This window comes from Oryx dammah, unplaced genomic scaffold, assembly GCF_014754425.2.
Source record: "Oryx dammah isolate SB20612 unplaced genomic scaffold, SCBI_Odam_1.1 HiC_scaffold_22, whole genome shotgun sequence".
In the NCBI taxonomy this organism is placed as follows: Eukaryota; Metazoa; Chordata; class Mammalia; order Artiodactyla; family Bovidae; genus Oryx; species Oryx dammah.
Genome location: NW_024070206.1, coordinates 11,371,290 through 11,435,848, shown reverse-complemented (window position 1 = coordinate 11,435,848; position 64,559 = coordinate 11,371,290). Strand labels below are relative to the sequence as shown.

General features: G+C 37.5%; 1 protein-coding gene across 1 annotated transcript; it reads left to right on the top strand.

The window, feature by feature from the left end:
• The first annotated feature begins 19,557 nt into the window (after positions 1-19,557).
• On the top strand, positions 19,558-56,114 carry SMAD4 (SMAD family member 4). Its single transcript, XM_040264457.1, has 11 exons — positions 19,558-19,936; positions 20,823-20,997; positions 21,422-21,451; positions 26,233-26,445; positions 29,641-29,760; positions 29,855-29,971; positions 31,405-31,458; positions 37,893-38,076; positions 39,078-39,246; positions 47,953-48,091; positions 49,599-56,114. The coding sequence occupies exons 1-11, from the start codon at positions 19,688-19,690 to the stop codon at positions 49,808-49,810; spliced, it is 1,662 nt and encodes a 553-aa protein (XP_040120391.1). The 5' UTR covers positions 19,558-19,687; the 3' UTR covers positions 49,811-56,114.
• The last annotated feature ends 8,445 nt before the right edge of the window (positions 56,115-64,559 follow it).

Genomic DNA, 64,559 nt, shown 5'->3' with positions numbered 1-64,559 from the left:
GCCCGGAGAACCGGCGCGGCCGCCTGACGGGCCGGGCCGGGCCGCGGCGCCTCGCGTCTCTCGGGCTCCGGAGGCGGTCCTGCGGCCCCGAGCTGCCCGCGGGGTCCGCGGCGGAACCGAGTGGAGCCCGCGCTGGGCGTGCTGCCGCGGCCGTCGCCACTCTTTGTTGTTCTGAGGTAGTTCCCCCGTCCCTCACGGCGGAGCGTGTCGGCCCCGGCGGGAGCGGGCTGCCTTCGGTCTGAATGAAAGTTGTGAATGGTCTCTCTTCATTTCTTTTCTCGAGCAGTTTTTTTTTGTCTCTTTGTCCCTTATTTTCTCTTCCTGGTTGTGTCACTCCAGTTCGTGTTTCTGGCTTTGGTTTGTTGACTTTACTTTTTTGAGTACCGTGGGTGATGGCGGTGTGCAGGAAACATCATTAACACCTAACTGACCAGCCCGCCTCCACCCCCCCGCCCCGCACTCGTAATAAAAAATAAGAGCCAACTTATTTTATTGCTCCGACTGCAAGTACTGAGCGTGAAATCGGTGTAGGCTGTGCAGGGCGGTGGCTCCATCTCAAGCCCCAAACTGCTCTTGTGATTTCTCAAGCTGAATTTGAGATTTTCGAAGAAGTGGGTGTGTTTCGTTAACTTGAAAGATTTTTTTTGGGGGGGGTGCAATATAGAGAGGTTAAAAAAAAAACTACTGAAAGTTGATGATTATTAATATTTCCCCCTTGAAAACCGTAGTAAAATTTTTGAAAATAAGTATATTTGCCTGTTTCCAAATAGTTTATTTTGAATTTAGTTTCTTGATGCCTTTAGTTTTGGGGCTGTAGTTTAAGGTGCAACTGCTAGTTTATTTAGAAATAGTAAATATGATGGGGAGTCATTTTAATTAGTCTGAATTGACTTTCTAAAAGCACATTGTCTTCGCTGATTTTAACAACCTTTGACTTGCAAGACTTAGCATCCTTTCAGTCTCAGGGTGTTTAAAAAGTAGGTTCAGTACTTTTTTTCTGGTAGAAATTATTTAGTCCTAATAGAAAATGCAGAAATAAATACGTTTATGAACTTTACTAGATTTAGTCCATTGCATTTCAGTAATTTTTATTGCAGTTTTCATACGTTGTCTTTGCTATGTTGTACTTAGACCAAATTTATTTCAGCTTGGAGAGTGCTAGTGTGCAGCTTTTCTTTTTCTGCTAAAAGATTTATTTTCTCTTTTGGAAAGTTCAGATATGAGTAGTAGTTGGCATTTCAAGTTGTAAATGATTGATACGATTATCATCTTAAAGTATGATTTTTTAAATTAATGTTTCTTCCTTAATGTTACGATTTTACTTTCTTAAATGCGCTTGTTACAGTACAAATATAATACAGGTAGGCCAGGCATTTAAAATTTGAAGTCTGTTTAGGTCTGAGGGTGGTGATGAATTATGTAGGTTTAAGTTGTTGGAGTTAAAACTAAAACCCTTTCTAGAGAAAATTGATAAAAGATTTTGTGAGTCTGTTAATAGAAGTGGCTTTTTCTTTGCTTTCCAGGTTTTGGGGGGGGGGACTTGCTTTAAAGAGGTATTGCATCTTAATTTTTTAATTAAGTGCCTATGTAGAAACTTATTTTTTAGTTAAGTTCCTTAGTTGTATATCTTAAGCTTAGAAAAAACTGTAAGTCGGTTTCAGATTTAATGAAAACCTGTGCTGAGAAAGTCACTGTGAAGTTTTTTGAAATAAGTATTATATGCATCATTGACCGTTTTCGATGGCTTTGCTGTTCGAAGCAATTCTGCTTATGCTGGGAAGCAGCAAGTCTTATTTGCTTATAAAAACCTGTGCTTCACTTTCTTAAGCTACATTTTAGTTGAACTGTTTCACCATTTTTGTGTGAATTTATTTTTCTGCATTCCCCTTCAAATCCTCCCCTCCACCCCCGCCCCCGCCCAAGTGTTGAACTAATTTATGCTGTCCAGTCACACTCCAGCTCTCTGGCTTGGAAGTTTTTTTTTTTTTCCTTCTGATTGCGCTGGTGTTATAGTAACATCATTAGACACTATTCTAATTGAGCTGTGAATTGCTGAAGCCTCTACTAGGGCAGTTAACCCTATAGGATCTGCCTCATATGTAAAATGCATATTTAGTCTCATCTAAAATTTTGTCCATTTTGGTGAGAACATACATTATTTTTCTTATGTGTAAGCTTAGTTCTGTTGTGTTCCCCTCTAGCTTATGCTTCTTTTTTGTTTTCCCCAGTTTTTTTCATTCAGTGAACATGTTAGTCATTTCAGTGCTCTTTGTACATGTTTGGATTTCCTTTTTGTACCCTACAAGATTGTGTAGTTAGGCAGAAATTTTTGTTTTGCTTTAGTGATGATTAAAAGTGATTATTATGTGTAAAACTAATCTGATGGAAATGGTTTCAGTTGATTTCATTGTTTTCTACACCAAAGTTAAAGGAGTTAGATAAACCTAACCCAGAATTTAATACCATTTTGTTAAATTATTAAATTTTGGATTTTTTGCCCCACAGTTGATGAAGATTTAATTGTTTTAAAAAGAGAAATTAAAAAAAAATCAAAAAAGAAAAGAGAAATTCAAGCGGTTGACAAATAAGTCTAGATATTATTCATTTGAGCAACTTTCAGTACTGTTAGCATAGATAATATGCCAAAACATATGCTTAGTAATGAGTCATATTTAGAATTTTTGGATTTTTTTCCCCCCTCATCCTAAAATGTGTAATTTTGGTGATAGGAAATGTGGCTAAATTCCAGCTTCTCAGGAACAAAGTATTTTAGGTTGTGTCACCTTGACACTATGACGTGGTGTACTTGGCATCCAGGAAAATTTCTTTTAACCGTGAGAGGATAAAAACACTTACCTATGTAGAACTGAGATGGTAGATCATTAGAATCTTGTAACTTAAGTTTTGATTATTTACTACTGCAAATTATATCATAGGTCAGATAGCTACTACATACTGTAAAGAGTCTGTTTTTACATCTTAATTTAAAGTTAATTCTAAATACCTTTAAATTTAAAGTCTATACTTCATTATTTACATTTTAAGTGAGAATTGTTTGCATTTTGGAAAGCTTGTTACTGTGTGGGGGTCATCTTTTTGTTGTTGTTGTTGTTGTTGTTTTACTCTCAAGGTTTAAGGCAGTGATTCTCAGCCTTGGTTGTGTTTTGAAATCTCTTGGGGAGTTTTGCAAAATACTGATGGTTGGATCGCACTTCCAGAAATTGTGACTCAGTTGGCTTGGGGTACAGCCAGATCAGAGTTCCAAAATGGTTGAGCTATAGGGTCCTCTGACTTCTTTTTTAAATTTTTAAACTGTTTCACTGTGTCACCTTTACATTCTTCAATACAGTGATATACAGTCACATGGTTCCTTGAAGGTATTGCCATATTTCTTTTGCTTCCAAGTCTGTCCCTCTGTCTCCTGTTTGAACCTTTCTTCATTTTTCAGTTCATTTGAGTTGTCTGGTATCAAGTTTTAGGAAGCTGTATTTCCCCTGCTGAGAAGTTGGTTTATCATTTCTATCCTAAATAGGAAGTTGATATTTTAACATAGTCTAAAATGCTTACTTGGGCTCCTTTTAAAGACTAATGACTGGGGTTAGGTACTGAACTTTGCATCTAAACTCCCAGTGGGAATTTGGTCTTCATAGGGGGTTGATCTGTTTGGAAACCATTGCATTTTGTTGGCAACAATTAACTGGTCACTTCATTGGTTCCTGAGAAGTGAGTTGCATTGATTTAGATTTTACTGTCAGAGGTTAACTTACACACTATGAGACGGTTGTTCAACAAGCCCAACTAGTGTGTTCTTCTTTTAAAAATGAATTATTTAGTTTTAGCTGCACTGGGTCTTTGTTGCAGGGCCCAGGCCTTCTCTGGTTGTAGTGCAAGGGCTTCTCATGGCTGGGGCTTCTCTTGTGGCTGAGCTCAGGCTCTAGGCGTGGGCTTCGGTAGCAGTGGCGCCCATGTGGGATCTTCCTGGATCATGGGTCAAACCAGTGTTCCCTGCATGGCAAGGTGGATTCTTACTTAACCACTGCGCCATCAGGGGAGCCCCATTAGCAGTTCTTTAGAGATCATCCAGGAGAGCATGATCAGTTTTCCATTTACATTACCTGAAGTAGTTCACAAGTGCTGGTTTACCAGTAGTTGCATCTGGATGAGCTATTTAAAAAAAATAAAACAGAATATTCTTTGTCTCTTCTCTACGTTCCATCCCCCAAACACACCGATTCAGGGTGAGAATGGAGTGGAGGAGGCATGGGAATCTATATTGTTTAAAAAAAATAATAAAAAGAACCTCTTGATTTTAAAGCATTTGTATATGTTAGTATGCTTATCTTTATTGCTTCATTTGTTTTGATGCAGTATAAGCTTTATTTTGCAGTCCTTGATGCCCTGGAGTAATTTACTTAAAATTCATCAAACCCCAATCTGTGTGTTTAGAATGCAAATCTTCTTTATGATGTTTTTTTTTTTTTTTTTAAAGGACTACTGAATATTTGTCTTTGGTATGAGTAAGGTATAATTTTTTTTAATATTAATGTAGATGAATGTGTGTAATTCAGATCTTTTACATTTTTCAAAATGTATTTCTGAATGTAAGACTGGGTTAAGGTTATTTATCTGTGGTTTTCACTAGTGAATTCTGGAGCATTTGATATCAGTAGGTGGCCAGTCGTTGTAATAATTGAATCATCTGCTGAGAGTACAACTGAAAGTAGTGCTTAATGTGATGAGATAAAGAGGAATTACTGTTTAAAGTAACACTCCGTGCATCTATGTCATACAAGTCTACCAAAACTAGTTGAAGGGAGAATTTTATGTGTACAGATGTTGAAATCAAGAGCTGGCTAATAATAAAAATGGCACAATTTCTATGTAATTAATCTTTTTAATAGTTTCATATATCTGTGACATTGCAGTTTGTTCCACTGTCTTTCTGGTAATTTGTAAAGTGAAGCATGTAGACTAGTACAGACTATATCAGTGCTTTGTGAAATTGATAGCACCTCAGACTCTTGGTGCTTTTAAAGTTAGGGCTCCACTCGGTATAGATATAGTGGGGCTGGTGTGACCTGCGGGGGAATTCTGGTATAGCCCCTCTTTGAAAGAATAAGCTTGATGACTTGATAGTCTTCTTCAATTATGAGGTTTTATGAAATGTATTTTTCAGTTTCCAGTTATTAAAATCCACCCTACTTCATACAATCTTTTAAAACAGTGTTTTCCAAAGTGATTGACAGACTCCTGGGGATCCCCATGTCCCTTCTAGGGGTTCATGAAGCCAAAATCATTCTTATAATAAAACAGACATTATGTGCACTGTTGCTGTGTTGGCATTTGCACTGAGAATGAGGAAGCAGTGGTGGGTAAACTGCTGGCACCTTAGTTTGAATCAAGGCAGTGGTACCAAACACATGTTTAAGCATTTGAAAAAAAATGCGAACTTCACTTAAAAATTTCCTTGGTAAAGCAGTAAAATGTTTTAATTTTTAAACTCTCTATCCTGGAGTGCATGTCTTTCAGTATGATTAAATAAATGTGTGGAGACTTCCCTGGTGGTCCAGTGGTTAAAAATCTGCCTTGCAGTGCAGGGGACACGGTTTCGATTCCCTGGACAGGAAACTAAGATCCAACGTGCTGCATGCTGTGCACAGAGCAAGTAAAACCCTCCAGCTGTGGCTGCTGAGCCCACGCGCCATGAGTCTGTTCACTGCAGCAGATCCTGCATGCCATAACTAAGACCCAACACGGCCAAATAAGTGTTAAAGAAGCTAATAAATAAATTGGGCTTCCCTGGTGGGTCAGTGATAAAGAATCCGCCTTCCAGTGCAGGAGACCATAGAGTTCGATCCCTGGGTGGGAAAGATCCCCAGGAGAAGGAAATGGCAACCCACTCCAGTATTCTTGCTGGAGAAATCCCACAGACACAGGAGCCTGGTGGGGCTATAGTCCATGGGGTCGCAAACAGTCAGACATAACTTAGCCACTAAACAGCAACAATAAATAAATAAATATTTAAAAAATTGAGGTGTGCATAAAGTTTTTCTGCGCATCTATGTACAAAGTTCATCTCTAGGAAAACCACTTGCCGCTTTTTAAATGGAACACCACTTTTATTTTTACTTAAAAGAATAATAAACTGTCATTACTTAGACTTGGATATTTGGCAGGCGTTTTCCTTGAAAGTGAGTGAAATGAACCTGCCATTCAAGGATAATAACTGGTTGCTACCAGTGATAAGAATCTAGTCTTTAGAAAATTAGATTTCTGGAAAACGTGTACCTGTCACCGTGGGCTTGCCAGCTTCCCCGTACTTAAAAGATTTTAATGATGGATTGGTGATGATATTTAGGAATATGATTTTAAAAAAATATATTCTATAAGAAATGTGTCAACCCTGGGAAGGTCTGTATAACTCATTGAACCAGTATTTTTCTAGATGACCAATGCGTGATGTTACAAATCATGTGTGCATAGGAGAGCCATTCAAAGTGTAATATGGACCAGTGGATTTTTGTGTAACAGAGCCAAGAAGTTCCATTGATATAGTTTCAGATTCCACATTGCAGCTAACTTTTAGGAATTGCCATTTGTTGCATTTGCGTTGAATAAAAGATTAACAGCCATCATTATATAAAAGGGCCATTAAAATATTCCTGTCTTTTCCAATTACTTATCTGTGTCAGGCATATTTTCTTCATAAACATTAAACATCACAATGGATTGAATGCAGTAGCACTTATGAGAATCCAGCTGTCCTCTCTTAAGCTAGACATTAAAGAAATTTGCAAAAACAAAAATGATGTCATTCTGAATATTGACTTTTTTGTTTTAGAAAATACTTATTTTTCATAAAATTTATATTACTATGTAATGGGTTTATTAAGTTAATTGGGTAGAGTAAACATTTTTAATTTGTGATATGGTAAATATTAATAGATGTAACTCATGTAAACAAAGGTTGTTTGGAATTCTCAATAATTAAGCATGTAAGTGAGTGGACTGGAGACCAGTGTGGCAACTGCTATTTTAAAGTAACTCGTTATTTGTGTTACTGACAAAATTATTGTTTATTATTGTTGATATATGTGGTTTGTATTATATTACTCTTATCTCAGAATCTTATTAACTCAGCTTTAAAGAAAATTGAAGCATAGAGTTGACTTACAATATCGTGTTTCAAGTGTACAACGCAGTGATTCGGATACATATATGTTTTTTCAGGTCTTTTTCTCTTATAAATTATCATAAAATATTGAGTATAGTTTTCTGTGCTATACAGTAGGTCCTCAGTTAAGTCAATTTTTGTTCAGTTAATTTGGGAAATATGTTGCAGTCAAGTGAAAAGGGAATTCATTGATTTGGTCTGGAATCAGAGCTGGGCTCAGAGTGCTGGATCTGGGGTCACAAGGAGCCAGTATCATCAGGATTCTGTCTTCTGGCTGTGCTTCCCTTTCTGTTAGTCTAAGTCTCAGGCAGGGTCCCATGTGGTGCTAGTGGTAAGGAATCCACCAGCCAGTGCAGGAGACATAAGAAACGTGGGTTTGATCCCTGATTGAGAAGATCCCGTGGAGTAGGAAATGGAAACCCGCTCCAGTATTCTTGCCTGGAGAATCCCAAGGACAGAGGAGCCTGGTGGGTTACATTCCGTGTGGTTTCAAAGATTCAGACACGACTGCAGTGACTTAGCAGGCAGGCAGGCTCCAGACTGACTACTCCCAGTTTCAAGTTTAGGTCCAGCAAAGAAAGGCCTTTTTTTCTTTTTTCTGTCTGTGGTTTCAACACAAGTCCTAGGGCTGTCGTTAGCCTAACTTGGGTCCTCTCCCATTTTTGAAACAGCTGATATGCCATCGAGGTGACTCTGGTTAGGCAGAAGTGGCATTATCCCACCTGCCCAGGTAGATTCTCCTTGGGAAGTCAGAGTACTGTTAGAGAAAGAAAATATATGCCGGCAGACAAAAAACATGTCAACTAGAGGAGTTTGTTGACTCTTCTTTTAGCAACCTTTAATATATTCATTCAGAAAAATTAATTTTACGATAAGATTATTATTAAATTATTTAGGAAATCGGTACACCAGCATGACATTTAAATCTAAGCCCAGAGAGTGAACAGCAAACATTTTAAAATTTGTCCCTTGTAGTTCATCTTAAAAGTCATCACAAAAAATGTTCTTTTTGTTTAATCATTGAAAAATGTTAGTCACTCAGTTGTGTCCAACTCTTTGTGACCCATGGACTGTAGCCTGCCAGGTTCCTCTGTTCATGGGATTTTTCTGGGCAAGAATACTGGAGTGGGTTGCCATGCCCTTTTCCAGGGGATCTTCCCAATGCAAGGATTGAACCTGGGTCTCCTGCATTGCAGGCAGATTCTTTACCTTCTGAGCCAATTAATACTGTGCATATAATTCCTTGTACTCTTGGAGGTTTTCCTCCAGCTGCCCTCATTTTGATGAGGCTCAGTCTAGGCTGTAACTTGTGCTTCAGGTAACTTGTGTCTTCAGGTAATTGAATTAAGCTTGCCCCACCCCTGGTGCACGCCTGCTTAGAATTCTTTCTAATGATACTTCACCAGGCTAGGCTGTTTTTCTTTTCTTGTTAAACTTAAGCAGTTTCTCAAATATTCCCGTACTTGATCCTTGACTAAGATATGCATAACTTCTAGAAAATATGCCTCTGTGTTTGTTTTACAAATGTAATCATCCAAAAGTAAACAGACATCTGAGAAATTTAAAAATGGCAGCATTCATTAATTACAGTTCATGAATCTCCATGAGAGCCTCTCCAGGCAGCACTCAGCCTGTTCAGTTTTACTGAGTATTTTAATTATTGTGGCTTTATACTTCATGGAGTTGCTTTTAGATCTATGGTCAACTTCAGGTGGCACCTTATGTTTAATAGCAAGGCTAGGGACAAAACACAAAATAGGTAGATGTAAGAACAAACCTCTCCCATTTGCTGACTTCCTGCTTCCCATTAACTACCCCATTGCAGTGGGATTGTTGTTCTATTACAGTGAGTTTATCTAATATCTCTGTGTTAGAGACTTTCACATAGGCTTAACATCTTTAATGGGCTGTTAATACAGCATATTAAAAGCTGATTTTGTTACTTAACCACTTTTAAATCTTTTATTCTTTGTTCATCTTTCAGTAAACCTATCTAGGAAATGGGCCATCTTTTAACTGTTTCTTTTTTTCATTGCTTGTATGTAGTTGACTAAAAAAATTCTCTGCCTAAAAGTGTCCTGCCTAGAAGTGTCCTGTTCTGCCTAGAAGTGTCCTGTTGGTTTCCAGTGCCCGTGCCTCTAGTCTGGGCACACTCATCCCTGTCTCCTAACTGGTACTCTTTTCCTCTTTGCAAAGCTCTCTTCTTGCTGTCACAAAGGCTTTCTTTCTAATGCGGATCCAGTGCTGTTTCTCCTCCCCCCCCCCCCCTTCCTACCATACACCTGCTCAAGGGGAAACATCTACACTCCTGTCCCTCTGCTTTTTCCTATGATTTTCCTTATTCACATGTGGTAGTGCTATTCCATCAATATTCTCATGGCTCTTCTGGTGCCTGGTAATATTGTACTTCTCTCTATCTCTCTCCCCAACCTTGAAATTAGCCTTGGTTCTGGGCTTGTCAGCTTCGGCACGATTCACATTTTGGGCTTGGTAAATTTCTGTTATGGGGCGCTGTACTGTGCATTGCACAATGTCTAGCAGTAGCCCTGGTCTTGACCCACTAGATACCCAGTAGTACTCTGCCCTCCACCACCGCCGCTGCCCCACCTCCCCCATTCCAGTTGTCGCAATCAAAAATGTCTCTAGACATTTCCAGATGTTCCTGGAAGGTCAGAGTTGCTATGGTTGAGAAGCACTGGCATGGCCATATGACTGGCCATCAAGTGTGAGCAGAAGCGATAGTCAGCCTTTAAAAGCCAGAGTATGAATTATCCTGTCTTTGCCCCTGCTTATTTAACTTATATGAAGAGTACATCATGAGAAACGCTGGGCTGGATGAAGCACAAGCTGGAATCAAGATTGCTGGGAGAAATATCAATAACCTCAGGTATGCAGGTGACACCACCCTTATGGCAGAAAGTGAAGAAGAACTAAAGAACCTTTTGATGAAAGTGAAAGAGGTGAGTGAAACAGTTGGCTTAAAGCTCAACATTCAGAAAACTAAGATTATGGCATCTGGTCCCATCACTTCATGGGAAATAGATGGGGAAACAGTGACTTACTTTATGTTTTTGGGCTCCAAAAATCACTGCAGATGGTGACTGCAGCCTTGAAATTAAAAGACGCTTACTCCTTGGAAGAAAAGTTATAAACAACCTAGACAGCATATTAAAAAGCAGAGACATTACTTTGTCAACAAAGGTCCATCTAGTCAAGGCTATGGTTTTTCCAGTGGTCATGTATAGATGTTACAGTTGGACTATAAAGAAAGCTGAGCGCTGAAGAATTGATGCTTTTGAACTGTGGTGTTGGAGAAGACTCTTGAGAGTCCCTTGGACTGCAAGGAGATCCAACCAGTCCATCCTAAAGGAAATCAGTCCTGAATATTCATTGGAAGGACTGATGCTGAAGCTGAAACTCCAATACTCTGGCCATCTGATGCGAAGAACCGACTCATTGGAAAAGACCCTGATGCTGGGAAAGATTGAAGGCGGGGAGGAGAGGGGGACAACAGAGGATGAGATGGTTGGATGGCATCACCGACTCAGTGGACCTGAGTTTGGGTGAACTCTGGGAGTTGATGATGGACAGGGAGGCCTGGCATGCTGCAGTCCATGGGGTCGCAAAGAGTTAGACATGACTGAGCGACCGAACTGAACTGAACTGATCTTTCCCCCTGTCATTTAAGAGCATATATAGAAATGGAGCTTTCTTAGCCTAATCCGTGAGAGATGACAAGGAGCAGTGATGAACATTGCTATTCTGGGCATATATTTGTGATTGACGTTTAGTTTATGCAGGAAACAAAGCTTTGTTTTAAGCTGCTGATTTGGGGAAGTTGGTTGTCACTGTGACATATACTAGCCTTGCCTGACTGATACCTCATGCTAAGACTTAGCTAACTTGTGGATTTTCCATGCTTTCCTATTTCCAGATAACTTTAATTTCTACCTCTTTTAGGCATCTGTTACTTAGTATAATGATATGTTTGGATTCTCTCAGTCAGTGGTTCTCAGTGGAGTAAATACTGAAACTCCCAACACTTTGGCCACCTGATGCAAAAAGCTGACTCATTTTAAAAGACCCTGATGTTGAGAAAGATTGAGGGCAGGAGGAGAAGGGGGCGACAGAAGATGACATGGTTGAATGGACATGAGTTTGAGCAAACTCCAGGAGATGATGAAGGACAGGGAAGCCTGGTGTGCTGCAGTCCATGGGGTCACAAAGAGTTGGACACGACTGAAGGACTGGACAACAGCAACTGTTCTTTAAGAGATGTGGTGGAAGTTAGTGGGAGGAACTTTGGTGCATGGGGAATGAGCCCAACAGCCTGCGTGGGGGAGACTGTGAAGAATCTTTTGCTTTCCACAGTGCTTTCAAATGCCCAGAATATTCATGTAGAAGGAAAACAGTCTAGACCCTAGCTCCATCTTAATATATATTCAGTTTTGGGGAATTAAGTTTCTTTGTTTGTTTTTGTTTACTGTTTATTGGAGTATAGTTGATTTACAATGTCATGTTTCTGCTATAGAGCAAAGTGAATCAGTTATATACACTCTCTTTTAGATTCTTTTCCCATATAGATCATTACAAAGTATTGAATAGAGTTCCCTGTGCTGAACAGTCAGTTCTTATTAGTTATCTATTTTATATAAAGTAGGGTATACATGTCTGTCCTGTTAATTAAGTTTCTTAACTGAAGTTGTTTGGAACTTTATTAGCAGTTAACATTTTGGAAAATCCATGTCACCGACTACAGTGCCATTGTGTCAGAACAACACACCTGTCTTGGAAGGTCTAAATTCATAGCTGTCGTATTTACGGTGATGTACCATATACATCCTAGCATCTGACCTCTTGATTATACTTTCTAATTTTGTTGATATGCTTGAGCATTTTTATTGAAATACATACTGCATTATATATTAATCTTTTCCCCCCTTTATATTAGGGTATTGTTTATTTTAAAAATTGTAAGTAGGTTAGAACTTTGTTTCAGGATAGCTAATGAGGTGATAATTTATAAATTGTTACAGAAATGGGATGTTCTCAGTAGAGCACCGTTTTCTGACTATCTGTTACTTGTTTTTGTATCTCTAAGTGCTTTGTTCAGACGGGATACAGTGTTTGTTGAATTGGCCAATTTATGGTCCCCAGGTTGCTTTGACATATACACTATTGCATTTGATTACCATAGCCAGTCTGTAAACTTGGCAAGGCAGATACTGTTTACATTTTATAGACTAGAGAATTGAGAGAGATGTTAACTTACAGTCATGCTACTAGAACTTTGATTAAAATCTGTGCATTTGTTTATACCACTTAAATGCTCTTGTCTACTGTTGTTGAGGTCCTTTAATGGACTGGAACCTGTGGAAAGTGAACTCAGAGGGCCTCTGCGCTCCAAAGAAATAGCCTGAGAGAGAGAAAGAGAAAGACAGACACGAGGACCAGAGCTCTGATGGAACAAAGGTGTTTTAATCAACATAGTGTGGGCATATATACTGTCTTACAAGGTAGTTATTCTCAGCAAAGATAAAGATTAAAATTCCAGACTTACAAAACATAGGTGATCCATATTAAAGAGACAGGGAGTTATAAACAATCACTTTTACCGTATGGTTTACAGAGGAAAGAGGGTACTTATCACCATATAGAAACACTAATGAAGGAAATGCCTGGATCCTCACTCCTGGGAGAGGCTTGCCTCTCCTCTTAATTCCTGAGTGTTCAGGAATTAATAAGGAACAGAATTCCTGACAGATCCAAAACAGCATATAGGAAGCCTCCTGTTAAATGCTTCCTGACATACTGTCATTCCATATCACTCTTTAAAAAATTGTAATCTAGAACTGTTTAATTTAGGAGAACACCTGTATGGCCCTGCTGGTATTATTGTTTTATACTAGGAGCTTTTACATTATGTTTCAGACACTTGTGGTCATAGGAATATTTCTACTAGTTTTCAGAGAAATGTGCAATTAAAATGTTTTCTGAGGTATTGTTAGGGCCAAAAATAGCTTACATTTTAGAGGTGGTTACATCTGATAGTGAGATTGTGATGAAATAGTTACACTCAGGTGCTTTGCTGTTGTTGTTCAGTGTATCTGACGCTGCTGCCCCATTGACTGCGTCATGCTAGGTTGATCACCTCCGTGTTGTTCACTATATCCCTGAATTTGCTCAAATTCACGTCCATTGAGTCAGTGATGCCATTCAACCATCTCATCCTCTGTTCCCTTCTCCTCCTGCCCTCAATCTCCCCAGCATCAGGGTCTTTCCCAGTGAGTCTGCTCTTCACAACAGGTGGCCGATTGTTAGTGCTTCAGCTTTAGCATCTGTCCTTCCAGTCAATATTCAGTGTTGATTTCCTTTAGGATTGACTGGTTTGATCTTGCAGTCCAAGGGACTCTCAAGTGTTTTCTCCAGCACCATAGTTCAAAAACATCAATTCTTGGCACTCAGCCTTCTTTATGGTCCAGCTCTCACATCTGTACATGACTGCTGGAAAAACCATAGCTTTGACTATACAGACCTTTCTTGGCAAAGTGATGTCTCTGCTTTTTAATCTGCTGTCTAGGTTTATCATAGCTTTTTTCCCCCCAAGAAACAAGCATCTTTTAATTTCATGGCTGCAATCACTGTCCACAGTGATTTTGGAGCCTGAGAAAATAAATTCTGTCACTGTTTCCACTTTCCCCCATTTATTTGCTATGAAGTGATAGGACCAGATGCTATGATCTTAGTTTTGAGTGTTGAATTTTAAGCCAGCTTTTTACTCCTCTTTCACTCTCATCAAGGGACTCTTTAGTTCCTCTTCCCTTATTACCATTAGAGTAGTATCATCTGCATATGTGAAGTTATTGATATTTCTCCCGCCAGTCTTGATTCCAGCTTGTGCTTCATCCAGCCTGGAATTTTACATGATGTACTCTGCATGTAAGTTAAATAAGCAGGGTGACATTGTATAGCCTTGATGTACTCCTTTCCCAATTTTGAACTGGTCTGTTGCTCCATGTCCAGTTCTAATTGTTGCTTCTTGAACTCCATTCAGGTTTCTCTGGAGACAGGTAAAGTGGTGTGTTATTCTCACCTCTTTAAGAATTTTTCTACAGTTTGTTTTGATCCACACAGTCAAAGACTTGAGCATAGTCAGTGAAGCAGCAGCAGATGTTTCCCTGGAATCCCCTTGCTCTTTCTATGATCTGACAGATGTTAGCAATTTGATCTCTGGTTCCTCTGTGTTTTATAAATCTAGCTTATGCGTCTGTAAGTTCTTGGTTCATGTGCTGCTGAAGCCTAGCTTAAAGGATTTGGAGCATTACCTTCATAGCATGAGAAATGAGTGCAATTGTATGATAGTTAGAATGTTCTTTAGGATTGGAACGAACATGGACCTTTTCTAGTCCTGTGGCCAAGGCTGAGTTTTCCAAATTTGCTGACATATTGAATACAGCATTTTAGCAGCATCATCTTTTAGGATTTGAAATAGCTCAGATGCAATTTCATCACCTGCACTAGCTTTATTTGTAGTAATGCTTCCTAGGGCCCACTTGACTTCACACTCCAGAATGTTTGACTCTAGGTGATTGACCACACCATCGTGGTTATCTGGGTCATTAAGATCTTTTTTGTATAGTTTTTCTGTGTATTCTTGCTACCTCTTCTTAATCTCTTCTGCTTCTGTTAGGTCTTTGCTGTTTCTGTCCTTTATTGTGCCCATCTTTGCATGAAATGTTCCCTTGGTATCTCCAATTTTCTTGAGATCTCTTGTCTTTCTCATTCTGTTGTTTCCCTCTATTTCTTTGCATTGTTCACTTAAGACTTCCTGATCTTTCCTTGCTATTCTCTGAAACTCTGCAATCATTTGGGTATATCTTTCTCTTTGTCCTCTACCTTTCACCTCTCTTCTTTTCTCAACTGTTTGTAAAGCCTTGTCAGACAACCACTTTGCCTTCTTTCATTTCTTTTTCTTTAGGGTGGTTTTGGTCACCGCCTCCTGTACCGTGTTACAAACCTCCACCCATAGTTTTTTAGGCACTCTGTCTACTGGATCTAATCCCTTGAATCTCTTGGTCAACCTCCACTGTAATCATCAGGGATTTGATTTAGATCATACCTGAATGGCCTAGTGGTTTTCTCCACTTTCTTCAGTTTAAGTCTGAATTTTGCAATAAGGAGCTCATGATCTGAGCCATAGTCAGCTCCAGGTCTTGTTTTTTTCTTACTGTGTAAAGCTTCTCCATCTTTGGCTGAAAATTATATAATCAGTCTGATTTCGATATTGACCATCTGGTGATGTCCATGTGTAGAGTTTTCTCTTGTGTTGTTGGAAGAGTGTGTTTGCTATGACCAGTGTATTCTCTTGGCAAAGCTCTGTTATCCTTTGCCCTGCTTCAACTCTGTACTCCAAGGCCAAACTTGCCTGTTACTCCAGGTGTCTCTTGACTTCCTACTTTTGCATTCCAGTGATGAAAAGGACAAGTTTTTTTTGGTGTTGGTTGTGGAATGTCTTGTAGATCTTCATAGAACCTTTTGCCTTCAGATTCTTTGGCATAAGTGATTGAGGCATAGACTTGGATTATTGTGATGTTGAATGGTTTGCCTTGGAAATGAATTGAGATCATTCTGTCGTTTTTGAGATCACACACAAGTACTGCATTTTGGACTCTTGTTGACTGTGAAGGCTATTCCATTTCTTCTAAGGGATTCTTGTCCACAGTATTAAATATGACGGTCATCTGAATTTAATTCATCCTTAATTACATTATAAGCTGGAACAAGTCTTTTGGATATAATGTCAGAGTGAATTCAGCGACATAAGTGTTTGCATCCTTCCAAATTTGTTGCAAGGTAATGATACTGAATAAAAAAGCTATAGTCAACTTGTAAGTATTTGCCTAGTATATGAAAGGAAGAGGGCATTGTACTGGGAACTTCTAAGATGAGAAAGTACTGCCGTTTTCTAAACTTTGGCAACAGGGTGTGAAGCCAATACATAATCAAATAACTACAATATAATGTGTTGAGTTGTAATTGGGGTGTGGTTTTGAGAGTGGTGTCAAGTAATATAATAGGGCACACAGAAAACATGCCAGGGAAGGAGTTCTCCAGGATTGTGGTGGGAGGAGACAGTGTGTTAGGGGAAACTCTGGGAGGCATTGAGACATTTACACTGCACTTTGAAAGGTGGCTAGGAATTTACCGAGTAGATAAAGTGGGGCTGGATGTGGGACTATTAGGCAAAAGAAATAGCCTGGACATGAATCTTAAACAGGCAGAACTGCATTCATTTAATAAGAAGCACTTATATGTCCTATGGGCATATAATGATTAGTAAGACAAGTATTACTCCCTGTCCCTGAGAGCTTTCAGTCTAGAAATTAAAATTGTTATGCAGTTGGCTTTCTGAGTTTTCAAACTGATGATTCTCTTGGGACGGATTTGAGTTGAAGGTGTGTTTGGTTTGGCATTCATAGTAGTTTCTGTTTCTCATTCCTTCCTCCCCTTCCCTGCAAGTAAGTTGCCAGTACTTATTTTTGACATACAAATGAGCTTTGAAAATGTGGCAGCTCAGATGCTACTTCTGCTGGGAGTATCGGCTGCTCGCTTTAGATGGACGTGCATGGGCTTGCCTTAGTACTTTTCTTTACACCTGCCACATTTCATTTATATAATTTGCCTGACTCCTGTATGCCTTTGTGTTGTGAGTCCTGGATGGGTGGTTTACTGCTGTTCCTGCCCTACTAAATTTTCTTGGACAAATTTTAATAAGAGAAAATGCAGAAAAATGCATAATGTGTTGTAGGAAAATCTCTTTAAAACAATTAAACATTTTGGTATTCAGAAAGTTCTCCTTTTCACTCAGCATTACATGCTAGACACCTTTATATAGATTTTTCCACTTTGAGCTCTGTATATGCTCCTTTTAATCCAGGTTCAGAGAGAGAGAGTTTAAGTAACTTAATTTGTCCCACTATTTAGTGTGAGACTTGGGATTCTAATCCATATTTCTTAACTTCAGAACCCACCAGGCAGGTAATCTCTGGTTATCTGAAAAGTACACCTTTAGCATGTATTTATTGAATGTGGGCAAGTGGCTCAGTATTCAAAGATACATGAAAAATGTGTTTCTGTCTGCCTGGGACAGGTGTTTATATAAAATAGGTAACAGTAGAAGGGAGCATGTGTTAAATATCAAGTAATATAAATTTAAAGGAAGCCCAGAACTACATCAGTGTCTGATAGAATAGGAATTGGTAGAAATGACCAAGGTAAAGAATCATGTAACTTTATGAGAGAATGTAGGGGAGGTCAGAGACAGGTAGGTCAGAGAAGATTTACCAGGCTTTCCAGAGCTGGGTAATTGAGTGGTGTTCAAGCTGTACATGGAGAAGGAAATGGCAGCCCACTCCCGTATTCTTGCCTGGACAATTGCACGGACAGAGGAACCTGGCACGCTACAGTGCAGGGGATCGCAGAGTCGGCCACGACTGAGCACATCAGCACGCTGTGCAAGTAAAGGTTGTCAGAAGAGGAATCGATTTTGGCAGACTGATGAGTTGGTTTTATTAATTTGGTAGTGGAGAATGAGTTTTTAAAATTCAAGTAAACAGCCAAAGAAAAGAAAAGTAAAACAAGCATGGGACGCAGCAACGTCAGCAAATGCGTGCAGAACAACCCTGCACGAGAACAGCCGCTGCTCCTGCTTCATCGCCTTTGTTCTTAGGCTGATGGCCTTTTCTTACTTCACGTGAGATTTTGAGGTTAGATAAGTTAGTTTGTGTTATTGATGTTGAATGGATTTTTAATGAATATTTCCTATATTTTAATTTCTTTTGAAAGGAATTTACCTTGTTGCTTTTATGGGTAAAATCTTCTGAGGAATTCAGTGGTGTCTCTTTTTTAATAATAACTTTATGGATGTGTTAATTCACATACTATAAAAGTCTCCCTTTTAAGGTTTATGATTTGATGGTTTTCCCTATAGTGACAGAGTTATGCAGCCATCACAAGTATCAATTTTAGAACATTTTCATTACCCCTGAAGGACTGGTGGCTCAGTGGTAAAGAATCTGCCTGCATTGTAGGAGACACCAGAGATGTGGGTTCGATCCCTGGGCTGGAAAGATCTCCTGGAGAAGGACATGGTTACTCACTCCAGTATTCTTGCTGGAGAATTCCATGGACAGAGGAGCCTGGCACTCTATATAGTTCATGGAGTTGAAAAGAGTCAGACAGGGCTGAGCAACTGATGCAAAGGAAACTCCATACCTATTAGCAATCATTCCTCCCCCTCCCCCACCTAAACCTTTGGCAACCACTAATCCACTTTTTTCTTTTTTGGTGCTTTGCCTGTTCTGGATGTTTCATATAAATGGGGTTATACAGCAAGTGGCCTTCTGTGACTTTCACTTAGCGTGTTTTCCAGGTTCATCCATGTTGAAGCATGTACCAGTACTTCGTTCTTATTTATGACTAGATAATATTACATTGTATGTATTTATACATTCATCAGTTGATGGGCATTTGAGTTGTTTTGGCTATTAGGAATAATACTGCTCTGAACATTTATGTACATATTTTTGTGTGGGCATAGGTTTTTGGTAATTTTGGATGGAATAGCTGAGGGTATGATCGCTGGATTATATGGTAACTTTGTGTTTAACATTTTGAGGAATTGTCAGAGTCCTTTTCCAAGGTGGCTGTACCATTTTGCAATCCCACATGCAGTGTATGAGGGTTCCATTTTCTCACGAATGCTTTTTGTCTGTCCTTTAGATTGATCCCTCTGGTGAATGTTAAGTGGTATCTCTTTGTAGTTTTGATTTGCAGTTCAGTAATTAATGATATTGAGTATCTCTCATGTCCTTATTGGCCATTCTTCTTTGGAGAAATGAGTATTAGAATCCTTTGCCCATTTAAAAATTATTCATCTTTTTATTGTTATCGGTGGTCTCTCATAACAAAGATGGCTGTTGCTGATGGATAAACAGCATTTGGTGCCAGGTGATGGCGAATTTTCCATGTGTATTAGTGGTTGACTTTTACCTTTAGTTAGTTGTTAATCAAGAATAAAGTGCTGCTCTTCAGAAGTAATCCATTTTAAAGATTCTGTTAAGATTTTACTTTAGGGTGACTAGTACAGTCAACAAGACTTGATTGAACATGCCTCTATAATAATAAGGTCTAACTTTAATATTTTGGGAATGTCAAAAACGGCAACATTTTAATTAAGTCATTTAAAACTCTAAGCACTACATTTAATTATGTGCATTGAGTCTTTGACTTTAACTGAAGCAATTCCATCTTTTCCAAAGTAATTGAATCTGCTTTATGAAATGTGTTCTGATATCTGTCTCTCTCTCTCTCTTTTTTTTTAGATTATCCTGAATACTACATGTCTAACAATTTTCCTTGCAACGTTAACTGTTGTTTTTCGCTGCCTCCAAAAGATCAAAATTGCTCCGGAAATTGGAGACATATTTGATTTAAAAGAAATAACTTTAACAAATGGACAATATGTCTATTACGAATACACCAACAAGTAATGATGCCTGTCTGAGCATTGTACATAGTTTGATGTGCCATAGACAAGGTGGAGAGAGTGAAACATTTGCCAAAAGAGCAATTGAAAGTTTGGTTAAAAAGCTGAAGGAGAAAAAAGATGAATTGGATTCTTTAATAACAGCTATAACTACAAATGGAGCTCACCCTAGCAAGTGTGTTACCATACAGAGGACATTGGACGGAAGGCTTCAGGTTAGTCTTGTTCCAGGGTTTCTTCTGTACTCTGTAATGGCAGGTTTTTACAAATCTTTGTTTCCTCTTAAGTTACTATGGAAATTTCATGCTTGCTCCATCTCTTTAGATACTGTAGTACGTCCTATAGTACAGATATTATCAATACAGGATCCTGTACTGATACACTATATGGAAATAAATGGAAGGATGTATCTTCTTTCAATAGAGGTATAGCTTAAAAGTTTTAAAAAATGTTTTGACTAAAAAAAAATGTTCAGTATAGGAAATTTGGAAAATAAAAATCAGAAGAAAACCTACATCTTTAGCCGTTTGGTATTCATCCTTGTAGCCTTTTTTTCTTTTTTGGTATTATATGTACAACTCAGCTTTCTTTCTTTCTTTCTTTTTTTATAATTTAGAAATTTGGTATTGTATGTCTGGTACTTTTATGTGAAAAACAATCCAGAAGAATTCAACAATATTTCTAAAACTTATGGAGTTAACTTAAATTTACAAGTCTTTACCTTTTGTTTTCCGGGATCAGATTTTTCATGTAGAATTACATAATCTCATGTGTTTGATATTTTTAAAGAAACATATAGAAAACATATTGTTAGGTTTAAAATTTTTCATTTCTAGATTTTAGGTATTGTTTCTTCATTAAATGCATACTTTTTTGTGTATTTTTAAAACCTGAGCCTAAGCCTTGAAATCATACTTAAGTTTACTACTTTGTGACCTTGTCCAATTAAGTTATTTTGAGCTTTAGTTTTCTCATTTAAGAAATAGGAATTTTAATACTGACTTTGTAGGATTGCAAGGATTAAATGAGAATGTATCAAGTGCCTTGTATAATGTGTGATGCATAATTGATGCTCATTAAATGGTTATTTACTTTTCTTAGGTGGCTGGTCGGAAGGGATTTCCTCATGTGATCTATGCCCGTCTCTGGAGATGGCCTGACCTTCACAAAAATGAACTAAAACATGTTAAATATTGTCAGTATGCATTTGACTTAAAATGTGATAGTGTTTGTGTGAATCCATATCACTATGAACGAGTTGTATCACCTGGAATTGGTAAGTAGACTTTACTTTTATGCTTAGAAGCATAAAGGGAAAAGATATCAATAGTGTTTTAATTTTTCTAAGTTAAATTGTAAATTTGGAGATAGCCCAGGATTTCGACTGATTTTAAAAATCAGACATTTTTAATGAAATATGTGTATTTAAATTTGAATTCTGAGAAAGCTTATATTTTGACTACTAAAACTAAGTGTACATACTAGGTATTTTTCCTGCGTAGAACACTTATTGAAAAATAAGATGGAAAGCACTTTTGCATTGTTAGATAGCATTTATACTACTATTCTTGAATTGAAATGGTTCATGGAAATTTTGAATCCCTGGCTTAAATTTATATTCTGTAATTTTTAATATGGTGGAAATTATTTTCATTATAATGATTAATATTTTATTTTTTTTTCCCCTTTAAAAATTTAAGATCTCTCAGGATTAACACTGCAGAGTAATGGTAGGTAATCCCTTTCTTTTAACTTTCTTCTTTTATCCCAAGCCCTTTATTTTTTATTGACCTAGAACTAGTCTGTATGGGTGGGTGCTGGTAACATTTACAAGGAAAGTACTTACTGCTTTGAAAATGTACATTTTGCAGGGGTGGGGGCATGCATCAGCATTTAAAACTGGATTTAGTAGGCTATTGACTCTTTGAACTGCTATTTATGATTGCAAGTAGTCTAAAAAATGTGATGGGGAACGTAAAACATACACAGAAAGAGTAACTTTTGAATTGGTAAAAACTGGCTATTTTAGAAGTAAAATCTCACAGAACCAGTTTCAGTAGTTATAAATAACCTGTTTGATAATTTAGAATCATGTGTAACATAGTTTAAAAACACCCAAATTCTCAATTTTCTTTATTTCAGCCAAACTTATTTTTATGATTGATAATTTTGTGAATGACTTAAAACTGTATACTATATTAATTTTTTTCAGTCTTGTTATATTTTGAGTAAATAAAACAAGGCAACTTTAAAGTATATGGTAATCACAGATGTTCTAAGCCTATTTTTAAAAGGAGAAAGTTTTGAGATAGGAAAATGAAACACACAGGAGTGTGTTTTTTTATTTTTTGTGTAGTATTTGAGAACAGAGATCTGTTAAAACTTTAGCTCTGTTTCTTGGAACATGTTAATGAGCTAAAATTTCTGTAAGAACTAGTTACTTTGAACAGAAACTGATAAAAAGCCACTGTCACCTTACAAGGCTTCCCTGGTGGCTCAGATGGTAAAGAATCTGCCTGGAATGTGAGACCTGGGTTTGAACCCTGGGTCAGGAAGATCCTCTGGAGGAGGAAATGGCAAACCACTCCAGTGTTCTTGTCTGGAAGATACCATGGACAGAGGGGCCTGGTGGGCTACAGCCTGGGGTCGCAAATAGTCAGACACCACTGAGCAACTAAACCAATACTATCACCTTAGAAAGGTGTGCCATTGTCCTGAAGGGGAATTAGTGGTTCAGCAGCACTTTTGCTACAGAATCCTAGAAATATCATCTGACCTTAAAATTTGGGAAGAACATGAAAGGCTACTTGTTTTTATTCTCCACTTCTCTTCCATGTCAATAATAATAAAGGAAGACTAGTGTCTTTTGGTATTTGTTGAGGGTCAGTTGGTTTCTGAGAACAGTGGGTTAATAATGGAAGCTGTTGTGGTCTGAAAGGGTAGCTTTAAGATTAATTGGGTAAAGCCCAGCTTATTCATCACCCAGACGTTGATATCATGTCACCTCTTTTTGAAAGTAAACACCCTTTAGATATTCACTATTCTCCATCTGCATTTTTGGAGAATGAAAGCTTTTAACTCAGTGGGTGTTAGTGGTGATAACTGTATTAGAATCCCCCTAGGGAGCGGTTGTGATGCGATCTAATTCTGAAGACTCATTACACTGCTTCCTGTCCTAAACTATTGCTGTTATGAGTGCTTGTCATTGATGGACTTGTGGGGGTTGATAGCCCCTTTTCAGTTGCTCTAGCCCTGTATTCAGCCTTATGGATCCCCCTAGTGGTGGCTGTCTATAAAAAAAAGGCTGGCCTCAGTGGCTTCTTTCCTCAGAAAACGACAGGTGTTTCTCACAAGGTCCTTTTAGATTTGGACAAAGTATATGAGGCCAGGTAGCTAAAAGTTAAGCAAATGGGATAATTCCTTCACTTTTGAGTTGGGATCTTGGTGGTAATTATTTCCAGCCTGTCTCCTCTCTTTTATGAAACTTTCCATGACCACATCCACTTGTGTATTGATTTTAACAAATATTTAATGAGCATGTATTGCCTGGTACTGTGTTAGGTTCCAGGGACGATAGAATAAATAAGGTATGTTTTTTCCACTCGAGGAAGCACATACTCTAATGGAGGAAAGAAAAGGTAAATAAGACAGTGGCAGTACCATCAGACAGGCTGTGCCCTGCTTGCTAGTAGTGTTAAAGAGCAGAGACCTAGGATGAGCTCAGTGTCTTCAGCTCTTCTGTCCGCTGTGAGTTCTCTACTCCTCATAGAGCATTTTACAATCTATATACGTGTATGACTGCTCTAAAAATATGGTTAAATCATAATAGCTAACACTTGCTAGGTACTTATTCTGTGTCAAAATGATCTACAGATATTGTGTCATCATTTTCATAATACTCCTACATGGTAGGTGGCATTATCCACATTTTATCAGATACAAAGAAACTGGTTCCTGGAGAGGTCAGGGGACTTGCCCAAGATTAAGGCAGCTGGAAGGGGCTCACTATTTGAACATTTAAATACCTAAGTATCATAAAAGACTGTAAGCCCTGCTAAGGCAGTAAGCTTTCTTTTGTTTACTGATGTATCCCAAGTATTAGAACAGTACCTGGAACATAGGTGCTCAATAAATATTTTTTTCAATGAATTAATTTGTTGACTGCTAGTCCATAAAGAGAAATACTTAGTAGTTTGATGTCTGTTTCCTGGACTTTAAAAATATATACTATATGTTTTTTTAATTTTATTTTTTTGAATAGGCAATACATGGTCCATAAAATCAAAATACTATAAAAAGGTATACAGTGAAAAGAAGTGCTCCCACCCCTGTCCCCATTCCCCCCTACCTCAGGTAATCACTTTTATTAGTTTCTGGTGTTTCCTTCCAGGGTTTCTTTGCGCAAAAATACATGTATTATTTCCCTCTTTTCTTACACAAACAGCATATTGTACGCTGTTCTGGACCTTGCTTTTTCCCTTAGAGTATATGATTGTTTGAAACGTGAGTATGATTATAGTGTACAGCAGTGTTTTTTAACCAACTTTTTTGCTCTTGGAAAAAATGTATTACAGACATCTCTCCTTGATGATACCCAGTTTTACCTAAGAAACTTGTTTTAAATTACTTGACTAGAGAGACACGTAGACTGGTAGAAGTCCCAAGCTTACACTTGGGAAGGTTTAGTCAATGTGTTAGGCAAGAAAAAGTTATGAGATAACTTTTTAAAAGCAGAGTTCAATTATTTTACAGATCGTTTTTTTTTTTTTTGGCTGCGCTGTGTGGCTTGCAGGCTCTTAGTTCCTCAACCAGGAATTGAACCTGGGCTATGGCAGTGAGAGCACCTAGTCCCAACCAGTGGACCATCAGGGAATTCCCGTAATTCAAGTGTTACGATTACACAGTGAGCCAAAATGGCAGTTGGAAAGCAGAAGCAATGAATATCGAGTTGACCAGCTGTGTTGTGTCTTCAAATTAGTAACTTTCTCCTTAGGTACGAGCGATACCAATATCTTGATAGAAAGATTCTAATCACTGTAAACAACAAAAGCCGTAAAGTTTCCAAAAATTAAATAGAGATATTAGAATCTTATGGAGAAAACTATAGGACTTTGTTGACAAGTGTAATTTTTAAAAAATTGAATAAATACAGTCATATCCACATGAGTTTTTCTTTGTTTTTATAATTTGGCCAACATTAGTGATGAATGGTTAGAGCCACTCTTTTTTTCCTTAAACTGACATACAATGATATGTTAAGCTCCTTTTGGTTGTCTTTTTGTTTCCATATAATTTTCTAAAGAGAAACCCTTTGGAGTGGAATATATGGGTCTTAAAAATATCAATGTCTTCATTATGATGCATGACAAAGTCCTTTAAGAGATTATATGTTGACATCTGAACAATAGATTATTCTTACCTCTTTGAAATGTTCTAATTTAATAAAAATAGCCATGTAATGAATTAATATTTATGTGTAATAGATTTTTTCAAAGATTGACATAGAGAAAGATAAGGAGCATTACATGCTGATTCTTAATGGAAAAGAGAATGACTTTTTGTGGACTGTTGACTGCTCTAAGAACAGAACCTAGTGTTAAGAGTTCAGTAGATTGTAAAATTCTAGGGTAGTGTTAGTTCAGGTGCAGTAAAGGATTGCTTGCTAAAGATAAAAAGCAAACCCCAAAACTATTACCTAAAAGGAAGTGGGACCATTCTGGGCAGGGCCACTGATACTGTAAACGCGATTTCAATTTTCTTTTTTTCCTCACAGTAAAGCCGACTAACTATTCCTGGTTTGTTCAAGAAAAAGTTGTTGTATCAAGTAGGGTCAGTTTACAGGGTTACATTAAGCTATAACCATGCAGGAGAAAGATGTTGTTTATTGAGTTTTTTCACACTACATATTTATCAAGCATCATTATTTGGATTGGGTTTCTAGAAGGAAATTTCAGTTTGACTTACCATTTGAGATTTTTCTGGTCCTTCTAATTTTTTAGGGGACATTTAGTATACTTCACTTTTAAAGAATACATTACTTAATAATGCTGGATCCTGGCATTAGATAGCTCTCAGATCCCACTCATATTTTTACACTGTGAAATTAGCAAAAAGAGGAAAAAAATTAATTAGTCGATCTCCAATTTGGTCTTCTTAGTGAGGTAAACACTTTTTCCAGCCACTTGATTTTTGCCTATGTTATATATTTAAGGTGATTATTACCTTTAGATTATTAATTGGGAAGCTCAGAAATACCTTTTCAGGACCATAGCTGGAGGTGGTTGTAATTTAGTCGCCTTCAGATTTCAGGGAGTTAATCAGATTGATCTGATGCCACTATCTCTAAATAAATAGCTTTCACTGATAAAGTAGAATGCTTTTAAAGTAGTATGAGAAAATTCTGAGTTACACTCTAGTTGACTTTAGGTGTTGTTAATGTTACTTACAAGATATTTTTTTCCTGGGAATAAAAGCGTATAAGATTTTAAAATATGTTTGTTTTTCTGTGTAGCTCCACCAAGTATGTTGGTGAAGGATGAATATGTTCATGAGTATGAGGGACAGCCGTCATTATCCACTGAAGGGCATTCAATTCAAACCATCCAGCATCCACCAAGTAATCGTGCATCGACGGAGACATACAGCACCCCAGCTCTCTTAGCTCCATCTGAGTCTAATGCTACCAGCACCACCAATTTCCCCAACATTCCTGTGGCTTCCACAAGTGAGTTGTAGAGTTAGATATAGTCAGCAAGATGAATTTTCCTAACAGTTGAATATTTAGAGGTAGTCACTTGGAGGGGACCTCCGAGTAAGTGAATATTAAAAGTACTGTGGTTATCTTTCATGGGTTAACAAGCATCAGATAGGTTTTTGCGTTGTCCTGGAAAAAAAAAGATATTTGTGATTTTAAAAAGTTTAAATGTATCTTAATGTAACAGAACATAAACCATCTTATGTTGATGTATAGTCCCTTGGAATTTAAGTAATGCTTTAAATTAGTGGTCTAATTTGTACTTTATTACATGCAGAAGAAGTCTATTGAGCTTTCACATAAATTTTAGAGAAATGTTTAAGTAGAGAACAAATAGTTTTGAACCAAGATGTTTATAGAAATCTGTATTAATGGAATTGCAAACTTTCCTCTAATCAGTGTTTTTATTTTGCTTTATCTGGCAGATTACTTTATAATCGTTATTTCAGTTTCCAGTTGTACAAGCTTATTAGAAAAAAGGACCTTGACAAATTTATTTGTAACATATGACCCTCAAGATAGATGTTAAGTGTTCTGGTCAGTTTTGAAATAAAGCTAAATTATATGTATCTTTTTTTCCTAACAAGAAGGGTATTTTGAAAAGGTTCTTTCCAGTTTAGAGGTACTGCCTTCTCTGCCGTGTCATGGAAGCAGAGGGCTATTAGGGTCAGCTTTTCTTGGGGCCTGGTCAAGGCAATAATGACCTTATGTTGGACAGTGGAGTGGCCTTTTTTTTTTTTTAAAAAAAAAGCAGGTATAGTTGCTTTACGGCGCTGTGTCAGTTTCTGCTGTATAGCACAGTGAGTCAGCCACACGTGTGTCTGTCTTTTTCCTTGGATTTGCTTCCCATTGAAGTCACCACAGAGCGCTGAGTAGAGGTCCTGCGCTGCACAGTGGGTTCTCGCTAGTTAGCAGCTTTACGCGTTGCAGGGCATGTATGTAAGTCCCAGTCTCCCAACACATCCCCACCCTGCATCGTTCCTTTTTTTTTTAATTAATCACAGAACAGGGTCTTGGCATTTGTATTACTGTGTTATTTGTACGTCGGTGCTAAGGAGATTGTATCTCAGCCCACAACAGCAGTAAATTATTGATGCATCTGGACTGATACTTTGTATGTTGATATCAAAGGAAACATATTCTATTATTTTAATATCAGATCAAGTTCAACATAGAAATTTGATCTTTAGAACAAATGGAGGATTTATTTCTACAGTTGAATTTCAGATAAAGTACACCAAATTTCCCCCACTTTAATTTATTTTACCTTTTCAAATAATATCCTTTGTATTTCCTACACAAGATGACAGTCTTCATACAGACAGCATATTCCAAATAGGTTGGACCATATAGGTTAAACACATACTTTAGAGCCTGAACCTTTAATGACTTGGTGCTTCTGTTATCTCTGTATTAACCAGTTTGGGAATATAGTTGATAAACCAGTAGGTAGGGAAGGAAAATAAAAGAAGGTACATTATAGCCACTTGAGCATAGATTAATGCCCCTTACCTCTGTTGATACTATCTGAGGATTGAATTGGCATGCCTTTGTTGATGATTGCTCATGCAACTTCATTTTAACCATTAATGTTCCCTGGGACCAAGTCCTAGTCAAGATCAGAAAAGTGGTATGAATGAAATATGGGTAATTTTGTCTTGGTGTTTTTTGGATGTATTTTCACAATAAGTAGTAATTAACTGTAAGTTTTAGAATTTGTTGCAGAATGTTTCCTTAGATCTTAAAAAATATATTGATAGAATTAGAAAAAGGAAATGACTAAAATAGAGGAATTGATAGACTTCATGAGTTGTTTAATTTCATTTTATGTTCTTGGAATTGTGTAATGAAAGTATTCAGTATAGATAACTGTAGTGGGCGTTATGTTCAGTTGGAACCTGAATATCTTCAGGGATTCTTTCTAAATTAAATAGTTCAATTTCCCCTGTATAGTGACAATTTTTGTAAGATAGCTAAGAGTATATAACATGTACAGTTGTTAAAAACAAGAGCAAATATGCAATTAACCTTTAAAGATAACCTGTAAAAATTTGAGGGGGATGAGTAGGAGGGGAGGTTGCTGAAAATATCATCTTTAAAAATAAATAGTTTAGGGAGTATTGAAATAGTCTCTTTAGCTTTTAATTATATAATCTTCGCCTTACAGAAATCTGATTTGTAGCAGGAAGAAAAGTTTTCTTTTTTCTTGATACTTGGAGCTGTTCGTTGCATATTTGGGCAGTGGTGTCATTTACTCCCTTCTATCTGATTATACTCCCATAGGGATGAGAAAAGGTTAAGGTAATGCCAGTAACAATAATTATGGAATTTTAGTGCTTTCCAAGTGAGAGGCACAGTTGACTTAATAACTTGCTTGAAAAAATTTAGCTTTTTCCACGCAAAAGATAAAGCTTTAAAAATGTAAGCAATTTCATAGAATGGTTTTGAATAGAATAGTTCTCCTGTTACATACAGAGAGGGCAACTAATTTCTTGTAAATCCAGGAATATGATAGTGTTCTTAGAGGCAATTCTTGATATTTAAATGTACATGAGAAAATTTCACAATAGACTGATTTTTTTTTTTTTTTTGGTGTATTTATTAAAACTCACAAGATGCTGCGTTGACCGGACAGTGGAGCTTACCTTTTTCCCTCTTAACTTTCTCACCTTACCCATTACATTCCATTTAAAATACTTGCCTGCTCTGCTTTTTTATTGAACTTTCGCATTCTGCTATTACTAGTACCATTGCTGATAATAATGAACTTTCCAATTTTCAACATTTCCTTGAGCCTGGACTTTTGGAATCCTAACAGAAAGATGCAAAAGCTAGATGGAGTGGCTGTGGGTGAGCTAATGTACTTCTGAAGAAGTTATTAAGATAGGCTAGACCTGTACTGGGGTTTTGCTGGCATTTGGAGAATATTTGTGAAGAATGGGCCACTAAAATTAGCTAGATATTAGAATAATTTTGAACTTCTTCAAGTTAAGATTTGCTTTTATAGATGGCTGCAGGGTTTTTTATTTGGTAGGCCATGGGTGACTTCCACTCTTTGCTCATCTTTATAGTTGTGACTTTAGGTGTAAAATCCTTCCTTTACTGTATAAAGCCATAGGATTGCATCTATAAATGTACCATGTTAATGTCTTCTTGTTCCTCTAGGTCAGCCCGCCAGTATACTGGCAGGCAGCCATAGTGAAGGATTGTTGCAGATAGCTTCAGGGCCTCAGCCAGGACAGCAGCAGAATGGATTTACTGGTCAGCCAGCTACTTATCATCATAGTATGTACATGCTTTTTAAAATCTTTTAAGTAGTTGAGAAAAAATAGGCAGACTTTATAAAAGCAAATTAATCCATGTGGGCCTTAATTTTTAGACAGCACTACCACCTGGACTGGAAGTAGGACTGCACCATACACACCTAATTTGCCTCACCACCAAAACGGCCACCTTCAGCACCACCCGCCTATGCCGCCCCATCCCGGACATTACTGTAAGCTCTCGTTTGTGTTGTAAGGGCCTTTTCTTTTTTGAAGTTTATTTTCTTTCTGTTTTTTAAAAAAATGTTTTTACATCTTTTGTTCATCTTACAGTTTAGTTTCATTACATGATTAGTGCTTTTTAGTTTTTCATAGTTATGTTATCATACCTTTGTTTTAGAGGATTGATATTTACAAAACACTTTTATTTCTTCCTTGCCAATGTTTCATTAACACCACATTGATTGCCATTCATTTGTTTGTTTTGTATATGTTCTTAGATCTCATGTGTATCTGTATATCCATCCTAAGTGGACTGAAACTCCTTGAGAGTCACGATCTCAAGGTTTCTCTCACTGTAGAGTTCAGCATACCATAGACACACAGATGTTGAATCTGTCATTATTCTGTGCAGGCTTGATTGGGGTACCCTACTGATAACCAACCGTAGCTTGTAGTTTCATGCAGAATAGGAACATTGTTCATTTGGCTTAATAAAATCAAGAGTGTTAATCTTTCATATATATTAAACCCTTTTCCTCCATTATAAGAGTAGTAGTACCAAAGGAAACTTGGAAAATAACACAGAGGAGTAAATAAGAAAATAAAAATTACCCAGAATTCTACTACCCAGAGATATCTACTCCTAATATTTTGTCACATTTTTCTTTCCAGTCATATAATTGGTATATGTGTTAATTTGGGGGGAGGAAGCTATCAGACTGTGAATATGTTACTGTACCTTGCTTTTTTATAGTTATGTTACTATATTTCCCTGCCTTATGAGAGTGTAACTTTTACTGGCTGCGTGGCCAGCATAGTTGTTAAGGGTGTTGAGTGTGGATACTTAACTACCTGTGTGACCATTGGCTAGTTATTTAACCTCCCTAAGCCTTAAGGGAATTAATAGTAGTGTATGTCTCAAGGGATGCTGTAAGAAGTAAATGTATTAATTCATGTGATTCGTTTAACACAATGTCTTAACACATAATGATCTCTCAGTTATTGCCAGTTTGTAAATATTCTGAATTTAATATACATAAACACTTATTTTAAAATGGATCTAACAGTTTGGATTATAATTATATCTTACAGTATGAAATATACTGTATTACATGTTACATGAATAATTTAATTTGCATTGAAGTTTACATATATTTAAGCTATTTGCATGTATAGCTATTATAAATTAATAGTTGGCATATGGTATTAAAATGTTGGCTATTAAATGTCTATAAAAGCAATTCAAGAAAAAAGTGATTCAAGAGTATTTGCATACTATAATTTTAAAATAAACCAAGTTTTTAAGTTCTTAGACATTGTATAAACTTGATCTAAACAATTCCTAAGGTATAATAGTTATATTTAAAGGTTTATTAAAATTTTTGGCACTGGAAAACTTTTAATAAATAAAAATGGGATTTTTTTTTTACTGTCTTTTCTTTAGGGCCACCAGTTCACAATGAGCTTGCATTCCAGCCTCCTATTTCTAATCATCCTGGTAAGTGTATTTCAAAATGAATTACCTACAGTTAGTTTTTCTTTATGACAGTGAGACATATGTGCACACAGATTTTAATATAACTGCAGAATAACTTTTCAGATAAATACGATATTCATTATGGCATTAGTTAATTAACAGTTTATGAGTAACGGATATAATCACACATAAACTGTCCATATTTGATTTTTTTAAACTGTCTGAAAGAAATGACAAGATTCGTGTTTTTGGCTAAAATATAAAGTACCAAAATTCTGGTTTTAAGACAGACATTTGATACATAAATGTGCAGTGGAAGAAACCAAGTTTCAAAACAGAACACCTGTAACACTGTAGCTTAAAAAGCCAGGGAGAATCTAAAGTAGATGAGGAACAGAAAAATAATTCACTGTATCTGTCTTAGGTAGGTTCAGGAATCTCTGGTTAACTGGAATTTAGAAACTATTTGCATTAAATTATGTTCAAAATAGTAGATTAAATACTCAGTAGATTTCAACTTTAAACATAATAAAACAAAGTTTGAAAATAAAATACTGAAGGCTTCTTAACAGAAACATAGGATTTTGGTTTGTTTTTCTTCCTCTGTCCTATGGTATCTGTTTTTCTTTGCTTAGAAAGATGCAGATACATAATTTCAATTCATCACCTTAGTTTTTCCCCAGTTAGAAAAGTTTTGTTAAATTATGAAGAATTTCAACATATACAAAATACCAGTATAGAAAATTCTCATTCCTCAGTTTTAGCTGTTATTAACTACTGGCCAGTCTTGTTTCTTTCATACCTTCACCTACTTTTCATACCCTTACCTGTTATTAGGGTAGAAATCCTATTATATAATCATTTGATACATAAATATTTCCATATTTATTTTCAGTGAAGATTTAAAAAATATTATAGTAACTATAAGATCAAATTAAAGGGTAACTCATAGTTCCTCAAATAGATCTACATTATTTTCTTAAATAGTGTTCAGTTATCTATTTTTTTGTTGTTTCTGACTTCTAGCTGTTAAAGCATTAAGGGTAGGCTGTTTATTCTTTAATTAGTCTCATATTTCAGTTTAGGAGATTTAAAGAATTTCTATGTCAAAAGGCCAAGTTGCTTTAGTGATCACATCAGAGTATGAGAACCATTTGTAGCTTACCAGTAGTAGATGTGATACTTTCATTAACTTTTACTGATTTTAGAGGCAAATGTTTGTTTTGATTTGGAGAAAAATGTTGCTGGCGGGACAGAAGTATTTTTTAAACATATGTATTTACTAGTTGAGCAAACTCCAGGAGATGGTGGAGGACGGGGGAGCTTGGTGTGCTATAGTCCACGGGGTCACGAACAGTCAGACACGACTTAGTGACTGAACAACAGCAATGATTTAGTAGTTACATATATACGTTTTTAACCATATATATTTACTGAATTATCCTTTTTAGTGGATTTCCGATCTTATTTGCACATTTTTGTGATTTTAAATGTTTTTTTGTGAGTCAAAGGGTCTTGCCTTTCTATAAACATTTTTAATTAAGAACTGTAATAAACAGAGAAGTACGTAAAACCAGTATAGATACAGTCTAATGAATAATGTGGAAGCCAGCACCTGTGTAACCAGCACCCAGACTGAAAATTAAAACATTGCAGCACTACCAGAAATCTCCCTACCCTACCTGTTGCCTCAGTCAAAGGCTTTTTCTCCCCTCCTCTGGAGGTAACTGTTGTCTTGCTTTTTATGGATTTGTATTTCATTTATGATGAATGCATCCCTAGACAATCCAGTTTAGTAGTTTGGTTTTGCCACTTTTTGAAATTACATAAATGGAATCATTGTATCAGAATCTTAATTTGTGTTAATAAATATATTGTGAGAAGCCAGGAAAATCTAGAGGCTTAAGAATGAGAATTTTGCTGGTTTTAGGCAGCATCACTGAGAATCGGGCGTGGCCCCGGCAGCTTGGAGGGTCTCCGTGTTCCTAGGGCTTAGTGATAGGCAGTCTAGGGAGGAAGGGTAATGAGGGCTCTGAACAGAGCCTGCTTTGGAGGAGTGGTGGTGTGGGGCCGGGAACGGTGGCATGGAGCTAGTTATTTGGGTTCAATTTTGGATTCATTAATTGCTTTGGGCTCTTGATGGATTTGCTTCATTTTTCTTATTGTAGAACTGATGTTGAGACTTAACATCTCCTGGTGATTAGGGAATAGCATTCCTTAGTTACTAGGATACACATCTGTAGTACCCTGCAGTGGCATTAAAGCTTCTGTTTTATGAGTAGAATGGGAAATGACCAATTAGTATTAGTCTTTACCTTGGTGTAAAGGGTTTCAAACAGGACATCTGCTTGGTGAGTTATGTCCTTTGACTTTGATGGCTAAGTTGAAGAATATTTTTGGAAAAAGCTGATCTTTCATTTCTAATTGCTTTTGACTGATGCTCTTTTCCTTTTTTATGGAACTGAGATAATACTCATTAAATATTGATTGCAAATTAAAGTGAAGAGTTTTCCTCAGTGTCTTGAGGTGGTTTTGGTCATTGATACGTGGATACAGAATTCACAGTTCAGATTCAGGTTGTATTCTAGTACTCTGGAACTACCATTTAAGAGAGTGATTTTTTGTGTTCATAAAAGATTTTCACAGGACATCTCATTCAGATCTAAACAACAAAAAGTAAAATTCATAATGAGACACTTAGGTTCTTTAACCAAATGATTAACTTTCCCTTGAATAACTTTTGTTCAAGAAATTAAAGATAATGCCTTGGAGACTTATAATTTCTATTATAATTGAACAACATTTTTTTGATAAAGCGGTGCTTTATAATACATTTCCCCATTACAAAAAAATACTTAGCTGAGTTTTTAATATAGTGTTAAAGAAATTCATGTTGTTAAGTCAGTCTTTCAAAACCTTTCCCCTGGTCAGTGATGAGCAGCCCATAGACTTCATGAGACCAGTTCAACCTCACTAATATAAGGAACAAGAAACTAAAAATAGCTACATCAGCATACGCTAACAGTCTCTCCCCCTTTCAGGTGAGTTGGGACATTAAGAGTGCTCTCTTGGAGCTGAGTAAATTCTGTCTTGCTGTTGCTGTTAGCTTTGAGAGGCTGCAGGCTCGTCACCTGTATGGCATTTGGTTCTTGGAGCAAAAGAGCACCGAGAGATCTAGAAAGGCTTAATGCGTGCTTCCTATTACCTTCTCCTGTTTTAAAAATAAGAATGTTCCCTCCTGGTTGTATAGTAGGTTTAGAGTGGACCAGAAGATGTTTTCCCATGGCAGTTTATATCCCCACACCGCCAGATTCTCTGGATTGCCTTTTAGGTTGCCTCTAGCACCCTCCCTCCTCACAGATAACCCCTTTCCTCTTGCTTTCCTGGGCCTTAATAATCCTGTTAATTAGATGGTTGTTTTTATCCCTGGTCTGTGGTACAGCTCTGATGTTAGTTTCATTTGATCCTCACGACTGCCAAAATGCAGCTTTATTGTATGGTGTCATTGTTGTATTGAGCTCACTTGCTTCAGTTTTGTCCATCTCTTTGCGACCCCGTGGACCATAGCCCACCAGGCTCCTGGGATTCTACAGGCAAGAATACTGGATTGGGTTGCCATGCCCTTCTCCAGGGGATCTTCCCAACCCAGGGATCAAACCCACATCTCAAACCTGGCAGGCAGGTTCTTTACTGCTGAGCCACTGGGAAATGTATGGTGTGAAATATTAAGCAAACAAAAATCCCTTTGGTGACTTGGAAATAATAAAGTAAGGTTTAAGTGTAGTTGCAGATGTTGTAATTTATGATGATGAAAGTATATTTTTCTTATTTAAACATGAAGATAATACAACTCTCTTTTTCCCCCTCAGTTGGCTCTCATGGGAAAAAGACTGCTAGCTATGGCACTTTACTTGAAATAGTGTTCTTTAGTATGAACTAGGAAATGGCGTGTTCTTAGATCTCATTTTTTTAAGTATCATTGAAAACATTCATGACTTCAGGATATTATTTGTAACAAAATTTACTCTTCGAGCTGATTATTTAAAGATTTTTTTAAAGTGCTGTTACCGTTTTTTGCTGCCAAAACATTGGGTAATTTTTATGTTGTCTTAGACTACTTCTTTCGGAGAAGACACTGGCACCCCACTCCAGTACTGTTGCCTGGAAAATCCCATGGACGGAGGAGCCTGGTAGGCTGCAGTCCACTGGGTCGCTGAGGGTCAGACACGACTGAGTGGCTTTACTTTCACTTTTCACTTTCATGCATTGGGAAAGGAAATGGCAACCCACTCCAGTGTTCTTGCCTGGAGAATCCCAGGGACAGGGGAGCCTGGTGGGCTGCCGTCTATGGGGTCGCACAGAGTCAGACACGACTGAAGCGACTTAGCAGCAGCAGCAGACTACCTCTTTAGTTTTAGCTTCAACCAGTATATCTACCTGTTAATGTTTGATGAAGCTTCTTTGTCTATAGCATAATATAATGCCTTTAATAAATAGTTTTACTTATAAAGTAAATATTTACTATATAAATATTTATAAAGTTTCACTTTATAAATATTTCAAAACTAGCTTTTTAAGAAAACACTTTAATATATTGCTAGTTTTCATGTTATTATAATAAAAACTATTTAAAGGAGTGTTTGTGACTAGTTGGTTCTTCTGTATGGCAGAACATTTGCATTATTCAGATCTTGAATCACCCAATTTTCATGCGGTCTTTTTTATTAATACTTCATTGGGTAGTACTTTTTTCCTTGACAACATTTTGAAAAGCAATTAGATACTTATAGACTTGATAAAAATTTGTTTTTAATACATTTTAAGCATTTATCATATTTCATTTTAAGATCTTTTGGTAGGTTTAAAAATGCTTTTTTTTTGTCATTCTGAGTATCTTTTCATATTGTTGAAAGTTTTATTGCTTCATATTCTAGTTCAGCCAAAGTTCATAAATGGCACAGTAATATGCAGGTAAATAATTGGTTTATCATAGAAAACTTTAATCCTCTTGTTAGTGGCACCGGATTTTCCTGCCTTGTGTCAGACTCTTTTCTACTCTTTAGACTTTTGCATTTGCTTTCATCTTGATATTTACATTTGCAATCTCCACATAGATACACGGTATTTCAGGTCTGACTTCTTCAGATAGGGTGTACCCCTACTGTCTAGTTTGAAGGACCTTCCCACTCTTCTGTCCCATACCCTTTTTAATTTTCTTCATAGTGTTTATCATTACCTGAGTTATCTTGCTAATTTATTCACTTATTTGTCTGCTGCACCTCCATGAAAACAGGACAGTAGCTAACAATAGCTGCCTTGTTCACTGCTGTGTATGTAGTACCTATAGCAGTTCCCATGTACCCCATAAATACTTGTTATTTCAAAAAGGAAAATCAAATAATTTCCATGTATGTGGGCTCTATGTAATAATTGTATTCTAACAAAAATTAGAAATAGTTGGTTAGCTATATTTACATACCAAACCAGATAGTGGCTTTCCTTCCCCCCAGTCACTTAAAAGTATTTAAAATCATTTATTGTTGTTAAATGAATACACCACACACATTCTCAAAGGTAAAATTGTAGTAGTTATGAATGGACTTCACCAAAAATACAGATGGGACAAATGACCTTTCATCCGAGAGACAGTTGAAAATTCCTGCCCTCAGAAGCTATATAGTTGGAGTGTAATTAACTTTGACTCTCTAGCCTTGAATGTCTAACTTAGTTATGTCCTTTCTCTCATTTGCTGCTGCTGCTGCTAAGTCGCTTCAGTCGTGTCTGACTCTGTGCGACCCCATAGATGGCAGCCCGCCAGGCTCCCCCATCCCTGGGATTCTTTAGGCAAGAATACTGGAGTGGGAGGCCATTTCCTTCTCCAATGCATGAAAGTGAAAAGTCAAAGTGAAGTCGCTCAGTCGTGTCTGACTCTTCGCGACCCCGTGGACTGCGGCCTACCAGGCTCCTCCGTCCATGGGATTTTCCAGGCAAGAGTACTGGAGTGGGGTGCCATTGGATCTATAAATATATACCATAGATTGATTTACTGAAGAACACTTCTCTGAAATATGTATTAGAATCTGTGTGTTGTTTTGTTTTTTTTTTTTAAAGTTCAGACTACATAGAAAATATTATGTGGAGTCAGATGAAACATCATGGTAAAGATTTTGTGATTCTAATTGTTTCCATTCTTTAAATTCCCTGTTGATTGGGAACTTTGAAGTAAGAACACAATTCCAGATTTTAAAAATGATATTTTTTTTAACTTTAAGAATGCTAGGTGATAAGCTGAAAAATAGAAGACCTGGCCGTGCTTACTTTGTAATGCATTGTCAATTCTGGATGCTCTCCCCTTTCCCTTAGCCTTTAAGAAAAGCTTTGTCATATGGAGTGAAAGTGAGAGCCTTGTACCTTTCTCACATGAGTGACTGTCTTCTCCCATTTGTCTCCTGTAGCTCCTGAGTATTGGTGTTCCATTGCTTACTTTGAGATGGATGTTCAAGTAGGAGAGACATTTAAGGTTCCTTCAAGCTGTCCTATTGTTACTGTCGACGGATATGTAGACCCTTCTGGAGGAGATCGCTTTTGCTTGGGTCAACTCTCCAATGTCCACAGAACAGAAGCCATTGAGAGAGCAAGGTATTGCAGTATAGTTAGTTCATTTTAAAAACTGAACTTCTATTTGAAGCTATATTTTTCAGTGTAAGTTATGTTTTTGAATATAAAGGAATAAAGATGATCTTAAACATTTAGAACTTGTAAGCATTTCATTTTAAGTGTAGATGTTTGTTATTTGATAAAATGCAGTCTCTTTTTAAAAGTTCATGAGGTTTCTATGTTTTGAATAGTAACTGGACCCTATGGAACCCAGTTTGAAAACTAGTTTTTGTTTCCTCTGATTGTATAGTATTTCTACAGATTTACTGAAAGGAAATAACATAAAATGAAGACATGTTTCTGCAAGTGTTATTTATAATGAAAAACTGATAAAAAAAGAAAAATGCTTAAGTAAATTTTAATAAACCTTTGTTTTTATACAGTCATTAAAATATAAAAAATTTATATAATCAAATGTAAATACTTATGAAATATTACAGGAAAACTTACACAATTTTATGTATTGTGTGATGTCAACTCTTTAAGGAAATACGTTTGTGTATAAACAGATAATCTTGACTCTACCACTATTTGTGTGCCTTTGGCAAATTATGTACTCTCCAAGCCAGTGCGTCTAGTAGAATTTTCTGTGACGAAGGAAGTGGTTTACCTGTGTTGTCCAGTAGAGTAACTACTGGCCGCACATAGCTATTGAGCATTTAAAATTTGGTTCATATGATTAACTGAATTGTAAAATTAATTTTAATTGAACGTGAAGGTTAAATGAGAATTTATATTAAATGTTTTGACACATAATAAGCATTATGTGAATGGTCATCATTATTACATGTGACTAGGATACTAAAAAAAAAAGAAACAGAAAAATCTTAACAGTGGCTCTCTATCTTTTGGCTATGGTATATAATGAAAATATAATGTCCTTTATTCTTTAAAAATTTTCAGTATTGGGTGTGCTGTATAGTCGGAACTAAAATTTTTAAATACCTATCAAAATGAAATGTGACTCGCTTTTTCTTCCTAAGGTTGCACATAGGCAAAGGTGTGCAGTTGGAATGTAAAGGTGAAGGTGATGTCTGGGTCAGGTGCCTTAGTGACCATGCAGTCTTTGTACAGAGCTACTACTTAGACAGAGAGGCTGGCCGTGCACCTGGAGACGCTGTTCATAAGATCTACCCAAGTGCATACATAAAGGTGAGTTGTAATTTTACCCAAACATTTTAGATACGGAAAGCTCTATTTCTTATTTAAGGAATTGAGATGGATGTGGGAGAATTGTAAAAATGTCTTATGTATTAAAGAAATTATGTTTGTATTAGCAAATTTGTTAAATGTTTAGAGAAATACACAAGTTCTTGGAAATACTGAGTGAAACCTCCAAATTTGTGTTCCTTTGATGTTTAAAATATGTAAAAATCAGCCTCTGAAAGTTTGTCTTAGCCAATCTTCAGGATTTTATGGAAGAAAATTCTAAAAGTAAAAGCTTTTTGACTTAACTGAGAAATGAAAAATTCTTCACAACTGTTTTATAAAGGTTATTTTGTTCTTTGAATGAGTTTTATTTGCTATATCATTTTGCAAATTGAACCTGAGGTATTTTTCATTAATTGTTTCATGTTCAACCATTTTGGTTTTAATTTATAACATACACTGTTTTTGAAAGAGAAAGATAGTTATAATTAGATAGCCTAAATATATTTCTTTAAAGAAAACAAAAACATTTACTTTTCTTTTCAATAAAGAAAACTTTATGTATTTGTTTGATGTGCTGGGTCTTTGTTGCTGCACGCTGGCTTTCTCTCATTGTGGGGAGCGGGGGCTACTCTCCAGTTGCAGTGTGCAGGCTTCTCATTGTGGCGGCTTCTCTCGTTGCAGGGCGCAGGCTCTAGATGGGCGGGCTTCACAGCACACAGGCTCAGTAGGTCTGGCTTCCGGGCTCTGAACACAGATTCAGTAGCTGTGGCACACAGGCTTTGTTGTCCCATGGCATGTGGGATCTTCCTGGACCAGGGATCCAACAGTGTTCCCAGCATTACATGGTGGATTCTTAACCCCTGGACCACTAGGGAAGTCCTATATTTCTAACTTAGATTTTTCACATTTTTTAAAGTCCTAAGTGTCTTTAAGGTTAGTTAAAAAGCAGTTATAAGTTAGTGGATTTAACTCTCATTACTTAGTTCTTAGGACATTGCTTAGCACACAAATAGAATTATCTTTATTCGCATTTTCTGATTTTTCCACAAGGAATTTTAGTCATTTGTGCTTTGTTATTATTTTTAAGTGGTGCTGGATTTCCTCATATACTTTATAATCTATTTAGTATTTGTTGGCAAATTTGTCTCAAGAGGTTTTTTTTTTTCCTCCTTGTCATTGTTTCTCCCTGTAGGGCAGTTCTGCCTTAGTCTGGCATGCACTGAGATACACATCTCAGAACCAATTCTTATATTTACAAGGTAGAGGAATTTTGTCCCTTGAGAAAATTGAGTTAAAATCCCCAGGTATGCTCAGGGCCTAAATCCTGTTGCATAGATTTCTCTGATGTTTGCCTGTGCCATGGACAAGAATTTTGTTCTTAGATGCATTTCTGAATTAACTGTCAGACTGTTTTACTAGCACTTGATTTGTGGTCAGGTAACCAGTGCAGCCCTCATAGAGCCTGCCTTATTTTCTCTTTCCGTGTCACTTCCTGTCCTGTACACCTTCTGTTTGGTGCTGGTATCTTAAGTACCTTCTGTCTTTAGACCCTGCTGTCCACTGGGGATTTATGTTTATCCATCATCAGTTAATGGATCCACGGGTTGTTGCTATACTTTTTTTTGGCTAATATTATGAATGATGCAGCTGTGAATATTCATGTAGATGTATGTTTCTATCTTCCTGAATGTATACCTAGGGGTGGAATTCCTGAATCAAAAGATAACTCTTATGTCTGTCTACTTGAGGGACTGCCAGACTCATTTTGTAAATGACAGTGCTGTTTTACCTTTCCACCAGCATTGTACATGGAGGGCTTCAGTTTCTCTATATACTCATCAGCACTTGTTATTATCTGTCTTTTATTTTAGCCATCCTATTTTGGCCATTTGTGTATCTTCTTTGGAGAAGGTCTGTTCCCATCTTTTCCCATTTTTAATTGGGTTTTTTAGTCTTTTTATTATTGTTGTGAGAGTTCTTTGTATATTCTGGGTATCAGTCCTGTATCAGATACTTGATTTGCAGATATTTTTTTCCATTCTTTGTCTCATCTTTCACTCTTTTCATAATGATTTGCAGTGCAAAAGTTTTAAATTTTGTTGTAGTCTATTCTTTGGTTGCTTGTGTTTTTTGTGACATGTCTAAGAAACTGCTGTCTAACCCAAGGTTGTGGAGATTTACACCTGTGTTTTCTTCTGAGCATTTTATAGTTTTAGGTCTTGCATTGAGGTCTGTGATCCATTCTGAGTGCTTTTTTTTATGTGCCACTCTTGTTTGTCATGAGAACCAGTTGTTTGAGTGACCATTTATTTAAAAGACTGTTTTTTTCCCCCGAACTGAATTATCTTGACACTCTTCTTGAAAATTCAGTTGACCTTAAATGGTAAAGATTTATTTCTGGGTCATCAGTTTATTTCATTGATCTATATATCTGTCCTTGGGACAGCACTACCCTCTCTTGATTGCTGTAGCTTTGTAGGGAGTTTTGAAATGGGTGAGTGTTAGCCCTCCAGCTTTGTTATTTTTCAGGATTCTTTTGGCTATTGCCAGCCCCTTGGATTTCCATGTGAATTTTATGATAGGTTTGGAAGATACTTATTTTTAATAGTTGTTTTTAGCCTTTTAATGTGTTTTGTATCTGGGTATCCATCTTGACTAGAAGTCTCTAGATTATTTGTAACAATTAGAAGTCGATGGACAGAGGGCTACAGTGTTGAATATATACTTTGTGCCAGACAGTAATGATGAACTTACCAGATATGAGGTAGTATTTAAAACATTTAGGCTTTAAAAATGTGGTATCTTCTATAATTTAATTTCTAGGATTGTCAAATAATGTAATATCTCTATTCTGGTACAAATGGTGCTTGAAAAGTTCCCCAAATATGAGACTTGTCATCACTTGATAAACCACTATATTGTGGATAGATTTTAATAGAAAACTCAGACTTTTGCCTTGAACAATAAATAAATTATCTTCTGGTACATTTTCTTGGAGTAAAAGAAATCCCAATTTTGTTTTATTAACTAAGATTTTAAAATAATTATTTTTAATTTACTGTTTATTAAGTATATTATTCTTTAGAAGAGTCTTATTAGCCAGAAGGAGATTCAAGTATATACTAAATCTGGCCATTGGCGTTTTCTTCACTTACTAATTTGGGGGCACCAGTCACCTAAAGGATATGTATTTTCGTGTTTTAGATTGTCACGTTGACTTTTATTAGAGGTGATGTTACTGGGGTGAGTGCATATATATGATTCTGTGGAAAGAGTGCCTTTACATGGGGGAATCCAGCCCAGGCCCAGTCACACACATATACATAAACATATTTTTTCTCTTTTCAGTTAAAATGAGGAAAACATAGGTTTGGAGAGCCATTCTTACATTTTATAGACATAAGAAGCTAGGACTAAATTGCATTTGTTTTCTTCTTCTATGATACTGATTTTTTTCCCTACTTCTCTCATGACATAGCAGTCACCTTACATTTATGAAAATTTGATTTTATGAAATGGCATTTTACAAGCTTTAAATGGAGCAGATGTTTGAATTCTTTTTAAGTGTCATTGCTCTTTTGCTTCCAAAAGTAAGATCTGTTCTGTGTGTGTTGCTTAAACACTGGACACTCAGGTTAAGAGCTTTATTGAGATAGAGATAATTCGTATACCATATAATTCTCCCGTTAGAAGTGTACAGTACAGTGATTTTTAGTATATTCACAGAGCTACAACTATCACCACAGTCAGTTTTAGAACATTTTCATTACCCTAGAAAGAAATCTTGCACCCCTTATGTGCTACCTCCCAACCTCCTGTACCCTCCAGCCCTAGCCAGCTACTAATCTACTTTTTCTCTCTATGGATTTGCCTACTGAGAAGAGTGTTTGTAAATGGAATCATCCAGTTTGGTCTTCTGTGACTCCTTTCACTAAGCCTAATGTTTTCAAGCTTCATTCGTGTGACACATATCTGTACTTCATTATTTTTAGGGCTGAGTAACATTCCAAACATTGCGTTTTGTTTATTCGTTCATCAGCTGATGGACATCTGAGTTTTGGCTGTATTATGAATAATACCACTGTGAACATTCATGTACAGATTTTTGTGTGAATGTACATCTTCATTTCTCTTACAAATACCAAGGAGTGGAATTTCTGGATCATAAAGTAACTATGTGTAACTTTTTAAGAGACTACCAAACTGTTTTCCAAAGTGGCTGTACCATTTGATATTTCTAGCAGCAGCGTATGAAATTTCTGATTTCTTGACAGTTTCATGAATACTCATTATTATCTGTCTTTTCCATGTTCGCCTTCCTAAGGGCATGCGATGTGGTATCTCATTTATGGTGGGTTTTGATCTGCATTCTCTGACGCTGAGTCAGGTTTGTCGTTGCAAACATATGTAAGGGACAGGGGTCGGGCAGTGCTTCTAAATCACGACTGGACTGGGTTGAAGGTTATGATCCACTTAAATTTATTCCCAGTCACTAAATATCATGACTCTTACATCCCCAGGTCAGATAACTTAGCAGGTCTTTAGTGCAATCTTCTGTTCAGATGCCCAATATACCATCAACACAGTGACCTGTTTCTCTTCTTGGATTACTGTTTCTTGGTGTTGATATAAGCAGTATACTATAATTGAGCCTTATGAAAAAAGAATGCCAAAATTTGACTGCTGGTTGAAAGAGAATATCCTGAAGGTGGTGTTGACAGTGATCTTTATAAGATGCCTTTGTTAAGTAATGGGTTTGTAATAAACTTAGATGAGAGTAAGGAAATATGTTTAAATAGATGAAATCGGAGGTAAATTGTTGATTAAACCAGGGGTGGAGATCGGGAGTATCGTTTGGATCTGAGCCAAAAAGAATATTTAAAACCTTTGGAAAAAAAAAACCTTTGGTTACTTTGACTAGTCTTTATCAATAGCTCAGATTCTGAAAGGAAGACGTTTCCTTTTCAGTGAAAGCCTTACTTTTATCATCCAGTATAGCAGATGAAACCTGTTATGGTATAGACAGCGCACAGTGAGGAGGCAGCCTGGGTTTCAGTTTAGCAGTGTAGTGAACAGTTAAGTCTTTTGGTGTGAGTGCTGTAATTACATAAATAACCCATGTGGAAAGGAGATTTGCTGAGGTGCTTAATGAATCATGTTTACTACGTCTGTAGATAAGAGTCACAGTGTTTTAAAGTTTCGTCTTTGTGGTTACCTGTGATATGTGCTCCTGGTGTTAGCGTAGATCTAAAGACCATCATAATTACGATTGTTTATAACATATTGTAAAGAACCCGTGTCTGAAGATCTCTTGGTTAATTTTTAATTACTCTTGGTGGAGGTGGGTTATGTTGAGAACATGTTTGAACCCAGGAAATTATAAGTAAGTTGTATTCCCTCCTCCCAGATGATATAAGATTATATATGGGCCATACTGGGTTAATGATGGTTAAAAAAATTTTTTTCCAGTGGTTGTACTTAACCTAAATGTAAAATGTAAAACTCCTAGAGAATAATATAGGAGAAAATGTACATGACCTGGGGTGTGGCAATGACTTTTTAGACATAACATCAAAGGCAGAATCCATGAAAGAAACAGTTGATAGACTAGACTTCATTAAGATTTAAACTGTTTGCTCCATGAAAGATGGTGTCCAAGAGAATGAGAAGATTAGCCACAGACTGGGAGAATATATTTGCAAAAGACACATCTGATAAAGGACTGTTACCAAAAATATAGAAAATACTCAGCAATAAGAAAACAAACAACCTAATAAAAAAAGGGGCAAAAGACCCAAATCAGTGCTTCAGGAAAGAGGATATAATGACAACAAGTAAGCATATGAATGGATGTTCAGTTTCATATGCCATTATGGAATTGTGAACTAAAACAACACTGGGACACCACTGCATGCTTGGAGAATGGCCAAAGTCCAGAAAACTGACCCCACCAGCTGCTAGCCAGGGTGGGGAGCAGCAGACGCTGATTCGTTACTGGTGGCAGTGCAAAGGGGTTGGCCACTTTGGAAGACAGTTTGGTAGTTTCTTACATTCCCAAACCTACTCTAATCATATGATCCATCAGTCAACACTCCTTAACATTTACCCAAATGATGTGAAAGTTTATGTCCACAGAAAAACCTGCACCTGGATGTTTATAGCAGCTTTATTCACAACTGCCAAAAACTTAGAAGCAACCAACACATCCTACAGCCGCAGAGTGGAAGATTACTCAGCACTGAAAAGAAATGAGCTATTAAGTCATGAAAAGACACCAAGCAACCTTAAATGCATATTACTAAGTGGAAGAAGCCAGTCTGAAAAGGCTACATACTTTCTATATGATTCTAATTGACATTCTGAAAGAGGGAAAACAGTGGAGACAGTGAGAAGATGAGTTGTTTCCAGGCGTAGAGAGGAGGGAAAAAGTGGATGGATAGGCAGTGCTCAGAGGATTTTTAGGGCAGCGGAAATACTGTAACACTATGCTGTGTGTGTGTGTGTGTGTGTGTAGCGAAAATACTGTAACACTATGCTCTGTGTGTGTGTGTGTGTGTTAGCTGCTTAGTTGTGTCCACTTTGCAACCCCATGGACTCTAGCCCACCAGCTTCATCTGTCCATGGAATTCTCCAGGCAAGAATACTGGAGTGGGTTGCCATTCTCTTCTCCAAGGGATCTTCCTGACCCAAGGTTCATACCCGAGTCTCCTGCATTGCAAGCAGCTTCTTTACCATCTGAGCCACCAGGGAAGCCCACATACCACTACACATTTGTCTAAACCCATAGAATCATAAAACCAAGAGTGAGACCTAATGTAAACTGTGACTTTTGGTGATAATGTTGTGTCACTGTAGGCTCATTGATGACAGTTGTGCCTCTGTGGTGTGGGATGTGGCAGTGGAGCAGGTGTTACCTGCAAAGAAATAGAGAACTCTTTACTTTTTTGCTTAGTTTTATCATGAACCTAAAACTGCTCTAAATGATAAAGTTTGTCAATTTCCTTCTTTAAAAATAAAGTCATTGTGGAGCTAATTGGCTTTTCAGATATTTGCATCCCTATTTTGTGCTGTGCTGGGTAAGGCATTCTGAGAGGTCAAAGCACAGTGGAAAAGTTCAGACTCTAATGGACTCTTGAAAAAACAGCGTTTTTTTGTTCTGGGTGTTGTGGGATTTCTGATTTCCAGACCTTTGTCATGCTTCCTGTCCCTTTTAGGACTAGTAGCTTGGTTAGGTAATAAATACATCCATATTTGACAGACTTCGCTCCAGAAACTGAGATAGTCTAAGTTTTGCCCATCATTGATGCTAGAAGATAGGCACTGAGTAGAAAAATAAGTAAATAGGGATTTGGTTTGCTGTTTGGAGAGGATTCTTTTGTTTATTATTGTTGTATGCTCTTATGGTTCATGTAAAGACTGTGACTAAAGACAATCGGAATTTTTTCAGGAATCTGAAAATTACTGGCTTGGGTTTCAAACCTGTACTTTATCTAATTAAGTTCTGTGTTATGCATTCTTTGATTTCTTTTATTGTCAAAGATAATTATGCTCACTCATATTTGGGTTTTGTGCATATTTGGATTGTTTTAAATTGTACTTTACTTTTGTTGAAGGAGTATAGTCACATGGTTCAGAAATTAAAATGCTGTTTAAAATGTGCATTGAGCAGTCTTGCTTCTACTCTGTCCTTGTCTTCCTTTCCTACAACTAACTTCTCAAGGTGACCACTCTACTTGTGTAACCTTCCAATGCTATAAAAAAACGCCAGCCCTTGGTATGGTTGGTAAAGAGCATTGAAATTACTTATAAGCTCCTTAACTCTTCTTGCAAGGTTGGTGGCTACCTGGGAGACCAAAAACAAAATAGAAAATAATAAATAACATTTATTGAGAGCTTACAATATACTATGCCAAGTTTACAATAATATGAAAAAGCATTGTACACTTAGCATTCCCATTTTATAGATAAGAAAGTTGAGGCTTCAGAAAGGTTAAGAAATTTAACCCATGTAAGTAGCAGATATCAATGATAGGATTCAAAGCTAAGCAATTTTTTAAAAATCATGAGCATTTTTAAAATTAATGAGAAACTAGTTAATGGAATCCTATATATCCATCACTGAGATTCAGTAGTTGTTAAGATTTTACATCTACATGATCAATTCTTTTTCCTTTGTTTCTGAAGTATTTAAACAAGAGCTAAATATCCTGTTAGATTGCTTCTGTGCATCTCTGAGATATGCCCTTGTTTTGTTACATAGTGACAATGCCTTTTATTGATTCCTCCAAATAGTTAGAATGATAAAGAAAAGAAGCTGACCATATGACCTAGGCCGTCAATTCAACCTACAGAAAACTCTTCATTTAGTTATGAAAGGGTGGGATGATTTCTTAACTTCGTTTTACACAGCGGTGTGGTTTTTCACAAAGGCAGGAATGGCTGACCCACACTGAACTCAGATAAAGGGTACAGAGGCCTGTGGCAACCAGAGCTGTCCTAAATAGTGAGCTGTGCCTCTTTGGTGAGCTGTATTCAAGCTGGCTTTTCTAAGAACTTACCATCTACATAAAAAAAAATAATTAATTCTTTAATGCTGAGAGCTAAATCAAGCTGTGAGTTTTAAATAGGTTGGGCAGTGGTTTTTGATACATGGACTGTTTTTGCTGGGCGCATGGCATGAAACTTACACTTAGTGTTTGTTCTAAGGTCTTTGATCTGCGTCAGTGCCACCGCCAGATGCAGCAGCAGGCAGCCACGGCACAAGCTGCAGCGGCTGCCCAGGCAGCGGCCGTGGCAGGAAACATCCCGGGCCCAGGGTCAGTAGGTGGCATAGCCCCAGCCATCAGTAAGTATGCTTTTGACTTTTTTTGTCTTTCAAGTGTAGTAGTTGGTGCTTTATCTTGATTGACTCAGTTAATTAGTTACTTTAACCAGTAATAGAAAGTGAAGTTCTTTTTACTGGGATAATAACGTTTTTTGAATTTGTACAAAAATAAAAAATAAAAAAACCTGTTCGTCTATAATAGTTGCCCTTTGTTTACGGCCCTGTATTCATTCTTTTTGTATCAAAAAAGGGACTGTGGGATGAAGAAGACCGGGTTGTTATTGTTACATTGATCAGTCTCCCCTATTTTTGTTGATGCTTTTAATTCTTGACTCACCAGCCAGGGTGGGTTGTAATCACCGATGTGCTTTGCTTTATTCTAGAAGGAAAGCATATTTCAGTTTCAGAATTAGAAGTCTCTCCAGCTTTTTTTAAAAAGTGTACTAAGCATGGAGAGAAAACCAAGTGACAGTGGCGTTTGGATAACTTGTAGACTTTTTTTTAATTTTAGGGTAAAATTGAACTGTGTGCCAGGTTTCACACTGATGGGGAATTTTTTACTGCAGAGTTAAACTCCTGACTATAGACTTTTATGATGGAAACACGTGGCACCCATCTTCCACGTCTGAAGGCATAACTAGTGATTCATTCAACCCCTGTTCTTAACCTCTTCAGTGTGGTAAGCAAATCACACTGGCTAAGAAAACTGCAGTGGCCCTGCAGGTTTCTCTACAGTACATGCAAATTCCTCCCAATAGTTTCATTGTAATATTGATGAATGCAGATGGACTATATGACTGTATGTTCTGACTGGAGAATTAGATGCAGAGTCTCCGTTGTGATTTATGCTCAGGAGTTTACAATTTCGAGGTAGATAAGGCATACTCATTTATAGAATTTGATTTTTTAAAAAAAATTTGGGCATCTAAACCATTGATTTGCTAGTTTTGATGTTACAAATATGCTTTTACTGAAGAATCCAGAGCTGTTAATAAATTTCTCCTTTTCATCTACTGCCCCCGGCCCCCTCAGTTGAGTAATTACATACTGTCTCTGTTACATTGTGAAACTGAGAGACAGACATCATCTGGCTCATCCAAGAAGTCTTAGTGGAACCAGGACTATTTTCTGTCTCATGGTTAGTCATGTTTTACCCTGAACTAGACAGTTTAGACAGAGAGTAAAGTTCTTAGAACCAACGTATAGACATGCACTGCCTCTTAAAAACAAGTTATTTCTTACCCCTTCACCTCCACTTCTAAAGAGAAAAAACAGATGGGGTGTTGGTAGACGGTGGTAATTTATAATTGATGGTAGCTAGAAGACCCATGTGGAATATACACTGTCTTAACCAAAAGTTTTCAGTCCCTGTTGACAAAGTATAGATCTATACTTACTTTTTGGCAGAGAAGTCTTGTGCTGGGGAGAATGCAGTAAAGAAAGCTGGTCACCTTGTTAATGTAAGATTTAGGGGGGATGGGAAGGGGTCAGCCTGTCCCGTTGACGTCGTCCAAATCTTTTCTGTTAGGTTTGTCAGCTGCTGCCGGAATCGGTGTGGATGACCTCCGTCGTTTATGCATACTCAGGATGAGTTTTGTGAAAGGCTGGGGACCTGATTACCCAAGACAGAGCATCAAGGAAACACCTTGTTGGATTGAGATTCACTTACATCGGGCCCTCCAGCTCCTCGATGAAGTCCTTCACACCATGCCTATTGCCGACCCACAGCCTTTAGACTGAGGTCTTTTAACTTAACGTTGGGGCCCTTACCATTATCAGGATGGTGGACTATAAAATGCAATCCTGTTTATAATCTGAAGATATATTTCACTTTTGTTCTGCTTTATCTTTTCATAAAGGGTTGGAAAATGTGTTTGCTGCCTTGCTCCTAGCAGACAGAAACTGGATTAAAACAATTTTCTTTTTCCTACTTAGAACTTTTCAGGCATGGCTCAGAGCTTGAAGATTGGGACAAATACATTCTTATTAAATCTTCACCAGTTATGTTTGAAGGAATCATTCCAATGCTGGAAAATTTAGCCCTTTGAAATGTTTTAGAGCCTTTTATATGCAGAACATCAATATGTGTGTTATTCTACAGAATAAATTTAATATTGCTGATTTTAAAGGCAGAGAAGTTCTCAAAGTTAATTCACCTATGTTATCTTGTGTGTGAGTTGTTACTGTTGAACATACTTTACTCCGAAATATTGTGCCATGTGGGTGAGTTAATTTTACCAAGAGCAACTTTACTCTGTTTAAAAAATATAGTAGTGTATTATAACCTTTTATCCAAAATATTTTTTTTCAAGTTAAACTAGTGAAAATGATTTTAACTCAGATTGTCTTGCGACTCAATTTTTCTCTTGCCAAGGCAAAACACTAATCTGTGTATATTGAGAATTCCTTAAAATTACCAGACAAAGGAGTATCATTTAAAATTACATTTGTTATTTTTGTTGGATAACTATTTATCAATAAATATACTTTTGCCCTGTTAAACAGTAGACGTATTCTGTATTTCTAGGCACAGGGTTGGTAACTAAGAAGCCTGGAAGAGGAATTTCTTTCCTTCCTTAACATAGGGAAAGATTTTATATTTTTTAAAACACTAAAAGCAGTGTCACTCCATCTCATATCTTACCGTTCTGCACAAGTGGCAATGCTAAGCTAAATAATAAGTATTTTGGAAACTGCTAAATTCTGTGTTAAGTACTGTGCAGAATAATACAAACATTACCATTCATTGATAGGTAGTTTGGATATTTTTGTACTTGATTTGATGTGTGACTTTTTTTTTTTTTTCGTATACTGTTTAAATCATGTATGTTATGACAGTGTTTAAAATTCAGTTTTTGTATCTTGGGGCAAGACTGCAAACTTTTTTATACCTTTTGGTTATTCTAAGCCCTTTGCCATCAATGATCATATCAATTGGCAGTGACTTTGTATAGAAAGTTTAAGTAGAAAAGTTGCAAATGTATTGACTGTACCACAGACACAATATGTATGCTTTTTACTTAGCTAGTAGCATAAATAAAACTGAATCTCAACATGCAAAGTTGAATTCTAGGTTTGATTTTTAACTTTTTTTTTCTTTTGCACTTTTGAGTCCAACCTTAGTGGTGAGACACCTTCTAGTAAATGACAGGCAACAGCTAGTACTATTGGGCAGCTTTGGTTTTCTCCTCCCACTCTACTAGGCCTCCCCATGGACGTTACATATCAAGTGTAGGGTTGGTTATTTTTTTCACTTTTATTTTACTGTAGCAAAGCTAGGCCTGATTGTAAGATAAATAGGTTGTCTGCAGGATAAATAGTGTGAAATAAAATCAAAGATTGTCTTTCAGGTGTTTTTGCTTTTTTCATGGAGGGCCTTTCTTAGTGTAATAAGATTATTTCAGGTGTGTTACAAGTTTGAGACATGACAAATACTTACGCATGATAGTCATCCTTATATCAGCTTAAATCAACAAGTCTTCTACTTTCTTGCTTAGGTCTTCTTCATAAGACCATCCTAGAAACCACTGAGTTTGCTTATTTCTGTGATTTAAACATATCTTGATCCAAGCTACATGTCTTTTGGTTTTTAAAATAACATTTCTACCAACTCATTTACACTCTTGAGTTCTTACAAACACTTCTGTTAAAGACCTAGTTCTAACCTGTAAAAATGTGGTGATTTTGTGCTTTATTGGCAGATTTTCTAAAAAGCTATCTTCATTCTCTGGAATTTTTGACTTTAGGTCTGTTTTACTGTGACTGAAGAGTAGGAGTGAGTGGAGAGAGTTTTAGAGTAACAGACTTTAAAAACTGAGTTTATTTGATTAGAACTATAAGCATGCTATGATATAATACATTGCCTCCTTTTCTACTTTAAAGAAAGTTTGCGTGTTTAATCATCTGGGGGAAGTATTGTGGAAAATATTTGCTGAGTAGTCTGTCTTTGAGGCCAGGCCACCCACCTTGGTTGCTTTTTGCAAAGAGCCATAAAAATCCTACAAGTACATAGAAGTACTTCTAGTTATCAATTGCTGTATATTTGTGCCTAGGTCCAGTCACATGCTTTTAAGAAAACATTTAGTATATATATTATAATCAGTTATTTCTGAGGGTCTTAGTTGTTGAACAGTATTTACATTTCTTAGAGGTAGTCATCTTTGATGAGTAAGACTAAAAGAACCACTAGGTTTAAGATTTTATGGCTGTTTTAAGAGTAGAATAGTTTCCACATTTCTTGGAATCTGATTGTTATGAGGATAGGGTTCTGGGTGGGTTTTCTCTAGCTAGTTCATATCTCAAAAATGCTCAGAATGTTGAATTTCGGTGAGAATTGAGTGAGAGTTGAACCCAGTATGTACCTTTATAATCCAGTATGAGGCCCCTTCCACTTTTGTCTAGTGCCTTTCAGTGCATTATCAAAGGGAAATCCTTAAATCCAAAATGGTGGTGTTGCCTTTATTTTCCAGGGGGTAGGTTCTTTTGTGGGATATAGTCTTATCTCATTTTTTACAGTATACTACCCCTGTTACACAAAGATAATGATAGTAAATCACTGCCATATAACCTTGTTTTTCTAGAAGCATGGTTCATTTGTATTGACCTAACCACTAAATAGGTTGCCTATCCCATTCCTCTTGCAAACATTGTAGGTTTACAGTTCAGGTGACCTGGCTTAAGGAGAACCATACTCAAAATATCCAGATAAACTGAACATGTATTAGTTGTGTTGCATTTCAAAGTCAAAAATCCGCTTTCATGAGGAAGGATGTAGTGTAAAGAAGGGGTATTTGTGATAGAACATTTGACAGCAGAATAAAATGTCCTGTCTTCCAGATGATAAATATCTTATTTTAAAAGCTTAATTGCAGTTGTCTTCTTGACCATACCCACCTAACGAAGGGAAATTTTGCATTTTTCCCATGGTGCTCCTTAAGTATCTGTGGAGGTTAAAGAATGTATGGTGAAGTATTTTTATTCTTGATTTGGTGTTAACTAGTTAATAGTTACTAGTGATTATACAAAATCAGATTAGTTCTGAACCTTTTTGAGAGCCTTTTGGAAGGAACAGTGTTATTCTGAGTAAGGCAGAATCCTTTTTGTTGAGAGTTTCTAAAGGTTGTTCGCACCATCACTGAGTCATTTTACTGGCATTGTAGTTAATGACAGCAGATTGGGAAAATGGAGTGTTTAAGTTACCAGGGTAAATGAGTATATGAAAGTAATTACCTGTAAAGTCAGTTAACAACTCCTGTGGATGGGCTTGGCTAAGACTTGCAGATGGAAGAAATGCCTTTTTTCCTTCCTAAAGGCAGGACCCTTCTTGTTGCAGATAGCTATCTGTAAAATAATTGCCTAAACCCTCCTTTGCAAGATGATAGAAAATGGGATATGAGAACTTTGTGTGCAACCTTTCCATTTTTTTCCTCGGACAACCAGATAATTTCTTTTCTCCTAAGATATGTTAGGAAGGACATAAAAAAGCTAGTGACCTTACTCATAGCATCCTCAGCCCAGCCTCGTCCCGAAGCACTTGCCCCAGTACTGCTGGAGTGTTTATCTTACTCTTCTGCGATCACCACAGAATGGAAATTTTTGCAAAATCCAAATTTACCTTATTTAAGCAGTAAAACTTTTTTTACTGTGCTCATTTTCTGGGGTGGAGTTATTTGATATGTGTATCAGAGAACGTATTGGATACGTATTGGATTCTCTTGTGCCTCCTGGCTTGTAGACTGGAGAGGCTGCTCAGACATGTGGTACAGTTTTACCTTCACTAAATGGTCACAGGCTGCTGTGGTTTGGAATGTTTGGTTTTGTTATACACAGACCCCTTCTTCCCCCCTTTAATGACAGCACCCACTTCCTGTGTGTTGTCAGTATACCTCCCCTTTCTGATTGATTTTCCTGACTGCTTAGGCAAGAAAACCAGATAACCATACTTACTAGAACTTTCTTTAAAACATGGGCAAACTGGGACAGGACCCAAGAAACTTTACTGTAAAGTATTGAAAAGGACTTTAGGGCTTTGGCATTTGATATCAGTTTGACTACTGAGTGTGCTTCCTGATCTTTGCTGAGTTTCAGGTAGTTGAGAATAGAGAGAAGTGAATCATATTCATATTTTTTTTCCCCCTTGAAAGGTTTTGTTGCTTCCACTTGAGTGCTGCTCAAAACAAAAACTGGGGTTACAAGTGTTGGTTGGTTACGAATTGAGTATCAGTAGTCAAAGGCAGCATCACTGCCTAGAGGACACCAGCAAAAAAACAAAAAAAAACAGTAAAAAAACGAAAGCTTGGAAAATGAGAGGGTTATTTTTGTTTTGTTTTGGTGTCCCTTTTTGAGTCCTATCTTCTGGCCTTCCTCCTCGAAGATATTTTTGACCTTTAGGTGCCTTTATGAGAATTGAGGGTCTGATAACCTGCCCTAAGGAGTAGCTAAGGTGATTGCTGATGTTTTCAGGGATTTTAACATCAGCCTTGAATGAGTGAATGAACCTTTTTTCTTCCCCTTTCATCATTTTTTTTTTTTTTAATGTAGGAAGAACTAAGGAGAAAACTGGTGAAGACAATCATTTCTCTCTACTGATGTGGATAATTTTCAGTTTATCTCAGATGCTTTCTCAAATAGGTCTCAGAACCAGTGTTCTTGCTCAGCCTGAAACTGGTGGCTCTGGGCTGGGGCCAGAAGCTGCACCCTCTAGTTTGTGCTCTGCCACTGAAACTTGATGTATATGACCTTGGGCAAGTCATTTCCCTTCTTTGGGCCTCAGTTGCCTCATCTGTAAAATGAGGGAGTTGGACTAGATGAGTTCTTCCAGCTCTGAAGATTAAGTGACCTTGCCTACCTTGCAGCAGTTTGGGAGTTCTTCCTTACTTTGGTCTGCTGTTTGAGGGGGCTTTTTACTTATTTCCACATTATTCAAATGAGACTAGGCTTGATATTTTATTACTGTTCTGTGGACAAGAAGTTACATAATATGTCCTTAAGACTTAAATTCAACCAAAGGCCTAGCACCACCTTGGGGGCTGCAATAAATACTTTAAAAAAAAAAAGAGGGAGAAAAGCCTTCATTTTATTTTCCCATCATCTGTTTTCATGGTGTATTAAGGCTTCTTTTGAGTCATGATATTTTTACCTTTTGGGTATGTGTGTGACACCATCATCTTAGGTGCTGTGTGCTGGTAAAATTTTTTAAAACTAAAATGAGTGGAAAACTTACTGTAAATGCCTAGTGATATTAGAGGTCATTGCTTTGGGTCTTTGGTTTCTTAACTCTTCTCAAAATAGGGAAATTCCCTTGAACTGTATCAATTAAAATGGTTTATATGACTCAAGAAAACAATACCAGTGGATGATTATTCACTTTATTTTTGGCTCTTGTTAGGTCCATTTTGATCAGAAAACTTGGCTGGAGCATTCCTTTCAGAGTTCTCTTCCAGCCCATCCTTGGATTAGTATAATTAATGGACTTGGCTTTTTCAAGGATCAAGCCTTCTTTGGGGGTGGGTCAAGGGTAGGGGATTGGGGAGTCCTGGTAGAGGCCAGCTCAGTGGTAGCTGGAAAGGAAGGGATGAAACCAGCTGCTGTTGCTATGGCTGCTTGTCATTGATAGAAGGACTCAGGGCTTGGATTGGTTAAAAGGCTAAACACGGATTCAACAAACTTCTTCCAAGTATTGGATTCTGGCCAGTGCCTTGGACGTGTGATTTAAGGGAAAAGTGTGAAAGCTAGTAGATGATGAAAACCTGGTGGGCTGCAGAACCACTTGGAAGAGGTGACTGGGGGTTGGGGACAGATTTGGTGGCAGTATCTGCCAGCTCTGTCTCCTCTGAAGTCAGAGGAGCCATGCCATAACTCAAGAGACGAGCCACACTTAGCTTCTGCTTTGGGGAAAACTGGTCAGCTAAGGGCTCTGGTAGGTCCTTTGTGGCTTTCTGTATGCTTTTGCCTGATTGAAGTCTGTGGCTAAAAAAACAGTTGAACCTTTCCTGAGAACTCTGTAACAAAGTATGTTTTTGATTAAAAGAGAAAGCCAATTAAATCATTATGTGCTCATTCTTTTTCTTAAGTTTGTGGGTGTTTTAGATCTAAAAATAATTCCTAATCACTGAGTGAATTCTCAGAATTGAGGATAACATTTTCCTTTATTGCTTTGTGACCATTGAAATGGAAACTGAAGCATTACAAATAAGACTATGGGAGAAGAAGCCCCATTCTTATTTCTAAAAGGAGAGAGTGAAGTGGTGGTGGTTGAAGAGGTGGCTGCTAGGGAATTAGAACCAAGATGTTTAAAGTGAAAGTGAAAGTCGCTCAGCCGTGTCTGACTCTTTGTGACCTCATGGGCTATAGTCCATGGAATTCTCCAGGCCAGAATACTGGAGTGGGTAGCCTTTCCCTTCTCCAGGTGATCTTCCCAACTCATGGATCGAACCCAGGTCTCCTGCATCACAGGTGGATTTACCAGCTGAGCTGGTAAAAACGGGAAGCCCAAGATGCTTAAAGGAGAGACGGAACTTGGGAATCCTATCATTGCCTATCTAAAGGCAAGGAAAGCTAATCCCTCCTAGGTGCCTCTATGAAATGAAGGGTCCATGTGGGGCAGGGAGTGGTCAGGTAAGGTGATTCTTTGGCAATGACTTGTTAAAAAAAAAAAAGGTATGACCAAATCAGGATTTTCTTTCTGATCTTGCTGATGTAAGTTCTAGAGGTGTTTATCAGGATGAGAGACTTGTCCTCACCTGACCTAAAGTTTACAGTATTTTAAGCCAGAACTTGAAGAGGGTTGTCAGTTGGCATTCTCTTGAGGGCAAGAAAAACATTTCTTAGTGGAACACTTCAGGAGAAAGGGCAGTTTTATGTATTCATCTCTTTCTGCCCTGTGCTCTTGACCCTTGACTCTGTGCTTTATTCCATCTCCTGCCTTACCATGGCTCCCCCAAAATGACAACCTGAAAAGTCCCAGCTCCTCTCAAACCCTTCTCACTCCATCTTCTGTGATAAATTGTAGTGCTCTTTACCCCTCAGCCCTTTCTGTTCAAAATGAACAATTCTTTTTGTTCTGGCTCTGCTACGGGGATGGCATTTTGATGTAGTCCTTTTGGGCCGTTGCTTGGGCTCAGACAGATGGACAGAATGGGTTCAGGGAATTTTTATCAGCAGATCTACCCTAAAAGAATGGTAAAGGAGTTTCTTTAAACAGGAAATTATAAAAGAAGAAATTTAAAATATGGTAATCAAAAAATACAGTAAGGAAAAATGTGTAAATCTTGAGTTTTCTAAGTTATGTTTGATAGTTGAAGCAAAATTGTACCACTACCTACTGCTAAGTCACTTCAGTCGTGTCCGACTCTTAGCGACCCCATGGACTGCAGCCTACCAGGCTCCTCTGTCCATAGGATTTTCCAGGCAAGAGTACTGGAGTGGGGTGCCATTGCCTTCTCCTACCACTAAGGTGATTCTAAATGTATACAGAGTAAATATTTAAAACTGCTGAAAAAATGAAACAAAGAGATGAACTCAGAGTACTATAGATAAATCAAGCTGGAACTCTATAAAGTATGTTCAAGTAACTCACAGTGAGGCAGGTGGGGGGTGGTCAGGTGGAATGAAACAAGCAAAAACAGAACAAAGAGAAATATTTTTTTAAAAATTCAGAATAAATGGTCTAAATATACCAATTAAAAGGCAGATATTAGTAACATGTATTAAGAAACATGACCAAACTATGTACTATCTACAAGAAACTTCAAATATAATAATATCTGAAACAATCTGAAAGAAAGTTTATAGGAAAGTACATATTAGGTAAACAAAAGCAGGAATGGCTGTGTTAATATCAGATAAAGGATATATCAGAGCAAAGAAAAATACCAGCAATAGGGACATTATATAATGATAAAAAGTTTGATTCATCAAGACAGTTAATCCTAAATGTGAGGAAAATGTGAGAAGCAAATTTTAAAGAATTGAATGGAGGAATATAGCCACTACATAGTTGGGGACTTCAACACAGCTTTTTAAACAGTTGATAGAACAACCAAACATAGAATCATCGAGGATATAGAAGAAGTGAACACCACCATCAACCAATATGATTTATAGAACGATACAGAAGAAGTGAACACCACCATCAACCAATATGATTTATAGAACAAGTCATCCAACAACATAGTATCCAAATATACTATTTTGCTTTTTTAATGCAAACAGAACATACACAAACCATATCCTGGATAGACTCAAAGCCCAACAAATATTAAATAATGAATGTTCTCCAACCACAAGGGAATCAAACTGGAAATCAATAGTAGATAACAGGAAAATCTCCAAGCACTTATAAACTAAACAAAATATTTCTAAACCTTGGGATTAAGAGGCAGTCCTGAGGGAAATTAATGCACTGAGCTGAACAAAACAGTGGTTGTCTGAGGTGGCCTTACAAATAGCTGAGAAAAGAGAAGTGAAAGGCAAAGGAGAAAGGGAAAAATATACCCAACTGAGTGCAGAGTTCCGGAGAAATAGGAAAACCTTCTTCAGTGAACAATGCATAGGAATAGAGGGAAACAATAAAATGGGAAAGACTATGGATCGCTTCAAGAAAATTGGAGATACCAAGGGAACATTTCATGCAAAGACGAGCACAATAAAGGACAGAAACAGCAAAGACCTAACAGAAGCAAAAGAGATTACGAAGAGGTGGCAAGGATACACAGAACTGTATGAAAAAGATCTTAATGACCCAGGTAACCACGATGGTGTGGTCACTCACCTAGCGTGTCAGCCAACCATGCTGGAGTGTGAAGTCAAGAGGGCCTTAGGCAGCATTATTATGAACAGAGTTAGTGGAGGTGATGAAATTCCAGCTGAGCTATTTCAAATCCCAAAGATGATACTATTAAAGTGCTGCTCTCAATATGCCAGCGAATTTGGAAAACTCAGCAGTGGTCACAGGACGAAAAGGTCAGTTTTCATGCCAATCCCAAAGAAAAGCAATGCCAAAGAATGCTCAAACTACTGTACAGTTGTGCTCATTTGACATGTCAACTAATGCTCAAAATCCTTTAAGCTAGGCTTGAGAAATCCCAGATGTCCAAGGTGGATTTAGAAAAGGCAGAGAATCCAGAGATCGAATCGCCAACATCCACTGGATCATAAAGAAAGCAAGAGAATTCCAAAAAACCATCTACTCTACTTTGTTGACTATGTGAAAGTCTGACTGTGTGGATCACAACAAATTGTGGAAAATTCTTAAAGAGATGGGAATACCGGACCACCTTACTTGTCTCCTGAGAAACCTGTATGCAGGTCAAGAAATAACAGAACCAAACATGAAACAACAGACTGGTTCAAAATTGGGAAGGGAGTATGTAAAAGCTGTGTTGTCACCCTGCTTACTTACCTTCTGTGCAGAGTATATTATGCAAAATGCCAGGCTGGATGAATCACAAGCTGGAATCAAGATTGCTGGAAGAAATTCCAGCCTCAGATATGCAGGTGATACCACTCTAACGGCAGAAAGCAAAGAGGAACTAAAGAACCTCTTGATGAGGGTGAAAGAGGAGAGTGAAAAAACTGGCTTAAAACAACATTCAAAAAACCAAGATCGTGGCATACGGTCCCATCACTTCATGGCAAAGAGAAGGGGAAAAAGTAGGAGTGACAGATTTTATTTTCTTCGGCTCCAGAATCACTGTGGATGGTGATTGCAGCCATGAAGTTAAAAGATGCTTGCTCTTTGGAAGAAAAGCTATTACAGACCCAGACAACGTATTAAGAGACATCACTTTGCCAACAGAGGTCCGTCTAGTCAAAACTATGGTTTCTCCAGTAGTCATGTATGGATGTGAGAGTGGGGCTATAAAGAAAGCTGAGTGCTGAAGAATTGATACTTTGAACTGTGATGTCGGAGAGACCCTTGACAGTCCTTTGGACAGCAAGGAGATGAAACCAGGCAATCCTAAAGGAAATCAGTCCTGAATATTCATTGGAAGGACTGATGCTGAAGCTCCAATACTTTGGCCACCTGATGCGAAGAACCAACTCATTGGAAAAGACCCTGATGCTGGGAAAGATTGAGGGCAGGAGGAGAAGGGGACAACAGAGGATGAGATGGTTGAATGGCATCACAAACTCAATGGACATGAGTTTGAGCAAACTCTGGGAGATGGTGAAGGACAGGGAAACCTGGTGTGCTGCAGTCCATGGGGTTGCAAAGAGTTGGACACGACTTAGTGACTCACCAGCAACACTGAACTGAATGAGAAATGAAACTAGAGTGTTTATATCTGTAGGATTCAGCTAAAGCAGTACTGAAGGGGAAATTTATAGCACTAAATGCGAACATTAGAGAAGAAGAGGAAAAAATTCTCAATATTCTAAAGCTTCCACATCCAACACCTAGAAAAACTCAAAGCAAGCAGAGGAAGAAACTAAAGTTGGAACAGGAATCAAACCAACAGAGGAAAATCAATGAAACAAAAGCTGATTCTTTGGAAAAGTCAGTAAAATCAACAAACCTCTAGCAAGACTGACAGAAAAAGAAAAGACACAAATTACAAATATAGGGAATTGTTCAATCCCTCAGTCGTGTCCAACTCTTTTCAACCCCATGGACTGCAGCATGCCAGGCTTCCCTGTCCTTTACCATCTCCTGGGGTTTGCTCAAACTCATGTCCATTGAGTTGGTGATGCCACCCAACCATCTCGTCCTCTGTCTTCCTCTTCTCCTGCCTTCAATCTTTCCCAGCATCAGGGTCTTTTCCAGTGAGTTGGCTCTTTGCGTCAGGTGGCCAAAGCATTAGAGCCTCAGCATCAGTCCTTCCAATGAATATTCAGGTTGATTTCCTTTAGGATTGACTAGTTTGATCTCCTTGCCGTCGAAGGGAGTCTCAAGAGTCTTCTCCAACACTGCAGTTTGAAAGCTCTTTTTTAGGGAATAAAATGGGATATTAATGCAGCCACTATAGACATCAAAAGGATAGCAAGTGAATACTACAAACAACTAAAGTTTGACAACTTAGATGAAACTGACCAATTTGCTGAAGTCACAAATTATTAGAACTCACCCAATATGAGATAGGTTATTTGACAGCTATTAAGGAAATATTAATTTTAAAATCCCTGAAAAGAAATCTCTAATCCCCAGAGTTTCACTGAAGATTCTACTACAGAAGAATTAATACCAATTACACAATCTTATCCAGAAAATAGAAGAGAACACTTTCTAATTCATCTTATGAAGCGAGTATTACCCCGATACAAAACCAAAGACAATACCAAAACAAAAAGAAAATAATAGACCAATAACGACTGGGCGACTTCACTTTCACTTCTCACTTTCATGCGTTGGAGAAGGAACTGGCAACCCACTCCAGTGTTCTTGCCTGGAGAATCCCAAGGATGGGGGAGCCTGGTCGGCTGCTGTCCATGGGGTCGCACAGAGTCGGACACGACTGAAGCGACTTAGCAGCAGCAGCAGCAGCAGCAACCCTCATGAATAGATATGCAATAATCCTTAACAAAATATTAGCAAATAAAATTCAGAAATATACAAAAAATTATACATAACCAAGTAGAGTTTTTTCTAGGAATTCCAGACTGGTTCAATATTTGAAAGTCAGTTAGTCTAACTACTGCATTATCAGACTAAAGAAGAAAATAAATCTCATCATTCTAGCAATTGATGCAGACAAAGCATGTGACAAAATTCTACACCCATTCACAATAAACTCAGAAAATAAGCATGGAGGGGAAAGCCCTCAATGTGAGAAAGCACATCTACAGAAAACCTACAGCTAGCAATATTTAATGGTGAAAAAATGAATGCTTTCCATCTTAGATCAGGAACAAGTCAAGGATGTGTACTCTCACTACTCTTATTCAATACAGTGCTGAAAGTTTTTGCCAGTGTAGTAAAGCAAGAAAAGGAGATAAAAGGCATACAGATTGGAAAAGTGAAAGTCACTCAGTCGTGTCCGACTCTTTGTGACCCCATGGACTATACAGTCCATGAAATGTGGAGTGGGTAGCCTTTCCCTTCTCCAGGGAATCTTCCCAACCCAAGGATTAAACCTAGGTCTCCCGCATTGCAGGCAGTTTCTTTACCATCTGAGCCACAAGAGAAGCTCAAGTATACTGGAGTGGGTAGCCTACCCCTTTTCCAGCAGATCTTCCCGACCCAGGAATCGAACAGGGGTCTCTGGCATTGCAGGCGGATTCTGTACCAACTGAGCTATCAGGGAAGCCCTACAGACTGAAAAGGAGGGAGTAAAACAGTCTCCATATGTAAATGACATGATTGTCTATGTAGAGATTCCCAGGGGATGTATTTAAAAACTCAGAACTAATAAGTGAGTCCAGTGAGGTCACTGAATATAAGACTTACATACAAAGGTCAACTGTAGTTTTATCATAAACAATCAACATGTTGACACTGAATTTAAAATACTATTTATAATCACTTGAAAAAGAAACACAGATATAATCTAACAAAACATGTAAAGGACTTGTATGCTGAAAACCACAAATGCTGATGAAATAAAGAACATCTAAATATTAATAAATGGAAAAACATGCTGTGTGTTCATGAATTGGAACACTGTACATCGTAAACATGTCAATTCTCCCTAGACTGGTACAGATTTAATACACATCCTGTCAAAGTCCAAGCAAGATTGTTTTTTGTATATATAGACAAGATTATTCTAAAATGTACATGGGAAGGCAAACAGAAGGTAAGACAGTTTTGACAAAGAAGTAGGAAGAGCTAGTTTACTCAAATCAAGATAATATAAATATAGGATATGTGTGTGTGTGTGTGTGTGTGTGTGTGTCTGTGTGTGTGTGTGTATAGAGAGACACACAGAGAAAGAGAGTGTGTGTGTGTGTATAGAGAGAGAAACAGAGAGATAGAGATGGCTTTCCTGGTGGCTCAGATGGTAAAGAATCTGCCTGCAGTATCGGAGCCCTAGGTTCGTCTCTGGGTCGGGAAGATCCCCTGTAGAAGGAAATGGACACCCACTCTAGTAGTGTTGCCTAAAGAATTCCATGGACAGAGGAGCCTGTCAGGCTACAGTCTATGGGGTCACAAGGAGTCGGACGTGATTACTGTAAGCGAGACTGCGGTATTGGAGGACAGACACACAAATCAATATGATGGATGGGGATTTCCAGGTGGTGCTAGCGGTAAAGAACCTGCCTGTCAATGCAGGTAGATGTAAGAGACACGAGTTCAGTCCCTAGGTCGGAAAGATCCCTGAAGGAGGGCATGGCAACCCTCTGCAGGCAAGTGTTTTTGCCTGGAGAATCCCATGGACAGAGGAGCCTGATGGGTGCAGTCCATAGGGTCACACAGAGTTGGACGTGACTGAAATAACACAGTATGCATGCAAAGAACCCAGAAATAGACCCACAGAAATATGCACAACTGACTTTTGATGAAGGTGCAAAAGCCATTCAATGGAGAAATGATAGTTTTTTCACCACGTGGTGATGGAGAAGTTTGATACACACAAAGAAAGAAACTTTGACCTAAGTTTTACCCTTTACACAAATTAAGATGAATCATAGACTTACATGTGGAACCTTAAATTATAAAACTTTTAGGGAAAAAAATTTAGGATTTAAGATTAAGCAAGAAGTTCTTAAATCCTAAATTTTCTTTTCCCCTAAAAGAAGTTCTTAGACTTGACACCAAAATCAAGATCCATAAGTGGAAAATTTGATACATTTGATTCTGTCAAAATTAAAAAATATTTGCTCTGTGAAAGACCCTGTTAAGAGAATGAAATGACAATATCTAGAATAGATAAGTCTCAAAACAGTAAAAAAGCAAAACAAAACAAAAACAACCCACAAATAATCCCATTAGAAAATGGGCATAAGACAGGAAGAGACATTTCACTAAAGAACGCCACTAAAGGTGGTATTTAAGTATTAATACATGAAAACATATTCAATGTCACTAGATCTAAATTAAAACCACAATGAGATGTCATTATATACCTGTAATCAGTAAAATAAAAAAAAAAAACAGTGACATCATATGCTAAGGGAATGCAGAGAATGGCCACGCCTACATTGCTGGTGGGGATGTAAAATGTTACAGCTGGCTCTGAAAAACACTTGGGCAGTTTCTTAAACAAACAAAAAATACGCAACGATCACAGAGCTCACCAACTGCACTCCTGGGGATTTATCTCAGAGAACTGAAAACTTATGTTCACACACAAAACCTGTCATACCTGGATGTTTATAGCAGCTTTATTTGTAATAGATGAAAACTGGAAACAACCCAGATGTCCTTCAACAGACGAATAGGTTAAATAAACTGGGATATAGCTATATCATGGAATACTGTGTGTGTGTGCTAAGTCGCTTCAGTTGTGTCCAGCCCTGTGCGACCTTATGGACTGTGTAGCCTGCTAGGCTCCTCTGTCCATGGGAGAAGGCAGTGGCACCCCACCCCAGTACTCTTGCCTGGAAAATC

Bases quoted from the DNA above. Each gene is read 5' to 3' on its own strand.
- SMAD4 (XM_040264457.1), top strand. From the start codon at position 19,688: ATGGACAATATGTCTATTACGAATACACCAACAAGTAATGATGCCTGT. The intron at 21,452-26,232 runs GTAGGTAATCCC...TTTTCTGTGTAG, and splicing joins ATTAACACTGCAGAGTAATG to CTCCACCAAGTATGTTGGTG. The intron at 29,972-31,404 runs GTAAGCTCTCGT...TCTTTTCTTTAG, and splicing joins GCCCCATCCCGGACATTACT to GGCCACCAGTTCACAATGAG.